This window comes from Sminthopsis crassicaudata, chromosome 3 (assembly GCF_048593235.1).
Source record: "Sminthopsis crassicaudata isolate SCR6 chromosome 3, ASM4859323v1, whole genome shotgun sequence".
Taxonomy (NCBI): Eukaryota; Metazoa; Chordata; class Mammalia; order Dasyuromorphia; family Dasyuridae; genus Sminthopsis; species Sminthopsis crassicaudata.
In genome coordinates, this window is record NC_133619.1 from 648,406,640 (window position 1) to 648,477,424 (window position 70,785).

Consider the following 70,785-nt stretch of genomic DNA (forward strand, 5'->3'; position numbering starts at 1 on the left):
CAAATTTATCTCACTATTGCTTTAATTTGCATTTTTCTAATCAATATTAATTTAAATAATTTTTTCACATAATTATTGCCTGAATTTCTTCATTGGGAAACTTCCCATTCTTACCCTTTGATTTCTTACCATTTAGCGAATGACTTTTACACTTACAAATTTGAGAAATTTAATTTGTGATAATTGCTCCATTTTACTTTTCAACTCAGTTTTATTTTTTGCTATCAGCCCATCATCCTTATCTCAGTCCAAGCTTTTCTTTAAACTACCTAGTAATGACATTTTTAAGAGTAGTTTTTAACATTTTCATATATTATTTGACCTCACTGATATTTGGGGTTGACCTTATGGTTTTCTATGTCCTGTTTTCCATTGAGTTCATATGAATTTTTGTCATAAATATGATGAGGTATATGAATGAATGAATGAGATCCCTTTTGCTCAAAGACACAAGTTTGGAAGCAAATGAATTCGCTAACCCCAAGTTCTGTGGCAAAAGTAGGAGGTTTATTTTACACTAAGAGGTTTTTCCCTTAGTAAACCTATTCTCTCAATGGAGAAAATCTGCAAAAAAAAAAAAAAAAGTTAAGAAAAGACCTATTTTATAGGTAAGTCTGGGGGAAGTCTGATAATCAGACCAGGATTTCTCAATTGAATGTGAAATTTTTTTCTTAAGATGTGACTTTTTAAAAGATCAGTAGGAGTATGATTTGCCCTTGAATGGTACTGCTTATCTCACTCTGGGAGGTTTTGAGACTATTTGGAGCCTAGGTTTTTGCAAATGAAGAGGGACATGGTTTTTGTGATTTTACAGAATTTTTTTCAGAATTCACTTGGGTCATTTTCAGTGATTATTTTAGAGTTCACTCATGTTGAAGGTATCTTTTTTTTTAATTAATAATTTTTTATTATATATATATTTTTATAATATTATCCCTTGTATTCATTTTTCCAAATTATCCTCCCCTCCCTCTATTCCCTCCCCCCGATGACAGGCAATCCCATACATTTTACATGTGTTACAATATAGTCTAGATACAATACATGTGTGTGAATATCATTTTCTTGTTGCACAATAAACTTTAGATTCCGAAGGTATATGTAACCTGGGCAGACAGATATTAGTGCTAACAATTTACATTCACTTCCCAGTGTTTCTTCTCTGGGTGTAGCTGTTTCTGTCCATCATTGATCAACTGGAAGTGAGTTGGTTTTTCTTTATGTTGAAGATTTCCACTTCCATCAGAATACATCCTCATACAGTATTGTTGTTGAAGTGTACAGTGATCTTCTGGTTCTGCTCATTTCACTCAGCATCAGTTGATTTAAGTCTCTCCAAACCTCTCTGTATTCCTCCTGCTGGTCATTTCTTACAGAGCAATAATATTCCATAACCTTCATATACCATAATTTACCCAACCATTCTCCAACTGATGGACATCCATTCATCTTCCAATTTCTAGCTACTACAAAAAGAGCTGCCACAAACATTTTGGCACATATATGTCTCTTTCCGCTCTTTAGTATTTCTTTGGGATATAAGCCCAATAACAGCAATGCTGGGTCAAAGGGTATGCACAGTTTGATAACTTTTTGGGCATAATTCCAGATTGCTCTCCAGAATGGCTGGATTCTTTCGCAACTCCACCAGCAATGTATTAGTGTCCCAGTTTCCCCACATCCCCTCCAACATTCATCATTATTTGTTCCTGTCATCTTAGCCAATCTGACAGGTGTGTAGTGGTATCTCAGAGTTGTCTTAATTTGCATTTCTCTGATCAATAGTGATTTGGAACACTCTTTCATATGAGTGGATATAGTTTCAATTTCTTCCTCTGAGAATTGTCTGTTCATATCCTTTGACCATTTATCCATTGGAGAATGGTTCGGTTTCTTATAAATTAGGGTCAGTTCTCTAAATATTTTGGAAATGAGACCTTTGTCAGAACCTTTGTTTTTAAAAATATTTTCCCAATTTGTTACTTCGAAGGTATCTTTTGACTGGAAGAATGCCTCATTGTGATTCTTTGCTGTCTTTGTATTTCATCTGTGTTCTCCCAAACCTCCCAAACCTGACTACATCATGATTGTACTTAGATTTGTTGGGCAAGTTATTTTTGATCACAACCTCAGCTCCCTTGCTGTATAAAATATAATGTCCTAAGTCCAAAGGTTTTTTTTTTCTTGCTAAAGTAGTTAAAATGTATTTTAAAATTTTTAATGGTATATTATTTTCTAATTACATGTAAATATAGTTTTCACTTTCATTTGTGTAAGATTTAGAATTCTAAATTTTTTTCTCTTCTTTCTTTCCCCTCATCTAAGCATAGGAAGCAATCTAATATAGGTTATACATTATACATAGGTAATATCATTTTTTAAAAAAGTATTTTATTTTTCCAATTGCATGTCTGTCAAGATAGTCTTCAAGATTCGTTCTTGTAATATCTTGAGTTCCAAACTTTTTTCTCCTTCCTTCCCTTGCTTTCCACCCCTACCCCCAAAGAGAGCAATCTAACATAAGGTTTACATCTACAGTACTTTTAAACACATTTCTCTATTAGTCATGTTGTGAAAGGGAAAAAGGGAAAGACCACTTGAAAGAAAAAAAAAAAGAAAATTTGGAAATAGTATGCTTGGATTCACATTCAGTCTCTGTAGTTCTCTGAGTGCTGGTGGCATTTTCTATCCCATGTTTACTGGGATTGTCTTGGGTCACCACATTACTGAGAAGAGCCAAGTCTATCAGCTGATCATCACATAATCTTGTTAATGGGTACAATGTTCTCCTGGTTCTGCACATTTCACTCAACTTCAGTTTATGTAATTCTTCCCAGGCTTTTCTGAAATCAGCCTATTCATCATGTTTTATATTCCATAACAGCCATACACTATCACTTATTCAGCCATCCCTCATTTGCATCCACTCAGTTTCCAGGTCCTTGGCACCCCAAAAAGAGCTGCTACAAACATTTATGCACATGTGGGGCATTTCCCCTCTTATCATCTCTTTGGGATATAGATCACTAGTGGTGAAGAGGTTTTGCATGGTGTTTTGGACCAAGAGAAACTAAAGAATAGATCCCTGAAGCCAGCATGGAGAAGGCACTGATGGAGAGCAGTTTAGCTCCATCATGCCCCTTTGGGGAAATCCTCTAGTCAGAAATCCAAGTTATGTCAAACTCCCAACATGCAGCTCTGTAGAAATCCCAGCCATGTCTCTGAGATTACATTTTCCTTACAAACCTACTTGTGGGCCATTGTCTTTGGGCCAGTCCACCATCGCACTCTGCCTCCAATGGCTTTCTCCTTGCCTCTTCTCCGTGGTCTCTCCCCTAACTCCATTATGCTTCCCCAGTCCACTTTTCCTTACAGCTAGCTAGCTCTTTTGGGGGGGCTGAGTCCCAGGATTTAGCCTATCAGTTAAGGGCACCAACCAATCACATGGGGGGGCTCCCTTTCTCCTGGGTAACTGAGTTCCTCCGAGGAACTTGTCTTTCCATGATCTCCCACAATATTTCATATTTACCATTCCCGGGGTCTTTTGTATCTCTCCATTTGTCTGTAACCTTTTCCGCTAAATAAATCTTCCTTTTTGCCTAAGAGAACAGCCATGGTGAAGTCTTTGGATGACCAAACCCCATCAATCCCGTATCACAGACCACAACACTGACATTGCTAGAGCAAAGGTTATACAGAATTTCGTAGTCATTTGGGCATAGTGTAGATGGTATTTTCCATCCTAAATTCTTCAGAATTATCTTGGATCACACTATTGTGATCCAATATAGCTCAGAGATTCAGAGTTGATCATCACGCAATGTTCTAGTTTGTATAGTAGTCTCTTGATTTAACTCATTTTACTCTTCATTAATCCATAAAAGTCAGGGTTCTTCTGAAACCCTCATGTTCTTCATGTATTTTACCATGACTGGGTTCCATTACATAACTTGTTCAGTTATTCCTCAATTGATGGAAAATATGGGTTTCATTGAACAATTACACCAGGAAAAAAAATTGGTTTTTGCCTTGTAAACAGGACAAATACCACCAAATATAAAGAAAGAGAAATGCAAATCTACTCTGCAAAGCTTTAGAATTCACAATACAAAATGATTGTGTTCTAAATAGAAAAGGAGCCCAAAATGACATATCCCACAAAGGTGATATACACTCAATAAGGGTATTCAAAACATTTATAGAAAAAAAAATCAGACTGGCAAAAATCATGTGCTTCTCAAACCTCAGAGGTATCTGAAGAACAGCATACAGAACAACCCCTCTACAACAAAACAACAGAATGACTGAAGGAATTGTTTCTTCCTGTACATACGAACACAAAGATGAAAATATGTATTTTAAAAAGGAATAATGGAAGAAATAGAGTATTAATATTCATGCCATCCTCCAGAAATGATGGGTTTTGTGGAACTAAATTTCAGAATGTGAGGAGCCATAAAAAGGAGGAATAGAAACTCATTGAAAAGGATATGTGAGGTACTTTAATCAAGTCAAAGACTAACAAGGAAAACAAATATAATCTTGTAGATTAGGGGAATAAAAGAACCTATAAGAGAATGGATAAAGAGAAACAGCAACAGACAGAAAATGAGAGAAAGAAAGAAGGGAAACCTTGTTTCAGGGTTTGTAAGAAGTACTACTGATTAAAGCATGGTTGGAATGAGTAATATTTTTCCCCCTCTTAATGCTATTTTATTTTTTCTAATTGCACATAAAGACCATTTTAAACTTTCATCCTTATAAATGAGTACCAATTGATTGAGGAACGGCTGAAGAAATAGGACTCTATGAATGTTATGTATTATTGAAGAATGATGACAACAGGATTAGAGAGACAAATTTGACGTATATTGGGATTTTTGCCTAGAATACAATTGGGGATATATAATGATGTCCCTTCTATTGGGAGTTGCTTATACTGTGGCATAAAGCTCCTGAAATTGTGCTTCTTGATCCTATAAAGGATCAAACAACTACATGTGGGGGTTGTAAAAAAAAAAAATTGACAATAGTAAAAGGTATTGCAAGATTTATTTGTGTAAAAATAAACAAGCACATGCATCTCATTAGTATGCAGATTTCCTTTCCTCTTTAGGGACACAAAAGTGTCCCTAAAAATTGTTTTAAATTCCTTTCTATTTTATCAGTAAATGCTGGATTTGTATGCCAGTTTTATATACAAATACCATAGGCCATGTAAAAATTTTTGGGGCAGAAAGTTTAAGAAGTATTGCAGGAGACCTTCCATTTCTGTTCTTTTTTTTTTTTTTTTTCCCTGAGGCTGTGGTTAAGTAACTTGCCCAGGGTCACACAGCTAGGAAGTGTTAAGTGTCTGAGACCATATTTGAACTCGGGTCCTCCTGAATTAAAGGCTGGTGCTCTATCTACTGCACCACTTAGCTGCCCCCTGACCTTCCATTTTTAAATAGATTTGGTACCTTTTATCTCTGGCATGATTTTTCCAAAGTACAGTAAAGTATGAACTCTAGAGGAAAAGCTTCCCATAACTGTTGAATCAACCTTCATTCCACTATGAGGTAAATTGTCTATTGATCACACTGCTTCAGAAAAAAAGTACAATCCCAGGAGCACATTTGTAAGAGACTTTTTTCTACAATGAATTCACTGACAGAAAGTAAGAGAGAATCTCTAGCTAAAAGCCACAGGGAACCCCTCAGAATGATTTCTCTGATACTGAAGATGCTCTGAAATTCATGTAAATGACCTTCCTTATTCATGACAGTGATTAGATTAGCATCTAATATGAATTCTGAGATGGAAAATAGGATACTCTTCTTGCCTGAAGGCATTACCACCTTTATAATATGCATAAGGTTCCTTTCAAGTGTGGTAAGGAAAAATCTGTTTGTCTCAAGTATAAATTCTCTGTTGCTTCCCAAGAATGGAGTTGGGTGTGAAGTCATTCCATATTGATGACATTTATAAAGTTCCCCCTCAGTGTGGACTTCTAGAAGTCCAGCAATGCTGCAGCTCTGTCTGGGAGTCTTTCCACACTGATTACATTCCTAAGTTTTCACCCGATTGTGAATTCTCTGATGTAAAGCAAGATTGAAGCTGGATCTGAAAGCCTTTCCACACTGACTACACTCATAAGGCTTCTCTCCAGTGTGGATTTTCTGATGTGCATAAAGATTTGAGCTGTTGGTGAAAGCCTTCTCACAATGATTACACACAAAAGGTTTCTCTCCAGTATGGATTCTCTGATGTTTGGCAAGACTGGACTTCTGTGTAAAAGCCTTTCCACACTGATTACAATCAAAAAGGTTCTCTCCAGTGTGGATTCTCAGATGGACAGCAAGGCGGTAAGGTGATGTGAAAGCCTTTCCACACTGACTACAGCCATAAAGCTTCTCTCCAGTGTGGATTTTCTGATGTGCATAAAGATTAGAACTATTGGTGAAAGCCTTTCCACAATGATTACAAACAAAAGGTTTCTCTCCAGTGTGGATTCTCTGATGTTTGTTAAGACTGGACCTCTGTGTGAAAGCTTTGCCACACTGATTACAATCAAAAAGGTTCTCTCCAGTGTGGATTCTCTGATGGACAGCAAGGCGGTAAGGCAATGTGAAAGCCTTTCCACACTGACTACACTCATAAGGCTTCTCTCCAGAGTGTATTTTCTGATGTGCATAAAGATTAGAACTATTGGTGAAAGCCTTTTCACAATGATTACAAACAAAAGGTTTCTCTCCAGTGTGGATTCTCTGATGTTTAGCAAGACTGGACTTCCATCTGAAAGTCTTATCACACAGATGGCAATAAAAAAGGTTCTGATGTACAGCAAGTTGGAAAGGGTATGTGAATGCCTTTCCACTTTTATTACATTCATAATGGTCTCCAGTGTGAATTTTCTGATGTGCATTAAGATTAGAGCTACTTCTGAAAGCCTTTCCACAGCAATTGCAAACAAAAGGTTTCTCCCCAGTGTGGACTCTCTGATGTTTAACAAGACTGGACTTCCAGGTAAAAGCCTTTCCACACTGATTACAATTAAAAAGTTTCTCTCCAGTGTGGATTCTGTGATGGCTAGAAGTCTCCTGGGACTGAAAGGGCTCTATTTCTTTAGTGAAACATTGGCTGTATTCAGTGTCCTGAAGACAATTAATCTCTGAGAAAATTTTCTTACAATGGTTAAGGGTTGAAGAATGTCCAAATCTCATTCCAATTTCAATAAGTTTACAGTCACTCTTTGGATGCTGATCTGCCTTGATATTAGAACCATGGATTCCTTTCAACTTGAAGTCATAGGGATTATCACTCAGGACTTTCTGCAGGTTACATTCTTCAACAAAAAGTGTCAATTTACTAGTCAACTCATTTACTTGGAACCTGGTCTCTCCATCTGAAAAAACAAAACAAAACAATGAAATACACACACACACACACACACACAGACCAAAAATACATGCATTACAGAAGACTTATGAAGCTATAACTTTCTCTTTCTGATTCTAATTGTTAAAAAGTTATTTTTGGGTGGCAGTGGATAAAGCACAGGCCCCAAAGTGAAGAATATCCAGTTCAAATGTGGCCTCAGACACTTCATACCTACTAGCTGTGTGATCCTGGCAAGTCACTTAAGCCAAAATGCTTCACAAAAAAAGAAAAAAAGTTATTTTCTTAAGTTTTTTAATATCTTTTTCTAAGTGGTTCACTTTTTTTTCATATTTCCTTGTGCTAATCCTATTTATTTTTTACCAATTTTTGCTCAATCTTTTATTTGATTTTTGAACTCCTTTTTAAATTTGTCCAATAATTTTTTGAGGGCTTGTGACCATTTAACATTTCTCTTTGAAATAAGAATGGGTTTTAAACTTCACTTTCTCTTTTTTGACTATGAACCCAAATTGCCTCAATCCCCACAGTAGCTATTATATTCAGGTTCTTTCTCCTTTGCCACCTCATTTTTATCTTTACTTTTTTATTCTAAGCTACTTATTACTGTCAGCTCTCTAGTCCTGATTTTGGGGGGAGAATAGCCCAGGCTCCAAGTCCTCCTCACTGTCATTGGCAGAGCTCTCTCGGGGCACCAACCCTGGGCACTCCCCAGTATCCCTGAGTCCAGGTCAGGGCCCCCAGCCACACTGCCCCAGCACAGGCTCCCTCTCCCTTTGGTCTGCAGCCACAAACCTCAGCTGGCTCCTCTGCCCAGTGAGTGAGACCAGGATCTCTTCTCTCCTACAGGTGCCCACAGCCAGCAGGGTCCCTGCCTCCCATACCCCCCAGCTGTGGGCTAGTTCTTTCTTGGCCACAGCCACAGGCTGGCACTGAGTCTGCTCAGCACAACAGGCCCTGTTCCAGGCATATCCTGGGGCCCTTTCTTCCTCCCCTTCCAAGCTCTGAACCCATCACCCATCCACCCCCACAGTCCCAAAGGGGAAAGTTGCCCCAGAGTCTGCTCTTGCTGGACTGAGCAGAATCTCCCTGCAGGTGTTGGCCCTTCATGTGGGCCGAACCTCCATCCCAGGGGGGGTCAGGGTGTCCCCAGAGTCCTGTCCAGGTATTTCAGCAGCACAAATTCTGGACTTTGAACCACCTCTGCTGGCCCAGGTCATGTTGAGATGACTTTTTCTTGTGTTTTTGGCACTGTGGGAGAGCCAAGCATTCCCTGCCCTATTCTCCCATCTTACCAGAATCCCCTTCCATGGTTTTTAAAGTCATGTTTTCAGTGAATTTCTCAGATACCTGGCCTGGGGGTGAAGAAGATATCAAGGTCAGCCCCCTGACTGATGGCCACTGATTGAACTTTAGGCAAGAAGCCAGGACCCCAGTGGCTGGAGAGCTGGTGCTTGTGGATGAGGGTGCACTCAGGGAGCCTTCTGAGATGGTTCAGAGAAGGGATTTCTTCTCTGCCACTGGGACTACTTTGGGCCTGAGGATGAACATCAACAAAAAAGAGGAAATGGTCCTCACCCAGGGATAGCAGGTTCTGGACATTCTCCAGTGTGACCTCCTTGTAGAGTTCCTTCTGAGAAGGGTCCAGGAACCCCCACTCCTCTTCAGTGAAGTCCACGATAATGTCCCTGAATGTCACCACCTCCTAAACCATCAAAAGTTACTTGATTTAGAGCCAAAAGGGACAATTCATCTTGTCCAACCCTCATCACCTCAGAGGAGGAAACTGAAGAAGGGATGGGATTTGCCTAAAACTCAGAGAACCTTTAGGAGGGTCAGAGCCAAGAGCTGAAAAAGTCAGTAAGAGCTCAGGGGAATATAGAGAAAAACATTTTCGATTCAAAGTGATTATTATGTTGGAATAAAAAAAGCTGGAAAAATGTGTTACTAGACTGCTGCTCCCAGTGGAATTAGGGAGAACATTTGTATCTATAGAAGATGTGGAGAAGAAATAGAACAGATCATGTGAGATTGTTCCTCACCAGGAGTGTCCTAAGTGAGGCATTAAGAAGATTCTAGGAAGAGTTTAGTAAGTCCTGTGCATTTGTGGTGGAAGTAGGGAGGAGGAACCTTAACAGTGATCACTGAGGAGAGAACAAAGATGTACTTTTTCAGGAGTTAAGTTATTTTGGAGCAATTCTAGCTCGTTCTTATAGATCAAATTCTGTTCTGTTTCTTAAATACATTTTGATTTCTTGTTAAAACATCTGATTTATGCTCTATTTTAATCTATATTTCATTTTTGGCTTCTTTTATTGGTATTATTGACTTTTTGAGCAATTAGATAATTTGTGACTATTTTCCCTTAATTTTTAGATTCCCAACAATTAAAATTTTCCATTTTCTCTGATTCTCTTCATCAGTGTTCTTCACTGTGCTGCATTTATTCACAGTGCAAACCATCCCTAACCATAAAAAAACCCATAAAAGGCAGATAGCCTTCTAACCATGTTTAGCCAGTAGTCCTTTATTTCAGGAAGCACAAGAATCTCATTCTAAATATCATCAGGCTGCTCAAGCTTTATGTTTACAATTTGGAATCACAAGAGAGGAAGCTAGGAGCATAGTAAAAAGCTGTACAGCTTGTCTTCCTTTCCACACTCCTACACTCCCTTCAGGGAAGAATCTTCTTGGTTTGAGACCCAATGAAATCTGGCAAATGGATGTGACCCACTATAAATCTTTTGGTCATTTGTCTTTCATCCACGTGGTAGTAGATACTTTTTCAGGATTCACTTTTGCAGTGCCAACAGCAAAAGAGACAGCCCAAGTGGTCACTGAATTCCTTATCCAAGCATTTGCAATTATGGATGTGCCACAAGCAATAAAAACAGACAATGGACCTGCATATACTTCTAAATATTTTGCGCACTTTTGTGCACAGTATAAGATTTTACACATTACTGGAATAACTTTTAATCCGCAAGGTCAGGCAATAGTAGAGAGAAGAAACAGAGTCATTAAGACACTCCTCTAAAAACAAAAAAAAAAAGGGGGAGCCACAGGTAACCCTAGAGAACTTCTAAATTTAGTTCTCTATACCATTAATTTTCTAATTTTTGACAAAGATGCACTGGCTCCAACAGACAGGTTTTATAACCCACCAGAAGGGCAGTGTCCAGTGCGAGCAGCTCCACTGTCCTTAGATAATCGCCAGGTGATGTGGAGAGACTCAGAAAGTGGTGAATGGAAGGGACCAGATAGGTTAACTGCTTGCGGGAGAGGGTTTGCTTGTATTTCTTCAGATGGAGAAGATATCAGATGGGTGCCAACGAGTCAATTCGCCTTGTCCATCAGAGAGAGACAGAAAAAGAGAAAGACCTCAAAACAAAGAAGATCTAAGAAACATCTGACACTGAAAGCATGGCTGATCAGAAGACTGTTAAAAGAACTTTAAAACTTGCAGGAATTAGTGGATTTCTGGCACATGATGATTATTTGATCATGTTATTTGTTACATCACTTCTAGCATGTGTTATGTTATTGTGTTTATGTAATTTATGTAATTATGTGTAATACCTCCCATGTTGATGGATTTATGTTTCAAGGCCATGACCACCCTATGTTCTAAATCAAAAGAAAGGGGGAGATGTTAGTATTACAAGGTGATAACTCAGGTTGTCTGGGAAATTCTCTAGCTCAAAATTCACACCTTTGGTTCAGGCCTTTAAGGGGAGTTTACACCTTTGGACTTCTGAAGAGGAGTTTGAACATTTAAAGGAGTTTACACCTTTAAAAGGAGCAAGTTCATTGGTACAGGAGTTCTCGCAAGGCCCATTCTCTGGGAGGATAAAAGAGGCAACATTGGGCCTGGAGAACAGTCTAGTCTGGGACAGAGTTGGGTCAGCAGTCTGGAAGGAGAGAGTCTGGACTGGGGAAGACAAGAGCTGGAGGAGATTCAGAGCCAGGGTTCAGGAAGAAGAGGATTCGAGATTCTACCTTCGCTCTGGCTGGAGGCTCCAGAAGCCTCTCAAGAAACCTGCTCACAGAGGAAAAGATTATACAGAAAAGAAACCTCCTCCCAGAGAAGGATTATAACTTAGAGATGACAGGACCTTGACAGGAGGGCCCGGCTTTTCTGGTCCCTCCCACATCACGGGGGGGGGGGGGGGGGGCAGCACAGCAGCTCCCCTGCTCTCTCTCACTTGTGGCCCCCCTTTCCCACTAGAGAAGTCGGAGATTGCTCCTTCTCTCTGGACGAATACTGTAGGTTCCTGTGAAACGGGGCACAAGGATCTGGCCACAAGCTCCCCGCCTTGTGCTGGCCGTCCCGAATGCCTCCATGACCGCCCCCCCCAAATGCCCATCCGCTTTCCCGCGGGGACCTGCTCTATACGGAAGCGCAGGGAGAGCCGGGCAGCGGCCCTGAGCGTGTCCCTAGGCTCGGCTCAGCTCCAGCCACTGGCGCTTCGGACCCCCTTGGAACGTCCCCTTTCTGGCGTCCCTCTACAGAGAGTCCCCTTAACCCCGAGAGGCGCCTGCACTCACCTGGCACGCGGGGCTCCGGCTGCCGGGGGCCATGGCTCTGGGTGCGGGCTTGGTCCTCTGCCCGCCGGGCTGGGGAGGGAGAGGGAGCCCAGAGAGGGGGGACGGGCCTGAGGCTCCTCTGCCCGGGGAGGATGCGGAGCTGGCCACAGTGAGCCACAGAGAGAGAGAGCTCTGCCCTAGGAGGAGGCCGAGAGAGAGAGAAAGAGACAGAGACAGTGAGACAGAGGGAGAGAGGGAGAGATCTCACCTGTGGGGGCAGGGAGACTCTCCCAGACCTCAGCACTGGACACTAAGGTCTCCTGAACACTGGGGGGAGGGGCAGCCAGAATCCCTGGGAGGCCAGTGTGACCCTGGGCAAGCCCTTCATCCCAGTCTGCCTCAGTTCCCGCATCTGTAACGGGGACCCCCGTCTTCCAAAGACCCCTAGAGAGGGAAAGAGGTCAAGGGGCAGAGCAGGATGGGAGGCCCAGAGACTGAGCAGCCCCTCCTCCACCCCAGCTGTCACTGGGCCAAATGAGGGGACTGCTGGGAATTTACAGCAGAGCTGTATGTAGAGGGCGCTTGCTGTATACCCAGCCCCGTACTTAGAGCTTTACAGAAAGGATCTCATTGGGAGGGAGAGGGGGAGGGGCTGCTCTCAGGAGGAAACTGAGGCAAATGGGGGTCAAGTTAGAGTCCTCGCCGCTCCCCCAAAGGTTCCCCGGCCCTCGGGGCGCCCCGGGAGAAGCCCACGCCCACTGTGGCTCAGGGCGAGGGGCGCTCAGTTGGGCCCCTCCCCCCCGGGCGCAGGGCTGCGGAAGCGCCTCCATCTCAGCCGGGCCGGTGCAGTCACTCCCGGCTCGGGCCCCGGGGCGGTCCCACACCCACGCGCAATCCCACGGGGGTCCGCGCCCCCACGCGGTGCACTCCGCTTTGGCACAACCTTCTCTGCACGCGCAGCGCCCTCCGGAACCCGCACGCGCGCACCCGACGGCGGGGACTCCGCCGCGCGCCCCGGCGCTGACAGCTGCGGAGAGGGGGACTCCTGAAGGAGGAAGGCGGGGCAGCCCGCGAGGGCCGCGCTTGCGCGCAGACGCCCTGCTGCCTTTTCGCCTCCCGCAGCGCTGAAGAACTGAAGCGAACGCCGAACAAGAAGCCGGGCCTCAGCAACGGGACACTCCCGGCATTCCCTGGGATTCAGCAGCGGCGGGAGGGGGGCTGAGGAGGGAGGCGTCCTGTCTGGCCACGTGCTCGAGGGTCCCTGGCCGGGGAGGGGCGGTGACGTCACTCTTCCTGCTCCGGGACTCCCCGCTTGCCCACTCTCTACTTCCGGTTCTGGGATACCCTTTAGAGTGTAAGAGGTACCATGCCCGCCCTCTGACCCCCAGAATTCAGGACACTGCTTGGTACATGGTTGGTGCCCAATGAGTGCTCAGGGCTCCTTTAGAAGTGGAGCTGACCGCGGTCCATTGTTCTAGACAGAGAAACTGAGGCAGGGGATGAGAGCCGAGTTTTTCTCAACATCCTCGAAAATGCTGGGACAGACCTCTTTTCTTGGGGGTCACAGGGGTGCACCCCAGGAATTAGAGGCATGGGTGGCCGGGAGCAGAGTGCTAGGCCTGCAGCCAGTAGGCTCTAGGTTCACATTTGGCTTCAAAGCCCTTGGAGATGTGAGACCTTTTCTGCCTCCTTTCATCCCACAACCTCCCCCAAACCGCGGCCAAGAGTGCCTTAGTTTCTTCCGCTGGATGACTTTGATCCTGGAGCCATCCCCTCCCCCACCACCTGAGTTTTCTTCCCTGGACCAAGTGGGATGCTGGAACAGTGCCAGACACTCCACCCTCCACCCAACTGTGCCAGCATGCCCACCTGGATGTCAGGGGACCCTGAAGCAGTGCCCTGTGCTGTAAAACACAGATAACCCCCGCGCCCCTCCCCCCAGCCTCGTGGCGGGATCCCAGGGCCTGACCGAGCTCTCAGTCCTGGCCCGGGAGCCCAGGAGGTGCCCTTTGAACCTTAGCCACCATTCTCGGAGCATTTGTTAAATCCGGCTCTTGCTCTCGCACCTCTTGGTTTACCTGAACCTCCCGGGTTGAAAAGTCTCCCCCAGAACGCGAGCCCTTCCTTCCTGACAGCCTTGGACATCCCTCGGAAAGGAGTCAGAGGAAGGTTCCCAAGGTCCCGACTCCTTGGCTACCTGGAAATCCGCTTCCTCCAGGAGCTTCTTCAGGAACCCAGCCACCACTGATCCCCCACCGTGCCCCTCCCCCACGGAGCCCCTCCCTCCCTCCCCAAGCCCAGTTCCCCCCAGTGGTGAAGCTTTCCTTTCACTTGGTCACTTCCACACAGGCCGAGCTCCCCCTTTAAGGAAAGCTTCCTCGGACCCTCCCCACCCTCGGAGCCATCCTATCTCAGTCCTTTCCCAGCCAAACTCCCTGAAGCCCCTGGCTGAACTTTGTTCCTTCCTCTGGCTCTGGCTCCTTAACTTTACTCAGTTCTTGTCCTAGTGTCCAAGTCTTCTGGAGCTCAGACTCCTGATTCAGGGAGGCCCTGCGTCCTTCCTAATGTCTACACATATTGCCTTAAGGACCCATTTTCAGAGTGTTTTTCCCTTAGGGCTGATCCAGCTATAGAGGGTCAAACATCACAGTATCCTAAGAGAACACGTGACTTTCAATAAAACCACATGGTTTACTTTAGAACAAACTCAGTCCCATCAGAACTGCATTTACAGGGACCCATCGGTCTATCCTCCAGAACCTCAATTTCCCCAAGACCTAATTTCTGCCAGGACATCACAATGTATCCTTTGGGTAATCTACTCCAAGGTTTTCTAGTGGCAGACTTCCTACTCAGAAGAAGGGTCTGAGTCCCAGAGCACAAAGAAGGAGGGAGACTGGGTGGGGATGGACAGATGAGGGAGGAGGAGGTCTCAGGGGAAACTAGAGGTTTGCATTTGATCCAAGCACTATTGGAGCCCTAAAGTGGAACTGAGTGGACTAGAAGCAGGTCCAGGCAGAAAAAGGGACATCCCTAGGGCCATGGCATTCATGCTCACGATGACCAGGAGTGGGGCACAGGGGCCCTCATAGACCTTCTCAGAAAGACTTGGTTCACTGATGCCCATAAGGTCTCTTCTGCTTTCCACAAGGTCCTCCTTTCTGAGCAACCTGCCTTGGCCTCTTCCTGGCAGACCCCCTGATTGGAAACAGCCTCCTTTTAGTTGAGAGGATTGTCTCCTAGAAATGGTTGACTGTGCTTGCACTCCCCAGGTAGGTTGGAGCCTGAAGATCAGATGGCCGACCTGTCCTCTCCCTGACTCCTCTTCATAGAACCAGAAGTCTTGGGGGCCACAGTCATGCAATAACTTCTGCTTCCCTCAGCTATCTAAAGCCTACTCAGAGGCCCTGCTCTCCTGACTGAAGAGACTTCTCAATTGGCCCTACCCTTATGCTCATACTGATGCTCTCTGGCCATTGTGTCTCCCAATGTCTTTCCTCCTTGCACCCCAGAGATCACAATCACATCTTTTGGACTCACATCCCTTCACTTTTATCACTAAGCCTCTCCTACCTAGCAAGAAGGTAATGGTTTTCCAAATAGAATTTCTGAAGAAATATACCTGACTCCATTTCATGCTGGATGGGCTTTTCCTGTATCAATGTACTCAAGGTCCCTTTTTGTAGTGTATATGTATTTTTACATTTTCAATAGTACATTTTTTCTAATTACATGTAAATATGGTTCTCAATATTATTCTGTGTAAGATTTGGAATTCCAAATTTTTTTTCTCCCTCCCTTTCTTACTTCCCCACCCCAAGATAGGAAATTATCTAATAGAGGTCATACATATACAATTATTAAAAAAAATTTTTATTTTCACAATTACATGTCAAGATAGTCTTCAAGATTCATTTTTGTAATCTTTTGGGTTTCAAACTTTTTTCTCCTTCTCTCTTACTTTCCACACCCCTTACCAAGAGCAAGCAATCTCCTTTTTAAATTATTTTAATTTATTTGTTTGCTGAGGCAATTGGGGTTTAGTGACTTGCCCAGGGTCAGACAGCTAGGAAGTATAAAGTATCAGAGGGTAGATTTGAAATCAGTTCCTCCTGACATCAGGGCTGGCTCTATCCACTGTACCACCTAGCTGCCCTAATTCCATATATTACTGAAGATTGATGCCAAACAATAAGATTACAGACAAAAATTTTTACATACATAAAGATTCTTGCATAGGATAGAATTAGGGATGTATAATGAAGTCTCTTTTGTTGGGAGGTCTAAGGGACTGAGCTGATGCACAAAGCTTCTGTGGTTCTTGACCCCAAAGGGGATCAAATAACTAAATGTTGGGGCTTAAAAATTTGGCAACAGTAAAAGGTGTTGCAAGATTTAATTCTTTGTGTAAAAATAAACAAGCACATGCATGTCATTAATAGGAATATTTGCTTTCCTCTTTCATAAATAGTAAAACAAATGTACCCCTAAAAGTTGTTTTAAAATAAATCCCTTTATACTTTTTCTCAATAAATGATTGATCTGTATACCTATTTTATATAGAAATATACCTGAGGGGGCAGGTAGGTGGCGCAGTGGATAGAGCATCAGCCTTGAATTCAGGAGGACTGGAGTTCAAATCTGGTCTCAGACACTTAACACTTCCTAGCTGTGTGACTTTGGGCAAGTCACTTAACCCCAGCCTCAGATTAAAAAAAAAAAAAAAAAAAAAAAAGAAATATACCCGAGGATAAGCAAAAATTTCTTGGGCAAAAAGTAGAGTTTAAAAAGTCCTATAGGAGGCCTTCTATTGTTAAATAGATTCCCTTTGTTTTATCTGTGGCATGATATCCCCAAAGTACAGTCAAGTATGAACCCTAGAGGAAAACCTTCCCACAATTGCTGTATCAACCTTCTCTTTTTTTTCCCTATCAAATTTATTTATTCTTAATATGCATTACTTTATGAATCATGTTGGAAGAGAAAAATCAGAGCAAAAGGGAAAAACCATTGGAGCGGGGAAAAAAAAAAAAACAAACAGAAAAAAAGTAGTGAAAAGAGCATGAGTTGATTTACATTCAGTTCTTTTTCTGGATGCGATGGCATTTTCTGTCCAAAGTCTATTGAGATTACTTTGGATCACTAAACCCTTCCTTTCATAGTTGATCATTGCACATTCTTGCTGTTACTGTGTATAATGTGCACCTGGCTCTGCTTCTTTCACTCAGCATCATTTCCTATAAATCTCTCCAGGCCTTTCCTCATATACCACAATTTGTTCTGCCATTTCCCAACTGATGGGCATCTATTAATTTTCCAGTTCTTGCTGAATCCACCTTGATTCCATTATGACTGTAGTCGTCTACTGCTTATTCCTCTTCAGAAAAAAATGAAGTCCTAGGAGCATATTTACAGGAAACACTTTTCTCTACAATGAATTCACTGACAGAAAGTAAGAGAGAATCTTTACCTAAAAGCTTTCCCTCACTGAAGCCATAGGGAACTCCTCAGAATGATTCTTTAAATGGGCGGCCACGGTGCAACAGGAGATTGAGTGGCCCAGAAATAATCTCTGTGGATATAGGACTGCCCTTTGGGTGGGATCCTGGCCATGTTGAAATTTGAATTTTCTCATTTTTTAAGAAGTCTTTTCCCCTCTGATTAATGGGGGACCTTTACGCTGAAAAATAAATAAGTTTTACTGTTTTAAATTTAAATTTCCATTTACAAAAGGTAGCACTAATTTTAACTCTTATAGATTCTTTTATACCTGACCCATAGGTATATCCTGTGATTTTTAACCAAATACCAGTCCAGCTGGCACATCTAATAGCTATATTACTTACATCTGTGTCTACCAACCTTTTCAATGGTCTGCCACTCCTATAGTTAATGAGAAAAGGACACTGGGCTATGAAAGCTTCAGTCTATGATATCCCTGAATTCTTTTGCCTAAAATCAAAGTTTGAATTTCTAATACTGAGTTGTACTTCAGAAGTATGAATTAACAAATCTGATGCTACTTTTCCTCCTGGGTCAAAGATCACACACTGTCTATTTTTTCTAGTGATTAAGACAGCAATTTTCCAAACCATTCTGAAAATACTTGTAGGGGGTTGGGAAATCAAGCCCACCTATGGAAGTAGAAAATCTACAAATTAAGAAAAGAGGAGTTCCAACTCTCCAAAGACTATCCTAGAAATTTTATAAGTATAAAACTCCACTCTCTCTAACTGCAAGGTCTTATACTTGTAAGGTTTCTTAGAAGTTAATTGAACTGTATTTTTAAAATTTTTCTGAATATTATAGTCAATACACCACAATTCCTTTTTGCTTTGGGCCATAAAGCCCTTGGCCCACGAAGGTGGGGCTGAGGGAAGAGGGTCAGGAATTGGAAAATTCCCCAAAGGCTGATTTAAAATCCAAACTGAGTTTTGCACATAAAAAGAACTAAACCTCTTCTCAATGGAAAGGTAATCAATAAATTCCTTAAGACAATAATACATGAGGTAAATCAACAAAAGGCTAACAAGAATTTCTCCAACTGAAGTCCATATATTTCCTTTATTTCCCTCCTTAGCTTCAGTCACTAGTTTGAACTCTTGCTGTTTTAACTGTAGTAACCTAGCCTTTTCTTCTTTCTCTATCTCAACCTGTAATTTAATCTACAATTCTAGTAATACTTTTTAAATTGTTTGTCGTTCTATTTTTAACTCAACTTCTAGTTGTCCCATTTTATACTCTATACTGTCATACATATGTCATACATAGCTCTAGGTTGCTCCCTCTCCAAGCTATATTTAGTGGGTGTGGGGGCAGCTTTCTCAGAGATTGATTACAAGCTTTCTGCTATCCTTCAGCAGTGATCTTTATGAAAAGATCTTCCATTTGGCTCTTTAACTGATTTATATAAGCATTATGTTCAGCTGTATCCTTGAGCCTGATCCCGGAGTCCTGGGTCCATATTGCCTGCCTTCCCTCCTAAGCGGCGTTTCTACCGGGTCTTTCAGAATCTTAATTCTGAATATTAAATATTGATTTTCAAAACCTGATAACTTATGATGCCCCATGTTGGGCGCCATCTGTAACATGCCCTCCTAGCAGTTACAATTACCAGTCTGTCCTAGGCCCAACAGAGTACCTTTGACCACTGACCTTTGCAGTGCCAACTCTACCCAGCTAGCCTCCTCTGAGGCCTTCAAAGGTCTCTGGCCACGGATTTCTTGAATCTATAGTTTAATAAACGGTAGTGCACTCAAGAACTGCCACGTGTAATCTTAAAAGCCTTTATTATACCTACTCACATAATGCCCTGACTTGTTAGCTCCTTAGTGAACACCTGGTCTGAAGATCCATGTGTTCACTACCAAACTCCTTACCTCTCTCGGCTATCCATCAGCTTGGCTTGGCTACCCCAGGATAGGGAGCCAGGTTAAAGAGAGCAACTTGCTGCCTGCAGTAGTCTTATAAAGGACCTGTGAAGTCACACACACAGCCAACCAGTGAGAGAGCCGTCACCTATTACGAAGCTATCTCAATATGGCCAGGATCCCACCCAAAGGGCAGTCCTATATCCACAGAGATTACTTCTGGACCACTTAATCTCCTGTTGCACTGTGGCCGCCCATTTAAAGGATCCTTACACTGAAGATGCTCTGAAATTCATGTAAATGACTTTCCTTATTCTTGACAGTGATGAGATTAGTATCTAATGTGAATTCTGGGATGGGAAACAAGAGATGCTGAGGGCATTACCATCTTGATAACATGAATAAGGTTCCTCTCTAGTGTAGAACCTCTTCTAGTAAAACATTCAAAGAGTTAAGTAAAAGCTCAGTGTGTCCTAAGTATGAATTCCCTGTTGCTTCCCAAGAGTGGAGTTCAGTGTGAAACCCTTCCATATTGATGACACTATAATGTTTCTATTCAGTGTGGACTTCTTGAAGTACAGCAATGCTGCAGTTCTGTCTGGGAGTCTAAGTTTTTGCTCGATTGTGAATTCTCTGATGTAAAGCAAGATTGAAGCTGGATCTGAAAGCCTTTCCACACTGACTACACTCATAAGGCTTCTCTCCAGTGTGGATTTTTTGATGTGCATAAAGATTAGAGCTACTGGCAAAAGCCTTTCCACAATGATTACACACAAAAGGTTTCTCTCCAGTGTGGACTCTCTGATGTTTAGCAAGAAGGGACCTCTGAGTGAAAGCCTTTCCACACTGACTACAATCATAAAGCTTCTCTCCAGTGTGGATTTTCTGATGTGCATAAAGATTAGAACTACTGGTGAAAGCCTTTTCACAATGATTACAAACAAAAGGTTTCTCTCCAGTATGGATTCTCTGATGTTTGACAAGACTTGACCTCTGTGTGAAAGCCTTTCCACACTGATTACAATCAAAAAGATTCTCTCCAGTGTGGATTTTCTGATGGACAGCAAGACGGGACCTCTGTGTGAAAGCCTTCCCACACTGATTACAATCAAAAAGCTTCTGTCCAGTGTGGATTTTCTGATGTGCATAAAGATTAGAGCTACTGGTGAAAGCCTTTTCACAATGATTACAAACAAAAGGTTTTTCTCCTGTGTGGATTCTCTGATGTTTGTCAAGACTGGACCTCTGTGTGAAAGCCTTTCCACATTGATTACACACAAAAGGTTTCTCTCCAGTGTGGACCCTCTGATGTTTGGCAAGATTATACCTCTGTGTGAAAGCCTTCCCACACTGATTACAATGAAAAAGATTCTCTCCAGTGTGGATTCTCTGATGGACAGCAAGACGGGACCTCTGTGTGAAAGCCTTTCCACAATGACTACAGTCATAAAACTTCTCTCCAGTGTGGATTTTCTGATGTGCATATAGATTAGAGCTACTTGTGAAAGCCTTTCCACAATGACTACAAACAAAAGGTTTCTCTCCAGTGTGGACTCTCTGATGTTTAGTAAGACTGGATTTCCATTTGAAAGTCTTTCCACACTGATGGCAATAAAAAAGGTTCTGATGTACAGCAAGGTGGAAAGGGAATGTGAAAGCCTTTCCACTTTGACTACATTCATAAGGTTCCTCTCCACTGTGGATTTTCTGATGAGCATTAAGATTAGAGCTATTTGTGAAACCCTTTCCACAACAATTACAAACAAAAGGTTTCTCTCCGGTGTGTACTCTCTGATGTTTAACAAGACTGGACTTCCAGGTGAAAGCCTTTCCACACTGATTACAATTAAAAAGTTTCTCTCCAGTGTGGATTCTCTGATGCTTAACAAGACTGGACCTCCGTGTGAAAGCCTTTCCACACTGATTACAATAAAAAAGGTTCTCTCCAGTGTGGATTTTCTGATGTAAGGCAAGTTGGAAAGGGAATGTGAAAGCCTTTCCACATTGATTACAAACAAAAGGTTTCTCTCCAGTGTGGACTTTCTGATGTCTAGAAGTCTCCTGGGACTGAGAGGGCTCTACTTCTTCAGTGAAACATTTGCTATATCCATTGTCCTGAAGACAACCAGTCTCTGAGGAAATGTTCTTACAAAGGTTGAGGGTTGAAGACTGTCCAAACCTCTTTCCAATTTCAATAAGTTGACATTCACTCTTTGGATGTTGACCTGTCTCGATATTAGAACCATGGATTTTTTTCAACTTGAAGTTACAGAAATCATCACTCAGGACTTTCTGCAGGGTACACTGTTCAACAAAAAGTGTCAGTTTGCTAGTCAACTCATTTACTTGGAATCTGGTCTCTCCGTCTGAAAAAACAAAACAATCAAATACACACACTCATATAGACATATAAATGCATGTATTACTGCAGACTTATGAAGCTGTAACTTTTTCTTTCTGATTCTAATTTATTTTTTATTAGAGCTTTTTATTGACAAAATATATGCATGGGTAATTTTCCAACACTGACCCTTGCAAAAACTTCTGTTCCAACTTCTACCCTCCTTCCCTCCACCACCTCCCTTAAATGGCAGGTAGTCTCATACATGTTAAATATGTTAAAGTATACATTAAGTACAATATGTGTATACATATTTATACAATTATCTTGCTGCACAAGAAAAATCAGATTAAGAAATATGGTAAAAATTACCTGAGAAGGAAAACAAAAATGGAAGAGGACAATAACAGAAAAAGTAGAAGTGCTATGTTGCAGTTCACACTCATTTCCCAGTGTTCTTTCCCTGGGTTTAGCTAGTTCTGTTCATTATTGATCAATTGGAACTGATTTGGATCCTTTCATTGTTGAAGGGAGCCATGTCCATCTGATTCTAATTGTTAAGAAGTTATTTTGGGGGGGCAGTGGATAAAGCACAGGCCCCAAAGTGAAGAATATCCAGTTCAAATGTGACCTCAGATACTTCATACTTATTAGTTGTGTGACCCTGGCAAGTCAAGCTCAAATGCTTCACACACACACACACACACACACACACACACACACACACACACACACACACACACATACACACACAGTTATTTCCTTAAGTTTTTGAATCTCTTTTTCTAATTTGTTGAGTTTCTTTTCATGTTTCCCTGATTTTCTTTGTGTTGATCCTACTTATTTTACCTTTTTTTGCTCAATCTTTTATTTGATTCTTGAACTCCTTTTTAAGTTGGTCCAATAATTCCTTTGGGCTTATGATCATTTAACATTTTTCTCTGAAATAAGAGTGGGTTTTAAACTTCACTTTCTCTTTTTAACCATGAACCCAGATTGCCTCAATCCCCACAGTAGCTATTATATTCAGATCTTTCTCCTTTGCCACCTCATTTTTATCTTTACTTTTTTATTCTAAGCCACTTATTACTGTCAGCTCTCTAGTCCTGATTTTGGGGGGAGAATAGCCCAGGCTCCAAGTCCTCCTCACTGTCATTGGCAGAGCTCTCTCAGGGCACCAACTCTGGGCACTCCCCAGTATCCCTGAGTCCGGGTCAGGGCCCCCAGCCACTCTGCCCCAGCACAGGCTCCCTCTCCCTTTGGTCTGCAGCCACAAACCTCAGCTGGCTCCTCTACCCAGTGAGTGAGACCAGGGTCTCTTTTCTCCTACAGGTGCCCACAGCCAGCAGGGTCCCTGCCTCCCATACCCCCCAGCTGTGGGCTAGTTCTTTCTTGGCCACAGCCACAGGCTGCACTGAGTCTGCTCAGCACAACAGGCCCTGTTCCAGGCATATCCTGGGGCCCTTCCTTCCTCCCCTTCCAAGCTCTGAGCCCATCACCCATCCACCCCCACAGTCCCAAAGGGGAAAGTTGCCCCAGAGTCTGCTCTTGCTGGACTGAGCAGAATCTCCCTGCAGGTGTTGCCCCTTTCTGTGGGCTGAACCTCCATCCCAGGGGGGTCAGGGTGTCTCTAGGGTCCTGTCCAGGTATTTCAGCAGCACAAATTCTGGACTTTGAACCACCTCTGCTGGCCCAGGTCATGTTGAGATGACTTTTTCTTGTGTTTTTGGCACTGTGGGAGAGCCAAGCATTCCCTGCCCTATTCTCCCATCTTACCAGAATCCCCTTCCATGGTTTTTAAAGTCATGTTTTCAGTGAATTTCTCACTGAAGAAGATATCAAGGTCAGCCCCCCGACTGATGGCCACTGATTGAACTTTAGGCAAGAAGCCAGGACCCCAGTGGCTGGAGAGCTGGTGCTTGTGGATGAGGGTGCACTCAGGGAGCCTTCTGAGATGCTTCAGAGAAGGGATCTCTTCTCTGCCAGTGGGACACTTTGGGCCTGAGGATGAACATCAACAAAAAAGAGGAAATGGTCCTCACCCAGGGACAGCAGGTTCTGGACATTCTCCAGTGTGACCTCCTTGTAGAGCTCCTTCTGAGAAGGGTCCAGGAACCCCCACTCCTCTTCAGTGAAGTCCACGATAATGTCCCTGAATGTCACCACCTCCTAAACCATCAAAAGTCACTTGATTTAGAGCCAAAAGGGACAATTCATCTTGTCCAACCCTCATCACCTCAGAGGAGGAAACTGAAGAAGGGATGGGATTTGCCTAAAACTCAGAGAACCTTTAGGAGGGTCAGAGCCAAGAGCTGAAAAAGTCAGTAAGAGTCCAGGGGAATACTCAGGAAAGCATTTTCTATTTGAAGTGATTATTATGTTGGAATAAAAAAAGCTGGAAAAATGTGTTACTCGACTGCTGCTCCCAGTGGAATTAGGGAGAACATTTGTGTCTATAGAAGATGTGGAGAAAAAAGAACAGATCATGTGAGATTGTTCCTCACCAGGAGTGTCCTAAGTGAGGCATTAAGATTCTAGGAAGAGTTTAGTAATTTCTGTGCATTCTGGGTGGGAGTAGGGAGGAGGAACCTTAACAGTGATCACTGAGGAGAGAACAAATGCACTTTTTCAGTTATTTTGGAGCAATTCTAGCTCGTTCTTATAGATCAAAATCTGTTCTGTTTCTTAAATACATTTTGAATTCTTGTTAAAACATCTGATTTATGCTCTATTTTAATCTATATTTCACTTTTTGGCTTCTTTTATTGGTATTATTGACTTTTTGAGCAATTAGATAATTTGTGACTATTTCCCCTTCATTTTTAGTTTCCCCAGAATTAAAATTTTCCATTTTCCCGATTCCCTTCATCAGTGTTCTTCACTGTGCTGCATTTATTCCCAGTGCAAACCATGCCTCTAGGAGGGCCCGGCTTTTCTGGTCCCTCCCACATCACGGGGGGCAGCACAGCAGCTCCCCTGCTCTCTCTCGTTTGGGGCCCCCCTTTCCCACTAGAGAAGTCGGAGATTGCTCCTTCTCTCTGACTGGACGAATACTGTAGGTTCCTGTGAAACGGGGCACAAGGATCTGGGCTCCCCGCCTTGTGCTGGCCGTCCCGAAGGCCTCCATAACCGCCCCCCCAAATGCCCATCCGCTTTCCCGCGGGGACCTGCTCTATACGGAAGCCGCAGGGAGAGCCGGGCAGCGGCCCTGAGCGTGTCCCTAGGCTCGGCTCAGCTCCAGCCCCTGACACTTCGGACCCCCTTGGAACGTCCCCTTTCTGGCGTCCCTCTACAGAGAGTCCCCTTAACCCCGAGAGTCCCCTTCACTCACCTGGCACACGGGGCTCCGGCTGCCGGGGGGCATGGCTCTGGGTGCGGGCTTGGTCCTCTGCCCGCCGGGCTGGGGAGGGAGAGGGAGCCCAGAGAGGGGGGACGGGCCTGAGGCTCCTCTGCCCGGGGAGGATGCAGAGCTGCCCACAATGAGCCACAGAGAGAGAGAGCTCTGCCCTAGGAGGAGGCAGAGAGAGAGAGAAAGAGACAGAGACAGTGAGACAGACAGAGGGAGAGAGGGAGAGATCTCACCTGTGGGGGCAGGGAGACTCCCAGACCTCAGCACTGGACAAAGGTCTCCTGAACACTGGGGGGAGGGGCAGCCCTGGGGGCATGAGCCACATGGGATCAAGGCCTTCACCAGAATCCCTGGGAGGCCAGTGTGACCCTGGGCAAGCCCTTCATCCCAGTTCCCGCATCTGTAACGGGGACCCCCGTCTTCCAAAGACCCCTAGGGAGGGAAAGAGGTCAAGGGGCAGAGCAGGATGGGAGGCCCAGAGACTGAGCAGCCCCTCCTCCACCCCAGCTGTCACTGGGCCAAATGAGGGGACTGCTGGGAATTTACAGCAGAGCTGTATGTAGAGGGCGCTTGCTGTATACCCAGCCCCGTACTTAGAGCTTTACAGAAAGGATCTCATTGGGAGGGAGAGGGGGAGGGGCTGCTCTCAGGAGGAAACTGAGGCAAATGGGGGTCAAGTTAGAGTCCTCGCCGCTCCCCCAAAGGTTCCCCGGCCCTCGGGGCGCCCCGGGAGAAGCCCACGCCCACTGAGGCTCAGGGCGAGGGGCGCTCAGTTGGGCCCCTCCCCCCCGGCGCAGGGCTGTGGAAGCGCCTCCATCTCAGCCGGGCCGGTGCACTCACTCCCGGCTCGGGCCCCGGGGCGGTCCCACACCACGCGCAATCCCACGGGGGTCCGCGCCCCCACGCGGTGCACTCCGCTTTGGCACAACCTTCTCTGCACGCGCAGCGCCCTCCGGAACCCGCACGCGCGCACCCGACGGCGGGGACTCCGCCGCGCGCCCCGGCGCTGACAGCTGCGGAGAGGGGGACTCCTGAAGGAGGAAGGCGGGGCAGCCCGCGGGGGCCGCTCCTGCGCGCAGACGCCCTGCTGCCTTTTCGCCTCCCGCAGCACAGAAGAACTGAAGCGAACGCCGAACAAGAAGCCGGGCCTCAGCAACGGGACACTCCCGGCATTCCCTGGGATTCAGCAGCGGCGGGAGGGGGGCTGAGGAGGGAGGCGTTCTGTCTGGCCACGTGCTTGAGGGTCCCTGGCCGGGGAGGGGTGGTGACGTCACTCATATTCATTCAACATTCATATACCATAATTTACCCAACCATTCTCCAATCGATGGACATCCATTCACCTTCCAGTTTCTAGCTACAAGAAAAAGGGCTGCCACAAACATTTTGGCACCTACAGATCCCTTTCCCTTCTTTAATATTTCCTTGGGGTATAAGCCCAGTAGTAGCACTGCTGGGTCAAAGGGTATGTACAGTTTGATAACTTTTTGGGCATAGTTCCAGACTGCTCTCCAGAATGGCTGGATCCGATCACAACTTCCACCAACAATGCATCAGTGTCCCAGTTTTCCCACATCCCCTCCAACATTCATCATTATCTTTTCCTGTCATCTCAGCCAATCTGGCAGGGGTGTAGTGGTATCTCAGAGTTGTCTTAATTTGCATTTCTCTGATCAATAGTGATTTGGAACACTCTTTCATATGAGTGGATATAGTTTCAATTTCTTCCTCTGAGAATTGTCTGTTCATATCCTTTGACCATTTATCAATTGGAAAATGGCTTGATTTCTTATAAATTAGGGTCAGTTCTCTATATATTTTGGAAATGAGGCCTTTATCAGAACCTTTAACTGTAAAAGTATTTTCCCAATTTGTTACTTCCCTTCTAATCTTGTTTGCATTAGTATTGTTTGTACAGAAACTTTTTAGTTTGATGTAATCAAACTCTTCTATTTTGTGATCAATAATGATCTCCAGTTCTCCTCTGGTCATAAATTCCTTCCTCCTCCACAGGTCTGAGAGGTAGACTATCCTCTGTTCCTCTAATCTATTTATTATCTCCCTCTTTATGCCTAAATCATGGACCCATTTTGATCTTATCTTGGTATAGGGTGTTAAGTGTGGATCCATATCTAGTTTCTGCCATACTAATTTCCAGTTTTCCCAGCAGTTTTTGTCAAATAATGAATTCTTATCACCAAAAGTTGGGATCTTTGGGTTTGTCAAACACTAGATTGCTATTTTTATTCACTATCTTGTCCTATGAACCTAGCCTATTCTACTGATCAACTAGTCTATTTCTTAGCCAAATGGTTTTGGTGATGCTACTTTATAATATAGTTTTAGATCAGATACTGCTAGGTCACCTTCATTTGCTTTTTTTTTTTTTTTTTTTTTTTTCATTACTTCCCTTCAAATTCTCGATTTTTTGTTCTTCCATATGAATTTTGTTGTTATTTTTTCTAGGTCATTAAAATAGTTTTTTGGGAGTCTGTTATATCACTAAATAAATAGATTAGTTTAGGGAGAATTGTCATCTTTATTATATTCATTTGTCCTATACAAGAGCACTTAATATTTTTCCAAATATTTAAATCTGACTTTATTTTTGTGGCAAGTGTTTTGTAATTTTGCTTATATAATTCCTGACTTTCCTTTGGTAGATGGTTTCCCAAATATTTTATACTATGGACAGTTATTTTGAATGGAATTTCTCTTTGTATCTTTTGCTGTTGGACTTTTTTGGTAATGTATAAAAATGCTGAGGATTTATGTGGAATTATTTTGTATCCTGCAACTTTGCTAAAGTTATGAATTATTTCTAATAGCTTTTTAGCAGATTCTTTGGAGTTCTCTAAGTATACCATCATATCATCTGCAAAGAGTGATAGTTCGGTTTCCTCATCACCTACTCTAATTCCTTTAATCTCTTTCTCAATTCTTTTTTAAATTGGAAAACTGCTTATTCCTATCCTTTGGCCACTTATCAATTCAGGAATGTTGTAGTCTTATATATTCAATGAAGTTCTTTATATATTGGAGATAAGATCTTATCTGAAAAATTGTCTAAAACAATGCTTTCTCAATTTTGTACTTTCCTTTTGATCTTGAGTACATTTTAAAAACACTTTTTAAATTACTGTGTCTAAAATTATCCATTTCACAAGTCACAATGCTCTGTATCACTTGTTTGTTCACAAATTCTTTACTATGTCCATAATTGCGACAGTTAATTTGTTCTATGTACTTTAATTTCTTATGATGTCTAATTTTATAGGTTGATCATATATCAATTGTGACTTTATTTTAGCCAGTGGTGTACTGTTAGGTTCTTACTAAGTGCTAATGAAATAATGAGATATTAGGTTCTTACTAAGTGCTAAGTCGGTACTCGACAATTCTCTAGTTCCGGCCTTTCCTGGGGAAGAGCTTGCATGCTTAGGAGGAGCAAGTTCATTGGTTGAAGTAATTCTTCCCAGAAGCCCTTGCATTATCCCACATCCATTCTCTGGGAGGATAAATAGGGCAGCTCTGGAGGAAAAAGGGAGTCTCTGCTCTAGACCAGACTTGAGGCAGCTCTCTGCAGGAAGGGAATTCACTTCTCTGGACCAGAGTTAACGGCAACTGTCTGGAGACAACGGCTCTCTACAGGAAGAAGAATCTGTCTGAGAGATTTGAGTTGACACAGCAGATCTCCACCTAGAGGAGATCGGCAGCTTCTGGAGACAACAGCACGTTACAGTGTACACCCAGTTTCTGCCAGAGTGTTTTCGTGTTTTCCATAATTTTTATCAAATAATGAATTCTTAATATTTTTCAAACATAAGATTACACTAATTCTTTCGTACAAAGTATTATATGTCTCCTCTGTTCCGCTGATCTACTTTTCTATCTTTAGCCAGTACCCGATAGTTATTTATTTCCATTTTATATTTTTATTTATTGTATTTTGAATTCATGGAATAACAAGCATTTTCATAACAGTATAATAAAAATGATTGCACATGAAAAAAACAAATCAATTCTGTATTAAATTTATAGTAAATTTATCACATACAATTTTTTAATTCCCTTTTTTCTTCTCCACTACATCCATGCCCAAAAGATGGCTATCTTTAGACACATATATTTTCTTCTTAAAATAATAATCCTGATATTGTATATAATACTCTTTTGGTGCTGCTCCTTTCTTCTTCATTTAGAGTAAGTCTTTCCATGTTTTTCTAAAATCACTGAACTCATCATTTATAGTGCAGCAATATTCCATTAAATCGTATACTACAACTTGTTCAATCATTCCTCAATTAATGGGCAGTCCTGCAATTAACAGTTCTTTGCCACACAAAATAGAACTGCTATAAATATTTTAGAACATAGAGATCCTTTTCTTTATTCTCCAATCAAATTGAGCAACAGACCAGGTAGTGGTGTTACTGGGTCAAAGGATATAGGCAGTTCCAAAAGTCTTTGAGCCTAATTCCTGTCTGCTCCCCTAAATGGTTGGATCAGTTCACAATTCTAACAAGGAATGAGGGTCCCAATTTTCCTACATCCCATCCAACATCTATCACATTCCCTCCAAACATTTTAGCCAATCTCAAAGCTATATAAAATGATAATGCATTTCCCTAATCAATGATTTAGAGTATTTTTTCTTATGACTATGAATTATTTGTATTTCTTCATTTAAAAAAAAAAAACTAGCTGTTCATATCCTTTGATTATTTATCAATTGGGGAATGACTGGTATTCTAGATTTTACAAAAAATCTTTACTTTTCAAATATAAGGTTACCATATTTGATACTATAAAAGATCTTTCTGCTCTGTTTCACTGATTTACCTTTTTATTTCTTAGTACCAGATAGTTTTGATAAATCTGGCCTAATAGTTTTAATAGTTGATATCGTTAAAGCTCCTTACTTAATATTTTTCCTTACTTTGATATTCTTTGATATTCTTTATCTTTTCTTCTTTCAAATGATTTTTATTATTTTTTCTAGATCAGACAAACAATTTTTTGGAAACTCAATTGGGATGCTATTGAATCTATCAATTAATTTAGATAAAATTTATTATACCGTTCTGCCTACCCATGAACAAGTAATTTTTCTTTAGTTGTTTATATTTGACTTCATTTCTATAAAAAGTTTTTAATATATATGGTCACGTATTTCCCAGGTTAGGTTGGTAGATATAACTCCCAAGAAGTTTATACTATTTAGACCTATTTTGAATAGGATATCTCTTATCTTTTTTGCACAGTTGTGTTGATATATAGAGGAATACTGATGGTTTATGAGGATTTACTTCATATCCTGCTTTGCTAAAGTTATTAAACATTTAAACAAAGTTTTTTGTTGAGCCTTTTCAATATTCCAAGACATCATCATATCACCTTCAAAAAGACATTTTATTGCTTCGTTCCCTATTCTGATTCCTTCTATTTTTTTTTCTCATTTCTATTTCTAGGATTTTCAAAGCAATACTGAAAAGTATTATTGACAATAAGCATCCTTGTTGAACAGATCTTTCTGGGAAGAATTTACTTCTATTACAAGAATGTTTGCTGATAATTTAAGGAAAAATCCACTTATACTTCCAAGTGTTTTTTAAATTCAAATGAGTGTTGTATTTTACCAAAAGTTCTTTCTTCAGCTATTGATATGACATTGTTTTTTGTTATTTTATTATTGATCTAATCTATTATGCAAATAACTTTCCTTATATTCAACCATCCCCTGCCTTCCTGATATAAATCCCAAAATTGGTCAAAATGTACAATCTTTGTAATGTATTGTTGTAGTCTTCTTAGTAGGATTTTAATTAATTAATTAATTAAAAATTTTTTTTGAATGAGTAATTTTTTTTTAATAATATTATCCCTTGTATTCATTTTTCCAAATTATCCCCTCCCTCCCTCTACTCCCTCCCCTTTATGACAGGCAATCCTATACATTTTACATGTGTTACAATATAACCTAGATACAATATATGTGCGTAAATAGCATTTTCTTGTTGCACATTAAGTATTAGATTCTGAAGGTATAAGTAACCTGGGTAGATAGACAGTAGTGCTAACAGTTTACATTCACTTCCCAGTGTTCCTTCTCTGGGTGTAGTTGTTTCTGTCCATCACTGATCAACTGGAAGTGAGTTGGATCTTCTTTATGTTAAAGATATCCACTTATAGGATTTTAATTTAGTATTTTTGTATCCATATGCATTATTATTGTCAGTTCTCTAGTCCTGATTTTTGGGGAAGAATAGCCCAGTCTTCAGGTCACCTCAGTTTCTTCCTTTTTCTTTTGCTCTAAAAGCCCACATGACCTACAGGTCCCGGCTTTTCCAGGCTTCTTGCCTTCCTGTCACTTTCTCCCTAGTCCCACAATTCGGGGCTCCTTGCCAAGCCAGGAAGACGCTCCCTCTCTGGGCTTCCAGCACGTGGCCCTCCCAAGCAGCTGTGATCCTCGGCCTCCTGGCTTCCTTCAGGTCTCAGTCAAAATCCCACCTTTGACTTTTTCCAGCTTGCAACTTATTGGATTTCACTCTCTTAAGAAGACATTTCTGTGGTGGACGCCCCAGAACCCGCCTCCAAAATGGGCCACTTTTCTCACAACTTACTCCTCTTCTCCTCTCGGACCCAGGGACTCCGGGCTCGGGGCTAATCATTCATCAGGAAACGCTGTCTTTCCAATGGCTTCTTTCATGTCCTCCTGGCTCAAATCTCCCCTTGTGAAAATAAGCTTTTTCTTGGTCTCTGAAACTCAGAGCCTGCCCTCTGAGAGCGCCTCCTGTCTACACTGTACAGAGCTGGTGTGGACACAGCTGATGAGGCGTTTGTTCCAAACTGGACTCTTAGCTCAGGGAGGGCAGGGACCATTAGTTTGTAACCTCTCTTTGCCTCCACCTCAAGAGGTTGGCACAGTGCTTGGCACCCAGGAGCCACATTCTTAATGCTCATTGATGGGACCTGAGACCTGGAAAAGGAGAGGGACTCAGAGAGCCCTGGGAGCAGCCGTGAGGTCTGAGGGGCAGGAAATGGGAAATGCCAGGAGAGAGATTCCTGCCCAGCTGCCAGCCCTGCCAGGGCCCCCCTCCTTCTGACAGGAGGAAGCTTCCTGGGCTCTCCTGGGCTCTCCCTGGGCTGAGGCTACTCAGCTCTGGGCAGGGACCGCACTCACCTGGGACGAGGGGCTCCGGCTGCCGGGAGCCATGTCTCTGGTTCCGGGCTTGGGTCCTCTGTCCGCCAGGCTGGGGAGGGAGAGGGACCCCAGAGAGGGAGGAGGACAGGATCTGAGGCTTCTCCGCCCAGGCTGGATGCTGACCTGCCCACAATGTGAAAGAGCTCTCAGGGCAGGGATGGTGGGGAGAGGCTGCTCCCCAGGCGGAGGCCCAGAGATCTCAGAGAAGGAGGCCGAGAGATCTCAGCTCAGAGTTGAGTGAGATAAATTGAGTGAGGACCCTCTCATAAGAATGATTGCTACTTGAGACTTTGCAAAAACAAGTTAAGTTATAGCTCTAAAGTGCAGGTGTTGGCTTATCTTAGACAAACATGTCCCTACTTTCTTCCCCACATTTTCATTAGCATTTAAGTACCTAATAAGATAAAGAGGGTGTTATTGAATAGTATTCTTGGTTTTTTGGGCTCTGGGTAAATCAGAAGTCCCCCCATGGGGGAAAAGGTCAGAAGGAGTGGGGAGGGGTCTTCTGCTTGGGTTTATATAATTTCCGATCTTGCACTTTGCGCTCCTCCCAAGACGCCTTGTTAAGAGTTGCCCTTTCTCCTGAAAGCACAAAAAATCCTTTTTTGTTTTTTTACCCTGAGAGTCTCTGGTTTTCCCTTGGGTAAGGGTCTCGACCCACACAGAGGGAAGGAGGCAGAGGGCTCTCAGCTCCCTGTGATTCTGCTTCCCACCAAGGGGCTGTGGGTGGGTGGATCTTCCTGATCCCAGGAGCCCCGCCAGCTCTGTCTGCACCTCCTGGGATGACCTCTCTCCTTCCTAGGATTCCACCCCCATCTTCTGAGCCCCCCCCTTCTCCTCCTCAGCAGAATCTCCTGGGCTCCCCTCCCCCCCACACGGCTCCTTCCTCCCTGGAAGGAGTCCATGCTACCTCCCTCCAGGCTCTCCCCGCCATTTCTCTCCCCCATTCCCTCCCTCACGTCAGGCCCACCTTCCTTGCTGCATACGGGGCTCCAGACTTGTCCCCGCATCCCCTGCCATAAAAAGGAAAGAGCCCTTCTGGGCCTTTGTTAGTTCCAGCTAGGGTCAGAAAACAAGATGATAAGTTTGATTCCTGCGAAATAGTTCAAGGTCTTAGTGCCCCCTTTCCCCCTCCCCTCCTCAGAACCTTGTCTGACCCACCCAGTGGGTGAAGGGCTACCTCCCCTGAGCCCAAGCAGCGCCCCCTGCTGCCTGCTGGTAGTAAAGGCCCTTCCTTTGTGAAAGGAGCCCAGCTCTCTCTGCTAAACTCCAGGGGAGAAGTGGGGAACTCTGTACTGACAGAAGGAAAGGAGTTGAATTTGTGTAGGGGTGTTTTGTCTACTATATTTCTCTCAGTCGGCTGAAATACAAAGAAAAAGGTCTGACCATTTTAGGATTTAAAAGCACCGATTTGGTACCACTGTAAGTCAGTTTGCCTCTCAGGCATTTTGAGATAAACTAACCTGAATATTTCTCTTTTTTTTCTTTTTCCTTAATTCTTAATTGTATTTTTTACTGAGGCAATTGGGGTTAAGTGACTTGCCCAGAGTCACTGTCTGAGGCTAGATTTGAACTCAGGACCTCCTGACTTTAGAGCTGGTGCTCTAGCCACTGTACCACCCAGCTGCTTCCTGAATGTCTCTGAAGCTTTCCAGCTTCTCTTCTGGAGTGGACTGGGAACAATGGCCAGGGCCAATGGACAGCCTATCCAAAATAGGCTCCCCCAAAACCCAATGCTGGGGAGTCAGCCTTAGTTTCTCTCTAGATGGGTCCGGAAGTCTCCCAGCTCCCTCAGAATCCCAAAACTCTTCTCAGGGGTCTCTGGGCACATCCCTTAGGGAAATCTGGGGAAATCCTCTTTACCCGTTAAAGTCTTTGCTCCTTCCCTCTACAGCAGTCCACATAGGGCAGAGTACAAATTTAGGGCCTGAGATACGAGCCGTCGCCATTTAGCTCCCAGGGGTCTGTGTCTCCGTCTATCTCTCTGGAGGCTCAAATAGCTTACTAGCATTCCAAAGATTTCAAGCAGTCTAGAAGAGTAAAGTTTTTGAGGGGGAAGAAAATGTGACCTAAATCTCTGTGTGCTTTCATTTAAATTGTAAATGATAGAATTATTTTCATTTGATACATTTGGGAATAAGATTTTAGAAATATGTGTTATTTAACATGTATTGGTTAACCTGCCATCTGGGAGAAGGGGTGGGGGGAAGGAGAGGAAAAGTTGAAACAAAAGCAATTGTCAATGCTGGAAAATTACCTATGCATAAAATTTTTGTAAAAATAAAAGAAATTAAATTTTAAAAAAGAAAGAAATATGTGTGCATTGATATTGAAGTATTGCTACTAGAAGTTTCAATCTGTATTTCATTTAAGTAAAAAAATTGGGTATTAAAACACTTCTGTGGTATTTACCTAAAGAGGTCACATCTTTGTATTTCCCAATTAGATGATAGATAAATCGTATATTAGGCGACTTATAAAAACTATATGAGCAATGCTTTAAAATTTTGTCTGCTCTGCTGGATAGGTGGTACATTTTGTGAAATTTGGTCCAAAGTTATTTAGATGTTACCTAGATTGTGAATCTTAAGGTTTGTTTTGTTTTCTCTCTTTAACAAATATACTTAAAGGGTAGAATTTATAAAATTTTATACAAAGTTTTTTTTAAAAGTGGTTTTAAAAACAAGGACAAGAAAGGTGGATTACAAGATTAAAAGGGCCAGTTTGGCTCTCACAAACTAAAGTATTGATTTTAAAATAACTGTTTCATTTGGTGTTTATAAAAATTAGAAATTTGACTGTAAATTAGATGAGATTCCATTTTTGCAATAGGTTGTTATGTCTGTTTGGCTGTCACTTATGAAAAATGTGAGGATGCTAATTCAACTATTTGGAATTACTCTCATAATATTGAAACATAAAATTGGTGAGTTCTGGTGATGCGGGTTAAGACTGGTTTGAGGACCAACATGGGGGGGTATGGACGCCAGATGAGGGCAGGCGCCCAAAGTTGGGGTTTGGTTGTGTGAAGAGTTCACAAAGGCCATTCTTTTTGGCAAAAGGTCATTTTATTTAGGGGAAGAAGCCACAGACAAAATGAAGGGACCCATGGACATTGGAACGGTAAATATGAAACAGAGGGAGAGCAGAAGAGGGGATTTTAATAATTAATGATGGAAAGTGGAACTTGCCATTTTCCAGGAGAGGCTGGGGGTGCCCTTGGCTGGCAGGCTGAGTCCTGACTAAGCTCCCTGAAAGAGCAGGCTATGGGGAGAAGTGGGGTTGGGAAGCCTGGTGGAATTGGGAGGAAGGGAGGGAGATGGATGCCATGAGGCAGTGTGCCGTGTGGTCATGGGATGGCCCATGGGGATGCTTTGTGAGGGGACTTTCACCTCAGGCATGTGACTGGGAGTTTTGGGGGACTCGGCAAGGTTGTTTGGGACTCGGAATCGGACTGGGCTAGCCTGTCCCTAGGAGGCGGGATCTCTGTCTGCGCCTTCTCCCTACCCACCTCACAGAACAACCCCCCTGCCAACACTGGAAATCACTCTGTGTGGGGGAAGCCCCCAGCAGCTCCAAGGTGGGCAAACCGGGGAAGTGGGCTCAGCTCCTGCTCCAGGTCCATTCCCTGGTCCGGGCACATGTTGGGTCCTGAGAACAGAGTTCCAGTCTCTTCACCTCGAGGCTTCTGGAGATTCTGGATGGGGATTTTTGGTAGTTAATCCTGTGTGGGGCAGCAACCCTCAAGGTAAAAAGCAAAAAGGATTTATTACTATCTGGAGAGAAAGGGGAGCTCCCAATGACTGGAGTGCAATGCATAAACTGAAAAATACAGGATTGTATGGACGAAGTTCTCCTATTGTCTGGAGCCCAGGCTTACATCCTAATCTACCCAGACACTGGCTAAAAATCTAAAAGACAAGGACACCCTCTTTATCACATTAGAAACTTGATGCTAACTGTGGCAAAAAGGGGGGGGAACAGGAGGGAGATTATGTTTCTCTGAGATAAGCGAACACCTGCAACTTTTGGCTGGAGCCCGACTTGTTCCTGCCAGGTTTCGGGTGATGATTAGGGAACAGGCAGAGGACACCTTCTTAGGAGAGGTTTTCCCTCAGTTTGTCCCATTCAGTCTGAGATTTAGAATTGAAAACTATTGAGTTATTTGCATGATCTGTGGGCTTGGGAAGGTGAAGGTTTAGTCTACACTAGATAGATAGTTTAGGATCTAAAACCTGATTAGTGAAACTTGATATGGGGATGAAATCTCTTGGGATTATAACTGTAATTGTTTTGAGTTTTGAATTCGGGAATGATTATCTGATGAATTAAGTTAGTAACCTACAATTTGAGAGCTGAATGGCCTATGAGATGGGGCTGTTACTATGTGATTGGTTGTCAACTATGACTATTAGGTGTCCTCAGGCCCAAGCCTAAAGGACCGATTCTGATGCTATTATAATCATGTCCCTGCTTTTCCTCTTATAGAAAGTTTCTCTAATCAGAGTAAATGGTCAAAGTACAATTCAGATAGGCAATATTTTGCTATTTTTCAATCTGAAAATATATAGTTATTGTATCCTAAATAATTAAGTAAATGAATATTTAGCCTAGTCATCTATCTGTGCTAGATTATTGGAACCAGAATGGAAACATCTTTAGTATGGTTCAGAGAAAAGGTTTTTAGTATATTTAAGTTTTCTTAGAAGGATGTAACTTATGGAATATTTTGCTCCGTCACTGGGAAAGTCGATTTTATTTAAGTTTGTTACTAATGTGGGGACAATTTTTGTTTATATGGGGTATCCTTTGTTTTCCTTTGAATAATTTATATGAAAAGACCTGTAAAGGAAAGATTTTTGTGAATATCTCCATTATTTTGATGAGATTCCCCCTTTCTCAGAATTGCTTTGGAGTTATAATGTAGTCCCTATTAAAAAGAGATGATGTTTACCTAGCTATTTACAGAATCTTCAGGGATGATATAAGCACACCTCCCAAGAATGAGGGCTCTACCATTTGGACTTGTTCTCTCTCATTCTAGTTCTCTTAATTTCCTTTTCCTCTAGGCTTTGAGCAGTTCGAATGGCCAACACTGGACAGCTTCATTGACTAGCTTCAATGAGCTGATCTTCAATCAGCCAAACCTCTCCAAGGGGACCCAGGATGACCCAACTCAATGCCCATTCTCAGGAGGAAGGAGTTTCGGAAGAGGAAATCACTCTCCATATCCCAAAGGAGTTGGGGCCCCATTTGTTGGGAAAGGAACCAAAACTGCATGGTAAATGGACTTCAAACTCCCCAGTGTCTGAGGGGGTTTCCTAGAAGTGATGTGGGCGGTAGCCTCTTTAAGATTCCTTTCTGATTCTCAACCCCCATCCCCTTTAAGATTCCTTTCTGATCCCCAACTCCCAAGGCTGACCTTTGATTTACAAGACCTGGTCAAAAGCACCCTTTGGATTCCAAAGGGAGATATCCGGATCTGAGTTAATTAATGATCTGCTCAGGTTTCCCAACCCCCACCTGGTGGGTTCTGGCTCTCTCTGGGTTCAGCAAGCCAACTTGGGACTCTATCCATAGGCTCCTTTAACCAAATAAAAGAGCCAAGCTGGAATCATCTCTTTGCAGAGGGTCGAAACATGCAAGCACCATGCTTTGCATCACAGACTCTCTGTCCGCCACTTATGGTGTATTCTTTTCTCTATCTATTACCTTTTACTAAACAGACTTTAATCTTACTTCCAAACCCTACAATAAACCTTTTTTTTTAAATCAATCTAGGTTTTCGGGCCTGTAAATTCCTTTACAGGGGACTCTCGCCACTGCTAGAACTCATTTAACTCTGTATCCTTGCACTGAATCCAAAGGGGTTGCAGGGGAGCTCAATTTGACTCCCTGTACCCCAAACCTGCCACTAGACCTCAATTAACCCTAATTTTATTTAGGTATCCCTTATCTAGACCTCATCAAAGGGAGTTCTGATTTTTTTCTCCCAACATGATTCATAAAGCGATGTGCATTAAAAATAAATAAACTTACTACAATAAAAAAGGAATAAAAGAACTATAGCACTTTAAGATGAGGCTACCTTAGGATTGCTGCTATATCTTTCCTTAAAATCTGGGGAAAGAAATATGATGTTCCTAAGGCCAGAAGACTTTTAGAATCATTCACAGACAGATTGTTAGAACAATAGCACTCTAAGGTCAGGGGACTTCAGGATCACTGCTATATTTCCTCTAGAAGCTGTACCTTATCAGTAGGACATTAAACCAACTTGGGGGTAAACACTAAATTCATTAGTGGTCAGCAAGCCAGGTCTTCAAGGTTCATCAATTGATCCCCACAGGACACTAGATCAACTTGGGGTAAATATGGGCTAACCCCTTCTCCAACAACTGTCAGTAGAAGTCCATAAGGATACATTGCTCATTCTTTTTCCTCTCAGGAAATTAATATATTCAAGAAATAGCTAAAGATCCACCTGTTCATGCTTCCTCCTTCTCTTCCCTCTGAGCATCTGAACGAGAGCCCAGAATGGGAAGATTATTTTACAGACCAGCTGCCTCCATTGACTTCTACCCCTATATGCAAGGAGGAAGAGCTTCTCGGGGTCACTTCTATCGGGATGGACTCCTCCCCCTCCACTGGAGTGGACCATGTGTCCATTCAAACCCAGTCAATTTTTTTAGATTGAAAAGTATCTTTTATGGAAGAAAGGCCATGCCTTCTGTTGACAGGATATCCTTGAGACTCCACGCAGAGAACATGCATTCTCTCTCTCTCTATGTGTGTGTGTGAGTGTGATTCTTCTCATCTCTCGCCTCTTCACAAGTCTTCCCTCAGATGCAGATCCCTAGATCCCTATATATTTTAGAAATGAAGCCTTTATCAGAACCCTTAAATATAAAAATGTTTTCTCAATTTATTGCTTCCCTTCTGATCTTGTCTGCATTAGCTCAGCCATTTCTCTAGCCTTCCTCCAGACCAGGAGTGCTGCTGAAGCTTGGGGCCATGGAGGCTTCCGCCGACATCTAGCGAGCCCTTTGAGAAGGCTGATTGCCGACATTTATGATAGAAAGAGGTGTTAAATTGTGAAAATAGAAATATAAAACAATCACCCCACCCATATTCAGACTCCATGAAGTTTCTCTGTGGAGAAGCCTGAGCCAGTGTCTCCATCAGTCCTTCACACCCGGTCTGATGAGCCATCCTTCGCTTTTCCCATCCGGCCCCAAAGCAGCTGCTGCCATCCCCCTCAGGAGGACATGCAGAGTGACTGGGGAAGCTGCCTGACAATGATATCCAGGGACCCTCCTTTTCCCAGTTTCAAGTGAGGTGATCATCCTTCCCCTCTGTTGTGTTTCACTATATCCTTTTATTTGTGGATTTCCAACTAGGATGGGAATTCTTTGTCAGCCCATCTGTTTAATAAGTTTCTGGGAAAACTTGATGGTATCAGCTGACCCTAGTCTGGCTGTCTTTCTTTAAAGCCTTTTATTTTCAAAACATATGCAGGGATAATTGCACAACACTGACCCTTGCATAGCCTTGTGTTTCAGATTTTTTCTCCTTCCCCCTACCCCTTCCCCTAGATGGCAAGTAATTATGTGTTATGCGTGTTAAAATATATTAAATCCAATATGTGTGAACATATTTATACAATTCTCTTGCTGCACAAGAAAAATCAGACCAAAAGGAAAGAAAATAAGAAAGAAAACAAAATGCAGGCGAACCACAACAAAAAAAGTGAAAATACTATGTTGTGATCTACTCTCTATTCCCACGGTCCTCTCTCTGGGCGCAGATAGCTCCCCTCATCACAAGAACATGGGAACTGGTTTGAATCATCTCAATGTTGAAGAGAGCCACGTCCACCAGAATTGATCATCATATAGCCTTGTTGTTACCTTGTACAATGATCTTCCAGTCCTGTTCATTTCCCTCAGCACCACTTCATATAAGTCTCTCCAGGCCTCTCTGAAACCATCCTGATGGTTGTTTCTTACAGAACAATAATATTCCATTACATTCATATCCCATAATTTATTCAGCCAATCTCTAGCTGATGGGCAGCCACTTAGTGTCCAGTTTCTTGCACTATAAAAAAGGCTGCCACACACATTTGTGCACATGTGGGTCCCTTTTCCTCCTTTAGTATCTCTTTGGGATATAAGCCCAGTAGTAGCACTGCTGGGTCAAAGGGTATGCACAGTTTGATAACTTTTGGGGTATAGTTCCAGATTGCTCTCCAGAATGGCTGGATTCTTTCACAACTGCACCAACAATGCATCAGTGTCCCAGTCATTATCTTTTCCTGTCATCTTAGCCCATCTGAGAAGTGTGTAGTGGTATCTCAGAGTTGTCCTAATTTGCATTTCCCTGATCAATGGTGATTTAAAGCACCTTCTCATATGATTAGAAATAGTTTCAAAATAATGTTTGGACATGTATACATATATTGTATTTAATTTATACTTTAACATACATAACATGTATTGGTCAAACTGCCATCTGGGGGAGAAGGGTGGGGAGAAGGAAGGGAAAAATTGGAACAAAAAGCTTGGCAATTGTCAGTGCTGTAAAATTACCCATATATATATCTTGTAAATAAAAAGAAATAGTTTCAATTTCTTCCTCTGAAAATTCTGTTCATATCCTTTGACCATTTATCACTTGGAGAACGGCTTTGTTTGTATACAAACTTTTAAACTTAATATAAACAAAATTATCTATTTGATATTCAATGATGAGTTCTAGTTCTTGTTTATAAATTCCTGCCTTCTCCACAGATATGAGAGGTAAATTATCCTATGTTCTTCTGCTTTGCTTATATTATTCTTTATGTCTAAATCATGAATCCATTTCAAACTTATTTTAGTATGTGAGTCAATACCTAGTTTCTGCCATACTAGTTTCCAATTTCCCCAGAAGTTTTTGTCAAATAGTGAATTCTTATCCCCAAAGTTGGCTGATCCTAGTCTTTCAAGGCTGATGAACTAGATTCACGTCCATCAGAATTGATCATCATTTATTCTTGTTGCCTTGTATACCAATCCTGGTTCTGCTCATTTCACTCAGCATCAGTTTTTTAAAGTCTCTCCAGGCCTCTCTGATCATTTCTTATAGAACAATAATATTATATAACATTCATATACTACAACTTATTCAGCCATTCCCCAACTGATGGGCATCCACTCAGTTTCCAGTTCTTTGCCACTACAAATATTTTTGCACATGTGGGTCCCTTTCCTTTTTTTTTTTATGATTTCCCCAGGATACAGACCTAGTAGTGACCCTGCTGGATCAAAGGGGATGCACAGTTTGATAGCCTTTTATGCATAGTTCCAAACTGCTCCCCAGAAAGGTTGGATCAGTTCACAACTCCACCAGTAATGCATTAGTGTCCCAGCTTTCCATATTCCCTCCAATGTCTGTCACTATCTTTTCCTGTCATCCTAGCCAATTTGGGAGGTGTGAAGTGGTGCCTCAGAACTGAGACCAGATGCTTCTTAATGTGTAACTCAGGACCGGAAACCCAGTCGGGTCCAAAGAGTGATGCAAAATTTGTAGGGAGTTTTCTTCTGGAATACATCTTAAACATCCTCCATATCTAATCTGGAAATTGCCTTTGTGCTGGTCAACCAGCTTTTTTTTGGTTCCTTTATTTGAATTGTACGATACGTGTACCTTATAGATACTGGGTGAAAAGGAGGGGGTTGGACACCCCTTTTTTAGCTTCCTCCTCTAATGACTAATTTGATAGACTTCTTGCTAAATTAACCCAGTTTAAGAATCTTTTGTTCTTAGCTCACAGTCTATAAAGTGGCACTGCAAGAAATGATCACACAAGTCATTCATGTTTTACAATAAAGTCGTTTATTAGAAGAAAACACAGCAAGAGGAGAGCTGCAAAAATCACCTCAGAAATGTTGCCGCCCTGGGCTCTCACTTTCTTGACTCAGGTTCACAGTGGCTTTTATTGGATGCCAAACCCCTGGAGTCCCTTAGGACAAGGATCCAAACCTGGTTAACCTGAACCTCTCCCCTTCCAGATGAGGATTTTCTATTCAAGGGGAAAAAGCTGGAGTTTTCTAGAGTGGGTGGGCCAGGACACTTCCAAACATGCTGATCTTCTCTGCCCCAAATGGGACCCCAGCACAGGAACTCTCTGGGTGGGGAGGAAATGGAAACCTAGGCCACGTGGACAGTCATGGAGTCAGCCCAGACTGCCCTCTCCACAGGCCCAGAAAAGGCTGGAGACAACAATGGCTACAACCCACCTATTGACTTTCTCATTCTTATAGACGGTCTACATGCACATCAAAGATAACTGCAATTAAAACGTAACAAACAGGCTTTCACCAAAAGTCCTCAATAACAGATAACACCCTTAGTTACACAGTGAACTGATGGAATGTTGCAGGGAATATAAGAATCCACAGCATAAGCTCATTGATTACACACAAAAACCCCAAACACTTAATTGGACAAAGACAAGGCAATCTCTGAGACTCTTCTCTTCCCCCACCCAAAGGAGGCTCTCATTCATTTGAGATCAACCCCCATTCTCCGACAAAGACCTCCATGAAGATGAATGTGTAGTCTGCATGTTGGCCAGTCTTGTGGATGATCTGTAAATATAAAGGGAGAAGGGGTTTCCTGTAGATGCTACTTTCCTTATTTCCTCAGGATACTGAAAGTACATGATAAACGTCTGTTGGTTTGACTTGACTTGAGGGTATGGTCCTCTGGGCACTCCTATCTCTGGATGCTATTATGTAAGTGATTGCACACCCCGCTCTTCTGCTCCATCTCTGACCCTGTGAAAATCTGAAAATTGTAGGGTCTTCTCAGAGAGACCCTGAGTTACAATTGATAAAAAGTAAATGGATGAAAAATTTCTGTTGTCCAAACTATGACATAACTGGGTGGTTAGTCTACTATATTAGTCTACTGAGACACCTAGTTGGAACAGAAATCGTAAATGATAACGACAAAGATCCAAACTGAATAGAAAGATGGGGACAAATATATTTGGGAAATTCTGCACTGTTATTAGTGATCCCAGGCAGTTTGCTGGCTTATTGACATAAGCACTTTTTGCAAGGATGACATATTGTTGGAATTCCATCACCTGGAAGAAAAAAAGCTGCAGGACCCAAATGGGCAGGTTCAGATAAACTGCAATCTAGTTTCAGTGAGGAGCCATGGTATCTGGGATAGCACTGAGGACATACATGGCCAGAAACTGGGGGAGAACTTGTAAAACATAAGAAACCAGAGGAAGGCCTCCAACACTTAAGGTGGATTCTCTGGTGAAATGGTAGGGTGCTCTATGGGATGACTTAATGAAAATTGCCAGTGGTGAGAGAGCAATCCGTACTGACAGAAGGAATACCTTGGTCAGTGGGATCAGTTTCACTAAAAGCAGTAAGGAAAAGTGAGAATGAGAATCTGCCCATGGACAGAGACATTCTGCTCTCAGGTTCCACTATCTCCTGAATAACTGAACCACTATTGAGGGCCTTCTTACTTTCATTGCATTTATAGGGCTTCTCACTAGATAAACTCTCTGCTGTGTGGTAAGGCTTTCCCACATTTGTCAGGACTAATGAACTTTTACATTAAAAAATACATCCAAATAAGCTCCCACATTCTTTGATGATATTAACTGCAGCTAAAGGCCTGATTACATTTATTATATTTCCCAGCTTCTTTCCTATGTGTTTTCTGGTGCTCAGCAAGCGATGTGCTTTGGTTGAAGGCTCTGTCACACTGATTACATTTGTAGGGTTTCTCACCAGTGTGGATTCTCTGATGTCGAGTAAGGTTCATGTTCTGGCTGAAAGATTTCCCACACTCATTACAGTGATAGGGCTTCTCTCCAGTATGAGTTCTCTGATGTCGAGTAAGGTTCATGCTATGAGTGAAGGCTTTCCCACATTCATTACATTTATAGGGTTTTTCTCCAGTGTGAATCCTCTCGTGCTGGGTAACTGAGGAGCTATTGCTGAAGGCTTTCCCACATTCGCTGCAATTATAGGGTTTTTCTCCAGTATGAATCCTCTCATGCTGAGTAAGAGATGAGCCATTACTAAAAGCTTTCCCACATTCGTTACATTTATATAATTTTTCTCCAGTGTGAATTCTCTGATGTCGTGTAAGGTTCATACTCTGGGTGAAGGCTTTTCCACATTCATTACACTTATAGGGTCTCTCTCCAGTGTGAATTCTCTGGTGCTTAGTAAGACTTCCCTGCTGACTGAAAGCTTGTCCACATTCATGGCATATGCAGAGTTTCTCTCCAGTATGAATTTTCTGGTGACGAATAAGGCTCGTGCTCTGGCTGAAAGTCTTTTCACACACATTACATTTGTAGGGTTTTTCTCCAGTGTGGATCCTCTGATGCTGAATAAGAGTTGTGTACTGGCTGAAGGTCTTCCCACACTCATTACATTCATAAGGTTTCTCTCCAGTGTGAATCCTGTTATGTAGAATGAGAGTTGAACTGTTGCTGAAGGCTTTACCACATTCATTGCATTTATAGATTTTCTCCCCAGAATGAAGTCTCTGATGCTGAGTAAGGTGTATATTTTGACTGAAGGCTTTTCCACATTTTTTACACTTAAAGGGCTTCTCTCCAGTATGAATTCTTTGATGTTGGATAAGGCTTCCCTGTTGAGCAAAGGCTTGTCCACAATCACCACACCCATAGGGTTTCTCCCCACTGTGAATTCTCTGATGTATACTGCAGGATGAACTGTTGCTGAAGGTCTTGCCACATTCATGACATCTAAAGAGTTTTTCTCCAGTATGAACCCTCTGATGTCGGATCAGGTTTGTGCACTGACTGAAGGCTTTCCCACATTCACTGCATTTGAAGGGTTTCTCCCCTGTATGAATTCTCTGATGTCTAAGAAGGCTTGTGTACTGACTGAATGATTTCTCACACTCCTGACATTTATAGGACTTCTCTCCAATATGAAGTCTCTGATGTGGAGACAGGGATGAGCCGCCATCCAAGGCTTTCCTACATACATCACAATCACAGAGTTTCTCTCCAGTGTGACTTCTCTGATGTAGCGTAAGAGTTAAGTTATCACTGAAGGCTTTCCCACATTCATTATACATGTGGAGGTTCTCTGCTGTAGAGGCTTTCTGATGCTGTATAAGGTTTCTCTGGTGGAAAGTTTCTCCAAATTCACAACACACAGAGGGTTTCTCCCCATTAAGTGTCCTGTGACAGTTTGCCAGGTTTGGGTAACTTAAGGTAATACTGCATTCATCATGTTGACCAGGTTTTTTCCCTGAGGTGATCCCATCAAGTTGAATTAGGTCAGAGTGTTGGTCAAAGTAAAGTTGCTGTGAATCATACTTAGGGAGACTCTTTCTGGAACTCTGTTGTATCACAAAAATTGGGTCTGAACAGTAACGTCTCTCAAAGTTATGACATTCCTGACTTGCTGGCTTATCAGTTTTCTTGTGGCTGATTGGTACTTGTCTGAAATTTTTCTCCTGGTTCCCCTGCTGTCTCTTAAACCTGCCACCATATTCCCAGGATTCCCCCCAATTAAAACTCCAGAGACCATGCCAGGTTTCTTGGAATGATTTTTCCATAGCGAAATAAGACTTTGAAATTGTTTCCTTGGTCTCAACTCTGGCCTCCCAATCTGAAAGAAACAAGAAAATATAAATGTTCCTTGTTCCACAGTCAGTCATCAACCAGTTATTAATATATACTTTCTATGTATCAAACACTATACTAATGCTGGGAAGACAGAAAACAGTGAAAGATAATTCCTGCTCTCAAGGAATTAATAATCTAATGGAGGAGACAGAATATACACAGCTATGTATATACCAGATATTTATATGATAAATTGGAGATACACAATAGTGGGAAAGCATTGGAGATTGTAGAGGGACAAGAAAAGAGTGGCTGTGGCAGGTCAGATTTCAGTTGAGTCTTAAAGGAAATTGGGAAAACAAAAGGGCAGAGATGTAAAAGAATATTTTAAGAATGGAAAACAGCAAATGACTGACAGGCGTGGATTCAGAAGACAGAATCACACTCAAGGAACATCAAGTAGGGCAGATTAGAAACAAAGGGCAAAGCTGAAATGAGAGTCAAAGATCCTGGATGAGGAAGAAGATGGCAATGTCCTGGCCAGGAAGCAGGAAAGTGGGGAAGGAAAGAAGGGTCTGGGAGGAAAGAGAATGACTTCCGATGCCTGCAGGACATCCAGCTCCACATGTCCAAGAGGCCGATGGAAATGGGGACTGGGCTCAGAAAGAAGTTAGGAGAATTGGAAGAGAACAGTGTCCCAAAAATCCAGAGGAGAGAGAACCAAGGAGAGGGAGATCTTGCAAAGGCAAGAAGGATGAAAACTGAAAAAAACCTTTAAATTAAGAAGTCGCTGATGGCTCCGAGCGAGATTTACTTGAAGAAGGAGGTCAGAAGCCAGAGAGCAGAGGACGAGTAAGGCAGTGGGAGACGGCTCTCCTTGGAGCAAAGCTGAGAAGGAGAAGAGATGGGAGAAGAGCCATTTGGTTGTTTGTCCAAGGGAAGAAGCTAGGGTGCAGAGAGATTACGGAGACTGAGGATATGGAGAAAGTGTAATTCTGGGCAGAAGTGGGGAAAGGCAGGTGCAGGGATGCCCAGATTGGGTTTCCCTTGAGAAGAGGGACATGTCTCCATGTGAGAAAGCTGAAGGAGGATGAGCAGAAAACATCTTGGGGATCCGAGGAAGGGGGTATGGAGTGAGGAGGGGGTTTTGTGGAATGGCCTTCAGTAATCCTCAGGTGCCAGGGAAGCAATGGAAGCCCCGAGGAAGGACGAAAAGCTCTGGAGTCGAGTGGGCTCCATTCAGGAAATATAAGTGGAGATGCAGCCAATATTATCTAACCTAAATGCACAAAGTACCCACCTGCCCTGCTTTTGTGACTTTCTCTAGCTTGATTAAACAGCACATGGAGAGTGTCAAGGATTGTGTTGGGGAGTCATCCAAGGCCGGCTTTGGCTGGGTCTCATTAGGGATAGGATGAGAGGGAAGAGCTTTGAGGAGGAATTGGGCTGATTCACCAAAGCCACCAAGGGAAGGCAAGGGGGAGAAGGTAGCTATGTGGAGAGAGGGCCTGGGAAAGAGCGGAGGGGCGAGGGACTAGAGGTTCCTTTGTGGGGGATGGGTGGGGTTGGGATTATTTATATGGCAGTAGGGCCAGGGAAGGATAGAAAATGATAATCAGATAAAGGACTTTCAGATTCAGGAATATCCAAGCAGAAAACTTGGGGGAAATGTAAGGGGCTGAAACTCTTAAGTCAATGCACTGAGGTGGGACAATTGAGCACTTGAGACTAATTACTGCTTGGACAATATCCTATAAGAATATGCTTGGAAAATGGCCCTTCCCACTATCCTGTGCTGGCCCAATTGTTTGCTGTATACAGAGAATTGTGGGATGGACTAGGAGGTGCAGGGAGACTAGCCAGGATCACTTCTGTGAGAGAGACAACAGAGCTCCTACATGTCCACTCTCTCTTCACTTCTACCACTAAAGACCAAGAATAAAGACTTTTGCTTATCCTGACTCCGGCTGCTTCCAAGATACCCAGGGTGCTAGCTCATCGGCACAGGGAAGCACTTTGTTTATTGTGGATACAATGCCCAGAGCACAAAAAATTACTTCCGGACCCCAGAAACTCCTTTTTTTGAAAGTGCTTCATAAGCTGGCCCTCCTATCTTGCCAGTCCACTTGCCTATGACTCCTTCCACACTCCCTGTTCCCACAAGAGAAATTCCACCTACTCAGCTCCCCCTTTGGAGAGAATATCCCTCAAGTCTCATTTTTGCAAGAGGTCTTTCCCAAAAGCCCAAGGATAAGTACCTTCTCTTCTTAGAATGGAGGGAGCTCTCTACAAGTAAGAGCTTTTTGCTTCTTTATACTCTAGTGCTTAGCCCTTGAAGTGCCTGACACAGAAGAGGGATGCCCTTCATCACACTTACACTTATCTCAGAAGGGCTGTTCTGAGGATCAAATGAGGATAATTTTGGTAACATTGGTAAGGCATTTACCAAATCTGCAAAGTTCTTTAGAAAAACTATCTTAACTAATGCATTGTTGGTGAAGTTGTGAACTGATCCCACCATTCTGTAGAGCAATTTGGACTTATGTCCAAAGGGATATCAAACTGTGTATTCCCTTTGATCCAACAATACCCCTTCCTAGCTCTGTACCCAAGAGACCAAAAAAAATGGAAAAGGACCCACATGCACAAAAATATTTATAGCATCTCTTTTGTGATGGTAAAGAACTGGAAATTGAGAGGATGCCCACCAATTGGAGGATGGCTGAAAAAATTGTAATGTATTATGTAATGGAATATTGTTGTGTCAAAAGAAATGATGAACAAAGACATCAGAAAAACCTGGAAAGTCTGACATGAACTGATTGCTACGAAGTGAGCAGAACCAGCAAAGTGCACACAGTAACAGCAACTCTGTGCAACGACCAACTTTCATATTCTTAGCTCTTCTCGGCAATACAATGGTTTATGACAATTCCAAAAGTCACGACTCATGATGTAAAATGCTATCCAGATCCAGAGAGAATTATGCAGTCTGAATGCAGATTGAAACATACTATTTTCACTTTTTTTTCTTATGATTTTTTCCTTTTGTTCTGATCCTTTTTAAAGAACATGATATGAAAGTGAATGATGAAAACTAGCTTTACATGTAATTGAAAAAATATTAAGTAAAAAGTTTTTTAAAATTTCTCTCAAATATATGTGTATATCTATATAAAGGAAATATATATTTACATATATAAAGGAAATAACATCTTATTTGATCCTCACAGGAAATCTTGGAGGTAGGTGATAATGTCATCTTCATTTTATAGATATTACAGGTGAGGAAACTGAGGAAAACAGAGGTGAGGTCTTAGGACTTTGTGACTCCTGAAATACAAATTATCACCTAGCTGGTTAGAACAGATGTAAAGCACTCAGCAAACCAATATATATACATATATATGTGTGTGTGTGTATATATGTATACATATACACATATACAACCCCCCCCACACACATATATGCTATATAACTGTTATTCACTGAGCACTGTGTCCATGATCACTGGATGAGGAATAGAGGAGGAGAAGGGTTTAAAGCACTCTCCATGATTGCTAGATGATGTATACAGGAGGAGAGGTCCTGCCAGAGTGGACAAAGACCAAGGTCCTGGCTGCCAAAGAATGGACGGGAACCTGCCCCTTCCAAGTCAGGGACCTTGATTGAGACTTCAGGCAAACCTGTCAGCCCATCCCAACCTAAATCCCTCCTCTTGGGTAGATCTCTGATCTCTGTGGCTTTTGAGCTAGAAGGCAGGAGCCCCAGGCACCCAATGGGAGCCTTTGTTTTCATTTTCTCTCCTCACTTATCTCTAATTATCAAGTCTTCCAAGAGATTGGAACACATTGGCTGGTTGTACATTCACAGCCACCAGCCTTCCACCACTGAGGAGTCTGGCTGGGACTAGCGGGTGAAGGGCTGGTCACAGAGGGCTGCTCCACAAGGACAGAAGCTGAGAAAATGCCCCAATAGCTGGCAGCTCATCGGTATCAGTCGTACCTTTGGGGGAAGTCCTTTTTCTCCCCAAAGATACTGGAGGAGCTGGCCCTTTCCTTTCCCCCGTTGATCCAGTGCATCCCTCTTGTTGAAAGGGTCGTGACTTGCCCAGGGCCCCATGGCTAGGAAGTGTCTGAGGCTGGATTTGAACAGGCCCAGGCCCAGGACTACATGCACTGAGCCACCGGCAGCCTCCTGGATAGGAGACTTGGACAGAATGGCTCCACGGAGTGTTTGGGGTGAAAGCCAGATTGTAGTCCTTAAGAGAATAGAATGGGAACTGAGACCATGGAAGGACGCTTTGTCCAGGCAGGAAAGACCAAGAAAGGAAGAGCTGAGAGCAGACAGAAGGATTCTCCAGGGCAGCCCAGGGATCCCGGCAGGTGGAAGAAAGGAAATGGGGGGAAGACCCCAAAGACCATCAGCAAGTGACCCTGGGCATTGGGTCCTCCAAGGGAGGGAGATGGAGTGTGGAGGGAACTGCTGAGCACAAGGGGAAGTTTACAAGTAAGGAAGCTCAAGAGCTTCTCAGAGACCAGAGGGAAATACAAGGAGGAAAACACCAGGAAAGTTACTGATTGAGGAGCAGGATCACTCAGCCGTTGGGCCAGAGCTGAGTTGAGTGCTGAGAGGGAAGGATACAGCTGAAGGGGGACACAACAGACAGGAGAAGAGGGAAGGCATAGGAAGCCCTATGAAAGGCTTGCGCCCCAGGCTCGGGCCTTCGTCACCTGGCTGGGTACCCAGGAAGCATCTCAAATGCCACCTGACTGCAGAAGAGGTCCTCCTTTAATTTTAAATTCATCTTTCTCAAAGGAAAATCTTCCCAACTTCCCTTCCACATCCAGTCTCCCCATCCCCCCCCACACACACACTGAGGAAGCAACAACAACAGCCTTGTTATAAAACCCAGATATAGCTAAATAAAACAGACCCCACGTTGGGAATACACACAAATGTACATTATATACATATGCACTTTATGTATTTATGTAGCCTACATAGATGAATAAATATTCTCAGTGTGAGGATCTGCTTTACTTATTTATACACACATGATATATGTATGTATTACATATATACACAAACATACATTAATTTCTTCCAATGTGAGACTCTACACTTTGTCTCTCTCTTTCTCTGTCTTCCTTTCTCCCTCTTTCTGTCTCTCTCACTCTCTGTTTCTCTCTCTTATCCTATTCTATTTTAAACCACTACAGCCTAATTCCACATTGTGTATCTGAGGACGGCTTTTTGAGCTGTGACCCACTGCTTGCGTTGGCTCCCACCTACCTGAAACTCGTCCCCTCACCTGAAAAAATGCCTCCTGCAGTTGCTCTCTCCAGCATCCTTGGTGTTCTGCTTTGCTCTAGTTGTAAGATCACATTTGGTTTGGAAACAGGATGTCCTGCTCATGAGGAAGAAATAGGAAAATGCTGGGAACCGAGAGACTTCTCAAGAGAAGGCTCTCCCCTTCTTCTGCCAGGGCCCTGCAGCAGGGATCCACGGGGACTCTGGGAGACCCTCAGAGGGCATGCTCTCAATCGCCTTCTCCCCCTCCTGTCAGTGATGTCGCCCCAGCTCTTCTCCACCTCCCACACCTGGTGGCCTGGTCCTGGCAGCTGCTTAATAAATGCCCAGTGACTGATGGAACCCGGTCCCTCTCCCCCAGCTCTCTCCTTCTGACTTCATTATCTCTGTGAATGGCCCTGGCCCTCACTCACTCTCAAGTCCGACACCCTAATGCAGCTTTTGACTTTTCCTTCTACATCTTTCCCACTCATTCCTCCTTCCCTATTTCCATCTTCCCAGAGCCCTTCGTCCCAGCCCATTGGACTCCTGCTACAAGGTCCTGGCAGCTCACCCTGCCTGTCACAGCCCCTCCTCCCCCAGCCTGGACTTTGCAGCAATATCAGGCTCATTTTCCATGTGTATGGACCCAACACCTATTTTCTCTGCAGTGGTGAGTGAGTGGAACAAAATCACGGTGCCTTAAGAAACAAAGGCCCTGATGAATCCAAAGAAGCCTGGAAAGATTTCCATGAACTCAAGCATAGGGAGAAAACAAACTACCCAATGATGGCCACAATGTCACTGGAGAGGAAGACCAAGACAAACTACAGGACACAAAATGTGGGAAAACTGTAACAAACAATCCCAAAGAAGGACCATGAGAAGACACCCCCTCCCAGGAAGTTGCAGGGCTTGGAATCCATACGTGTGGGACACTGCAGAGAAAATCCTATTTTTTGAAGATGTCAATCAATTCTGCTGACTTTTTTCCTTTTAAAAAAATTCTTTATTATGAGAAATGACTATCTGGAAAGGAGAGAGATGCGGGGGGAAATCTAAATAACATGAAAAACCAGAAGCTGTTGACAAAATCTATTTTTTAAAGGAAGAAACCCATCCTTACCCAGGGAGACCAGGTTTCTATAGTTTTCCAGCATCACATCTCTGTACAGGGCCTTTTGACCAGAGTCCAGAAGCTTCCACTCTTCCCAGGTAAAGTCGACAGCCACGTCCTTGAAGGTGACCAAGTCCTGAAACACCAGATGGATTACTGCTCGTCCGGCCGGCCCTTCACACAGCAGGCAAGGAGGGGCCGGGCCCTTGTTTCTCCCAGTCTCAGAACGCCAATGAAACCAACCCCGTCCAGTCTTTGGCTCAACAGGACATCCCTGTCTCCGGACTAATCTAAAGCCCCTCGTTATAGAGCTGCAGGGACTTCGGAGCCTCGTGGTACAGGTGGGGACGGGCTGAGAGTGTAAGGGAACGGCCCAAGGCCACAGGTCTCCCTGGTCCCTGGGTCTCTGGAGAGGTTTCTTTCACTGTCCCACAGAAAACAGAGAAACTTGTTATAATGATCTCGATCGCGCCTAACAATGTCTTCTGTCACAGACCGAGTGACTGACCTGTTTCATGGAATGCTGCTGAGCACTCTGGGAATCCGGTTTTCTCTCAAAGTTTACCAAGAGATTTCACTCGGGCATTTTAATTTTTAAGAGTGATTTTCTTTTGAGGAATATCTAACTGCCTGTCCAGATTTATTTCTTTCCCCCTTGGTCACATTTCAGTAGTTGTGAAAAAACTAATAAGATTTGACATCCTCTTGTGGGAAAGGTCCTAAAAAGAACAGACTATAAAGAGAGCGCTTTTTTCTTTGGAAGACTTGGACGACTTGCTGTGCTGGGGAAGGGACGGGAGTGCATTTCCTGGAGCTTCTTCCCGGCCAAGCCATCATGTTTAACTAGAGTATTTGGTTTCAATTGGCTTTGGGCTCTGCCTGTCTACAGTGCGGCAGTCACCACATAGAGAGAAATGACTCCTAATCACCATCAGGAATATCTGCTTGAAACTTATTGATAAAAGCAAGTCAGACACAGCCATTAAAAATGGAAGCAAATCAGGCGGACCGTGACTCGTCGCATCAACCTGGACACTCTTGCGGTAAATGAAAGCAGAGGCCAGAGAAAGGCAGCGAAAGCCGAGGGCACATCCCACTGCCCAGAGAAAAACCACGTGGTTTTTTACCAGCAGCCAAAGACAAATGGGAACAGTACTTGCCACCACCCATTAGGGCCTGTGGCAAGAAACACTGAGAATAACAGCAAGCACTGAAGAGGGTTTGAGTTTGTTTTTAACTTTGTTTTGTTTTGTTTTTTGATTTAAAGCTTGAAAAATCCTTTGCAAGTGTCTCCTTCAAATCTGGTTCTGACTTCAAATCCAGCCCTGGATATTGACTAGCTGCGTGACCATGTCCAGGTCACTTAACCTTTTCCTCAGTTTCCTCATCTATAAAAGGCGTCTTTCTTCCAGGGTTTTTGTGAGGATAAAATGAGATAACCATTATTATTATTATTATTAATCCTCTCTGTTTCATTTTATACATGTAAAAGAGAAAAGGTGCAAGGGGGTCTAAGGCCCAAGAGAAATTAAGAAGCTTTAATGACTATTAATGACCCCAAGATAGTCAAGAGTCTTCTGGGGAAAGATGACTGAGGTCCAGGGCCCTGGAGGACATCGCTGGGCGGGGTACAGAAGTGGAAATGGGGCTCACATTTTGGGACCTGAGACAGCATTTCTGAGGGGCAAAGTCCACGTACCTGTGACCTCCCACTGTGACTGGTCAGGCCTCCCGCAGCCATTTCTTCTTCCTCCTTTAGGGTCCTTTGCTGGGGAAGGGCGAGTCCTGAGAAGGCAGAGCTGCAGAAGGAAGAGGAGCCATGGGAGAGACCAAGGCCGGCCTGTGGCTGCCAAGCTTCCCCCAGGGTGGACTGTTCCCCAGAGAAGCTAGAGCACAGAACCAGGGCTGAGGAACAGGTGGGCGGCCTCGAGGAATGAGAGAGCAGGCCCCGAACACCAGGGGGCCCAGCGGTCTGAGTCCCCTGAGAGGGTTTCAGGGGTGCCTCTCCAATACCACCCCTGGTGGCGGGGTTCTGGAGGAGAAGGCTCCAAGAAGAGTGTGCTGTCCCTGCTCAAGCTCGGCAGGGCAGAGCCACCCCAAAGAAGGAAGAGAAGCCCCGGGCTGCAGGATGGGACCCAACTGGGCCCCCCCCCCCAGGAAAAACAGACCCTTTGTCCTCTCTTCTTTCAAAAAATTTCTCTTGGATTGCACAGTTCACATATATTGGATTCCTTGCCCTCTAGAAGGAGGGAAGGGGGAAGGGAGGGGGAAAATTTGGAACACAAGGTTTTGAAAGCATGAATGTTAGAAATTATTTGTTTTGCAACTGTTTGGACATGTATACATATATTGTATTTAATTTACACTTTAACATTTAACATGTATTGGTCAACCTGCCATGGGGGAGGGGAAGGAGGGGAAACATTAGAACAAAAGGTTTGGCTATTGTCAATGGTGTGGAACTACCCATGCATATATCTGGTAAATAAAAACTATTAAAATTAAAAAAAGAAAGGAAATTATATGTTTTGCATATGTTTAGAGAATAGAGAGCTTTCATTTAAAAAAAATAAAATAAGCGAGGGGGCGCAGTGGATAGAGCACCAGCCCTGAAGTCAGGAGGACCCGAGTTCTAATGTGGCCTCAGACACTTGACACTTCCTAGCTGTGTGACCCTGGGCAAGTCACTTAACCCCAGCCTCAAAAAACCAAACAAAACAAAAACCAAAACCTAGAAAAAAGAAAATAAAAGGCTTTATTTTTAAAACTGCTTGTTAACTGAAAGAAATTTATCCTGGCATCTGTTGGCATTGGTATCACCTACAATCCCCAACTTTATCCCCTCAAGGGGGTCATCCACTATAATTAAGACTAAAATAAGAGGAAGAAAGGCAAAGCTCATCAGCTCCTCCAAAGTCTGAGATTACAGTTTCCTCCGCCTGTGAGCCCCCCTTGCCCCACTGAGGTGGTCCCTCTAGTCCCTGCCAGGCAGGGGATCTCCCTGGGGGATAAAGTGTATGAAGCGCGTAGACACCACACACCATGCAGCATATCACACACAGCACGTAGTATGTGACCGATTTCAGACGCCGTGTCCTCCCCAGAGCTCTCCTTTTGATATTCTCCAGGCCTGATGTTAACCAGGGCCGGCCAGGTGGGGTCGCATGGGGGCTGGGGGGGTTTCACTTGAAGAGTTCGGGACGAGCAAAGAAAAGGGGGAAAACTGGTTTGGCCAAAACCCTCTGGAGCGGTTCTGGCGGAGGCCAATGGGGGCCAGTCTGAAGGGGGGGTGGGGCCCCACAAGGAACCGCTCCTGCACCCTAAGGGGCCCCGCTGGGACCGTGCAGGGAGGACCCCTGCGGCGCTCCCCAGTGAGCAGCCCCGGCAGTCCCGGCAGTCCCGCACGAACGCAGCGGGGCTGAGCCGCGGGAAATCCCCGATAACGGAACATCCACGGCTCTCTCCACTGCCCACCTGAGGAAGTCCGCGCGGCCGGCGCGCACTCACTCATTTCAGGGTTTTTGGTAACTTGGCCAATCTAGAAGATGCTTCACCTGACTTCCGGTACAGGAGGCCTGCGCCCCCCCACGGGTGGGAGGGGACACGGGCACGAGGGTCTCGTAAAGACGGCAAACCAAGAAGTTAAGGGTCAGTAAATGAGTGACCTGGGGGCGCCCCGTCTGCTCTTCTGGGAGGTCACGGTCCGGCCTTTCTCTCCCCCAGTCCTTACACCGGGGCCATCCACATGGCTGCGGTTGCTCCCCAACACCCCGCGACTCCGCCCCGGCCATCTGGGGTCCCATGGAAAGCCCCTGCCCTCTCTCCCCGGCTCCCCTCACTGGCCTGGCAGCCGGGAGCTGCCCTTCCTGCTGCAGTCCGCCGGTGGCAGGTCGGGAGGAGGAAGGCCGGCCAAGCGCCGGGCAGTCAGGGTGACCAAGGGCAGCGGCCGGGGCAGAGAGAGGCGACGGGGGCGGGGGGGGGGGGGGGGAGAAGGGGAGACAAGCGCAGCCCCGGAGTGACACAGGGCCCAGAACCCGCACAGGGCCGGCCCACCGCCGGCTTCCTATTCTGCAAAACTAAAGGGCTGGACTTCTTCCAGGGCCTCTACGAGGCGCGCTTCCACCCATCCCCCCTGCCCCCTCCGCAGCCACCCCACCACGCGGGGGTCTGCCCTGGCAGCCTCCGCCCCTCCCGTGGAGACCCACCGGGGGTCCCGATTCCCAGCTCTGGGGCAGGGGCCTGCAGGGGGAATGGAGCCCTCAGAGAATGTGCTTATTCCTGTCACAGCGGACCCGGGACCTCGAGCGTCCCTTTCACTCACCATTCAGGACCTGAGGGACAGCCCCTCCCCCCCACCGGGAGGGAAAGAGGCCAAGGGAAGAGCTGGACAGGGAGTGCAGGCCCGGAGCAGCCCCCATCCCCCACCCCTACTGGGGGGAAGGGAGCTGGGCGAAATCTACTGTAAGAGCCCTAGCGGTCTATCTGGTCCTGAATTTAGTGCTTTACATTAGCTCTGGCGAACGGGAGAAAGGGAGGGGCTGCTCTCGTCCTCTTTTTACATCGAAGGAAACTGAGGCAAACGGGGGCGATTCAACTGCTGGGGAGAGACACGGCTAGGAAACAGCTGAGGTGTCCTGGCCTGCAGCGGGGCGGGAAGGATCCCCATTCCCCCTCCACCCCCCCAGGAGGCCAGCTTCCCGGCACGAGCAAAAACAGTCAAGGACGCCCTCAGCCCCTCCCCTCACTAGCACTCACATACCCACACACTCACCGGCCCCTCCCCTCACACTGCACGGGCAATCACACTCACGGTCCCCCTCAGCCCCTTCCCTCACATACCCTCACTCACCGGCCCCTCCCCTCATACACCCCTGCACGTGCAATCACAGGGCCCTCCTCAGCCCTTCCCCTCACTAGCACTCACCTGCACACTCACCGGCCCCTCCCCTCATACACCCCTGCACGTGCAATCACACTCACAGCCCCTCTCAGCCCCTCCCCTCACTAGCACTCACCTGCACACTCACCGGCCCCTCCCCTCACACACCCCTACACATGCAATCACACTCACGGCCCCCTCAGCCCCTCCCCTCACATACACCCCTGCACGTGCAATCACACTCACAGCCCCCCTCAGCCCCTCCCCTCACTAGCACTCACATACCCACACACTCACCGGCCCCTCCCCTCACACTGCACGGGCAATCACACTCACGGTCCCCCTCAGCCCCTCCCTTCACATACCCTCACTCACCGGCCCCTCCCCTCATACACCCCTGCACGTGCAATCACAGGGCCCTCCTCAGCCCCTCCCCTCACTAGCACTCACCTGCACACTCACCAGCCCCTCCCCTCATACACCCCTGCACGTGCAATCACACTCACAGCCCCCCTCAGCCCCTCCCCTCACATACACCCCTGCACGTGCAATCACACTCACAGCCCCCCTCAGCCCCTCCCCTCACTAGCACTCACCTGCACACTCACCGGCTCCTTCCCTCATACACCCCTGCACGTGCAATCACAGGGCCCTCCTCAGCCCCTCCCCTCACTAGCACTCACCTGCACACTCACCGGCTCCTCCCCACATACACCCCTGCACGTGCAATCACACTCACGGCCCCCCTCAGCCCCTCCCCTACACACTCACCGGCTCCTCCCCTCACACATCACGTGCAATCACACTCACAGACCCCCCCTCAGCCCCTCCCCTCACATATCCGCACACTCACCGGCCCCTCCCCTCATACACCCCTGCACGTGCAATCACACTCACAGCCCCCCTCAGCCCCTCCCCTCACATACACACCTGCACGTGCAATCACACTCACAGCCCCCCTCAGCCCCTCAGGGCCCTCACTAGCACTCACCTGCACACTCACCGGCTCCTCCCCTCATACACCCCTGCACGTGCAATCATACTCACGGCCCCCCTCAGCCCCTCCCCTCACATACACCCCTGCACGTGCAATCACACTCACAGCCCCCCTCAGCCCCTCCCCTCACTAGCACTCACATACCCACACACTCACCGGCCCCTCCCCTCACACTGCACGGGCAATCACACTCACAGACCCCCTCAGCCCCTCCCCTACACACTCACCGGCCCCTCCCCTCACACATCACGTGCAATCACACTCACGGACGCCCCCCCCCTCAGTCCCTCCCTTCACATATCCGCACACTCACCGGCCCCTCCCCTCATACACCCCTGCACGTGCAATCATACTCACGGCCCCCCTCAGCCCCTCCCCTCACATACACTCCTGCACGTGCAATCACACTCACAGCCCCCCTCAGCCCCTCCCCTCACTAGCACTCACCTGCACACTCACCGGTTCCTCCCCACATACACCCCTGCACGTGCAATCACACTCACAGCCCCCCTCAGCCCCTCCCCTACACACTCACCGGCTCCTCCCCTCACACATCACGTGCAATCACACTCACGGACGCCCCCCCCCTCAGCCCCTCCCCTCACATATCCGCACACTCACCGGCCCCTCCCCTCATACACCCCTGCACGTGCAATCACACTCACAGCCCCCCTCAGCCCCTCCCCTCACATACACACCTGCACGTGCAATCACACTCACAGCCCCCCTCAGCCCCTCAGGGCCCTCACTAGCACTCACCTGCACACTCACCGGCTCCTCCCCTCATACACCCCTGCACGTGCAATCATACTCACGGCCCCCCTCAGCCCCTCCCCTCACATACACCCCTGCACGTGCAATCACACTCACAGCCCCCCTCAGCCCCTCCCCTCACTAGCACTCACATACCCACACACTCACCGGCCCCTCCCCTCACACTGCACGGGCAATCACACTCACAGACCCCCTCAGCCCCTCCCCTACACACTCACCGGCCCCTCCCCTCACACATCACGTGCAATCACACTCACGGACGCCCCCCCCCTCAGTCCCTCCCTTCACATATCCGCACACTCACCGGCCCCTCCCCTCATACACCCCTGCACGTGCAATCATACTCACGGCCCCCCTCAGCCCCTCCCCTCACATACACTCCTGCACGTGCAATCACACTCACAGCCCCCCTCAGCCCCTCCCCTCACTAGCACTCACCTGCACACTCACCGGCCCCTCCCCTCATACACCCCTGCACGTGCAATCATACTCACGGCCCCCCTCAGCCCCTCCCCTCACATACACTCCTGCACGTGCAATCACACTCACAGCCCCCCTCAGCCCCTCCCCTCACTAGCACTCACCTGCACACTCACCGGTTCCTCCCCTCATACACCCTACACGTGCAATCACACTCACGGCCCCCTCAGCCCCTCCCCTCACATACACCCCTGCACGTGCAATCACACTCACAGCCCCCCTCAGCCCCTCCCCTCACTAGCACTCACCTGCACACTCACCGGTTCCTCCCCACATACACCCCTGCACGTGCAATCACACTCACGGCCCCCCTCAGCCCCTCCCCTACACACTCACCGGCCCCTCCCCTCACACATCACGTGCAATCACACTCACAGACACCCCCCCCCCTCAGTCCCTCCCTTCACATATCCGCACACTCACCGGCCCCTCCCCTCATACACCCCTGCACGTGCAATCACACTCATGGACGCCCTCAGCCCCTCCCCTCCCCTCCCATCCCATCCCTCCACGCTCACCAGTCCCTTCAAGAACCGGTTCCAACCTCTTCCTCTCTTGCACACACAGTCCCATACTTGGCCACACGCACACGAACATGAACATACACACTTGCACAGACACAAGTTCACTAACCCTGCTGGGTACGGGACCGTCTTCCGCCCTGGGGGGGGTAAGGAGAAGGAGGGCCCCCCCCAGTCGGGCTGGGTGGGACCGCGCCTGCGCACTGACCTCCTGCTCCCCCCCCCACCCGCGAGGCCCGAGAACAAAGGGCCGAAAAACCGCAGGGGGGGGGGGGTGAGGGAAAAGGGAGCTACGCCTGCGCACCTCGAGACTCCTGATATGCCCTGGGGTTCTGCCGCGGCAGGAGGGGCAGGGCTCTGGTGACATCATGGACGAGGCATTCTGGGAAATGGAGTCCGTAGGCGGGGTGCTCCGAGTGAACCTGGCCTGGGATGGGATGAGCTTCTGGCTGCCACGTGGGACCCTGGCGAGGCGGTTTAGTTGGTGGGGGGGGGGGGGTCAGAAGGCTACGTGGGGCCCGGCGAGGGGGACTTTTCTCCAACCCCTTTCAGCTACACTTGGCCTGTCCCAGCCGCTGCTGTCCACATGGCCAGGACTGTCCCGCGGTCTGGGCGCCCAGAGGGGCACTGTTGGGGGGCGCCTAACCTAGAATAAAGCCCCATATGGGGGCCCCTAACGAACTGTGGGGACCAAGAAAAGCTAAAACCTCCCCCCCAAGACTGAATTCCTTGGTGTTAAATAGCATTCATATCCAACTTTGCCTTCGTTTATACTAAATGGTAAAATCACACGTATACCCAAGAATGGGCTTGAAATATGATTTGTTGTCAGTAATGGTTGATTGGTATTTATACACCTCCATACCTGAGGCCATGTAAAAATTCCCGGGGGAAACGGGGTGAAGAGGAGGAAAAGCTAAAGAAGAATAGCAAGACCTGGGCTAGGGATTAACTAGGAAGACAAAACCACCAAGGTCACTTTCTGACACTCGCCTTACTTCATGGTGCTGCCCCTGGATGGGAAGGGACTGGGACACCGTGCGCAAAAGCGCTTGCGGCAGCCCGCGGAGTGGTGACAAAGAACTGGAAACCGCCGGGACGGCGCTCAGCTGGGGAGTGGCTGAGGACGTCACGGTAAAGAAATGGAACGGGGTATTGGGGTTCCCTAAGAAGCGCTCAGCGGGCTGATTTCAGGAAAAGTGACGCTACGTGAGCAGGGCCAAGAGAACAATGTACGCGGCAAGAGTGGGATTTTCATTAAATTGTACAGAGTTTGGGAATACCCCATGAGCTCACCAAAATAAAGGCATCCAGATCATAATTTAGAAATGAAAGAAATTTGATTTTTTTATATATAATTTTGGTTTCTAAGCCAATTCTCAATCTTAGTATTTGTCTTTCATCTCAGCAATCTCCAATAAGGACAGTGTTGCAAACAGAGAAAAAAGAGATTTGTCCTTTTTTGAAACTTTATTTTTAAAAGACCTTTCCTTTCTTTTCTCCTTTCCTTTCTCCTTTCCTTTCCTTTCTTTTCTCCTTTCCTTTCTTTTCTCCTTTCCTTTCTCCTTTCCTTTCCTTTCTTTTCTCCTTTCCTTTCTTTTCTCCTTTCCTTTCTTTTCTCCTTTCCTTTCTCCTTTCCTTTCCTTTCTTTTCTCCTTTCCTTTCTTTTCTCCTTTCCTTTCTCCTTTCCTTTCCTTTCTTTTCTCCTTTCCTTTCTCCTTTCCTTTCCTTTCTTTTCTCCTTTCCTTTCTTTTCTTCTTTCCTTTTCCCTTTCCCCTTTCCTCTTTCCCCTTTCCCTTTTCCCTTTTCCCCCTTCCTTCCTTCCTTCCTTTCTCTGTTTATTTTGACTGATCACACCAAAATAAAAAGTATAGATCAAACACATATTAGCTACCTGTTAGCTATGGCTTAGCACAAGGTATAAATAGCTCAGCACTGACCAAACACTTATTTGCCAATTCTCTTAAATTTTTTTCCTAATTGTATAAAGGTCCCTTTCATTCTGACATAAAGAAACTAACTTTCCTAAAATTAATTTCATCATTTACAAAATGGACAAGACACAACATTAAATCAGGATTAAATATCTCTTTAAGTTTTTCTCTACGAGATTTGGAAGTCAAGATCTTACCTGTTTCTTTCTTTTAAGTAGAGAAATTATGATCCTCTTGTGGTTGAGTCCTATTGTCAGTCTAAGAGAATTCTTCTCTTTTCTAATAATATTAATGCTTTTAAAATCTCACCCAAAATATATATAATTTAGTAACAATGTAAAGTTAGTCTAATTTTCCAGTCTAAAGTTTCCAGCACATAAAATGCATTTTGTATTTAGTCCCTAATATTAGTAATAGAAGAGCTGGTTAAAGTTCCACTACTTAACTTTTAGCCAATAATCTGATGAAAAATTTAGCAATATTGATATACTGTAGCTCCTAGGGTAGGATAGAGTTATAATGCTAAGATCTTCATCATAACCAGATCCTTTAATAGGGAAAACACCACTTTGGGGTTTCTCAGGTGCAAAGGCAGGAAATCTAGAGGGAGGGTCAGAGAGCAGATAGAATGCACATGGCAGACAAAGTCCCAGACCTGCCCCAAAAAGCTAATCCAGATAGTGTGGGAAAGCTAAGTTCCATCAAGGGTAGTTGTGGATGTCTTTAAAGAGTCTAACCAGATTGTAGACAGGATGGATGTATTGGTCTATTGACTCTGACTGACTACATATTATTCTATACAAATAGAATTTGGGCTTCTTCCTGATAGGGGAAGGGAATAAGTTACATCAACCCCATTCTCAAGTTAGAAGGGGGGGAGATTGCTTCTAGTGTGGTCTCATGCCTTGACAGCTTATATGATTATCTCAATAGATGCAGAAAAAGCATTTGATAAAATCTAAGACCCATTCCTAATAAAAATACTAGAGAGTGTAGGAATAAATGGACTTTTCCTTAAAATAGTCAGCAAAATCTATTTAAAACCATCAGCAAGCATCATATGTAATGGGGACAAACTAGATCAGGAGTGAAACAAGGCTGCCCACTATCACCATTACTATTCAATATTGTATTAGAAATGTTAGCCTCGGCAATAAAAGAAAAAGAGATTAAAGGAAGTAAAGAAGGTCATGAAGAAACCAACAATCACTCTTTGCAGATGATATGATGGTATACTTAGAGAACCCTAGAGAATTAACTAAAATACTAGAAACAATTCACAACTTTAGCCAAGTTGCAGGATACAAAATAAATCCACATAAATCACCAGCATTTTTATATATTACCAACAAAGTCCATCTGCAAGAGATACAAAGAGAAATTCCATTCAAAATTCCTGTCAGTAGTATAAAGTATTTGGGAATCTATCTGCCAAGGGAAAGTCAGGAACTATATGAACAAAACTAAAAAACACTTACCACACAAAATCAGACCTAATCAATTGGAAAAATATCAAGTGCTCATGGGTTGGCCGAGTGAATATAATAAAAATGACAATACTACCTAAATTAATCTACTTATTTAGTGCCATACCAAACTCCCAAGAAATCATTTTACAGATCTAGAAAAATTAGTAACAAAGTTCATGTGGAATTGCATGTTTAGCATATATTGAATTATAAAGGGCCAAAACTCTGGAGAAGTATATTTGAAACAAGGTGTTAACTCAGTGGAATTGATGAGATAATGGTTCTCTAGTTCACATGTATACTTCATAATTAGTATGGTGATGTAATGGTTCTCCAGACCACATAATCAGTATTCTGCAATGATGTAATTACAATAAGGTATATAAGGTCTAAGAAGGACTGGAAGAGATACATTCTATCTTTGACCAGCATTGTGGTGGCTCTCCTGCCTCCTTCACTAATATCAGGACTGGGCCAGAATAAAGAATCTAGACTCTATTCTTGACCATTCTCATGTGTCTATCCTGCTGAGATCAAAGCCCATCCCAAGAACCTACAAAAAGCTAACCTGAATATTACATTGGACTACTTGATTTAAAACAACTACAAACTTGAAAAAGAAAAACAATTATTAACCCTTGTAGACACATGCTTGGCCTATCCAAGAGCACTTAATATCTTTCCAATTATTTAAATCTGACTTTATTTTTGTAGCAATTGTTTTGTAATTTTGCTCATATAATCCCTGACTTTTCTTTGGTAGATGGATTCCCAAATATTTTATACTCTCAACAGTTGTTTTGAATGGAATTTCTCTTTGTATCTCTTGCTGTTGCATTTTGTTGGTGATGTATAAAAATGCTGAGGATTTATGTAGATTTATTTTGCATCCAGCAACTTTACTAAAGTTGTGAATTATTTCTAATAACATTTTATTAGAATCTCTGGGGTTCTCTAAGTATACCATCATCTCATCTGCAAAGAGTGATAGTTTGATTTCCTCATTACCTACTCTTATTCCTTTAGTCTCTTTCTCAACTCTTATTGCCAAGGCTAGCATTTCTAATACAATATTGAATAATAATGGTGATAGTGGGCAACCTTGTTTCACTCCTGATCTTACTGGGAAAGGTTCCAGTTTATCCCCATTACATATGATGCTTACTGATGCTTTTAAATATATGCTCCTGACTATTTTAGGGAATAGACCATTTATTCCTAAACTCTCAAGTGTTTTTAGTAGGAATGGATGTTATATTTTATCAAATGTTTTTTCTGCATCTATTGAGATGATCATATGGTTTTTGTTAATTTGATTGTTAATATGGTCAATTATATTAATAGTTTTCCTAATATTAAACCAGCCCTGCATTCCTGATATAAATCCTACTTGATCATAGTGTATTATCCTGGGGATGATTTTCTGATGTCTTTTTTGCTAATATCTTATTTAAGATTTTAGCATCAATATTCATTAAGGAGATTGGTCTATAGTTTTCTTTCTCAGTTTTCAACTTACCTGGTTTAGGTATCAGTACCATGTCTGTGTCATAAAAGGAGTTTGGTAGGACCCCTTCAATCCCTATTTTTTCAAATAGTTTATATAACATTGGGGCTATTTGTTCTCTAAATGTTTGGTAGAATTCACATGTAAATCCATCTGGTCCTAGGGATTTTTTTCTTGGGGAGTTGATTAATAGCTTGTTCTATTTCTTTTTCTGAAATGGGACTATTTAAGCAATTTACTTCCTCCTCTGTTAATCTAGAAAGTCTATATTTTTGGAGGTAGTCATCCATTTCACTTAAGTTATCAAATTTATTGGCATAAAGTTGGGCAAAGTAACTCCTTATTATTGCACCCAGTGATTTTCAAATTCTTTACAACAACAGAAAAAGGTGCTACAAATATTTTTGTGCATGTGGATCCATTTCCCTTTTTTGTGATTTCTTTGGAATACAGATCCAATAGTGCCACTGTGGATCAAACAGTATGCACAGTTTGATAGCCCTTTGGGAAAATTTTCAAATACCTCTCCAGAATGGTTGGATCATTTCACAACTCCACCAGCAATGTATCAATCCCAGTTTTCCCACATCCCCTCTTACATTTATCATTATATTTTTTTGTCATCTTAGCCAATCTTAGAGGTATGATGTGGTACCTTAGAGTTGTTTTAATTTGCATTTCTTGAATCAGTAGTTATTTAGAGCATTTTTTTCATATGAGTACAGATGGCTTTAATTTCTTCATCTGATGATTGTCTGTTCATATCCTTTGGGCTATTTATCAGTTGAAGAAAGACTTCTTTTCTTTTCTTTTTATTAAAGCTTTTTATTTACAAAACGTATGTGTGGGTAATTTTTCAGCATTGACCCTTACAAAGCTTTCTGTTCTAAATTATCCCTTCCTTCTCCCCAACTCCTACCCTAGATAGCAGGTAGTCTAATACATGTTAAATATGTAATGTTCTTTGTTCGGTTTTCTTGGGGTCTCTGGGGCAGCATTCATTTCAGTTCAGTAATCACCAAAAGAACAGCCAGGTGTTAATGTCCAAATCCCTTATTATCTCCTTCCTGGGGCTGGGCAGCTTTCTGGAGAACCTTTCAGACCCCGCTTTGGTGTCAGTGGGGGAAGTGCAGGAGGCCATGTCAGTCACCAGGAGACTGACTGAAGGTGAAATGAATTTCTGTCTCCTTGTCTCAGAGAGCTTCTAGTGAGCTTGTCCTCTGTGGCTCTCAGTCCCTGCTTATATGCTCCACACTGAGTATAAACCAATCATTATATCTCTAGGAAACCAGTATTTGTTGTAAGATTAAATCAGTCATACTGAACCATGCTAAACTAGATAATCCATCAATTCCACTTACTTGATGTCTTGTAAGAATTCTTGTTTCATGGATAGAGCACCAGCCTTGAATTCAGGAGGACCCGAGTTCAAATGGTCTCAGACACTTAACACTTCCTAGCTATGTGACCCTGGGCAAGTCACTTAACCCCAGCCTCAGGGAAAAAAAAACAAAAACAAAGAATTCTTGTTTCAGAGTTCTGGCCTATAACATAAATATGTTAAAAATATGTGTCAAATCCAATATATGTATACATATGTATGCAGTAATCTTGCTGCACAAGAAAAACCAGATTAAGGAGGAAAAGAAAAACCTGGGAAAGAAAACAAAATGCAAGCAAACATCAAGAAAAGAGTGAGAATGCTCTGTTGGGCTCCACACTCAGTTCCCACGTCTTCTGTCTGGATGCAGATGTCTTTCTTCATCACAAGATCATTGGAACTGGCCTGAATCACCTCATTGTTGAAAAGAGCCCTGTCCATCAGAATTGATTACTATATAATATTGTTGTTGAAGTATGCAATGATCTCCTGGTTCTTCTCATTTCACTCAGCATAAGTTCATGTAGACCTCTCCAGGCTTTTGTGAAATCATTTTGCTGATTGTTTCTTACAGAACAATAATATTCCATAACATTCATATACTACAACCATTCTCCAGTTGATGGGCACTCATTCAGTTTCCAGTTTCTAGCCACTACAAAAAGGGCTGCTACAAATATTTTTGCACATACAGGTCCCTTTCCCTCATTTAAGATCTCTTTGGGATATAAGTGCAGTAGTAACACTGTAGGGTCAAAGGGTATTTGATAACTTTTTGAACACAATTCCAAATTGCTCTCCAGAATGGTTGGATCAGTGTCCCAGTTTTCCCACATCTCTCCAACATTGGTTATTATCTTTTCCTGTCATCTTAGCTAATTTGGAATACAGATCCAGATAATCTGACAGGTGTGTGGTGGTATATCAAGAGTTGTCTTAATTTGTATTTCTCTGATCAATAGTGATTTGGAGCACTTTTTCATCTGACTAGAAATAGTTTCAATTTCTTCATCTGAAAACCGTCTGTTCATATCCTTTGACCATTTATTAATTGGAGAATGGCTTGAATTCTTATAAATTTGAGTCAATTCTCTATATATTTTAGAAATGTGGCCTTTATTAAAACCTTTGAATGTAAAAATGTTTTCCCAGTTTATTGCTTCCCTTCTAATCTTGTCTACATTAGTTTTGTTTATACAAAAACTTTTTAACTTACTATAACCAAAATTATCTATTTTGTGATCAATATCGATCTCTAGTTTTTCTTTGGTCAGAATGACTTGTTTTCTTATAAATTTTACTCAGTTGTTTATATATTTTGGAAGTGAAACCTTTGTCAGAAACACTGGGTATAAAGAAATTTTTTTCTCAGCATTTTGCTTCCCTTTTAATCTTAGTGACACTGGTTTTGTTTAAGCAAAAAAATTAATTTAATGTAATCAAAATATCTATTTTGCATTTCATAAATTTCTGTAGTTCTTTAGCCATAAATTCCTTTTTTTCTCCAAAGATCTGATAGGTAAACTACCCCTTGCTCTCCTAATTTACTTTTATCACTTTTACACCTAAATCATGTACCTATTTTGACCTTATTTCAGAATGAGGTTTTAGATGTAAATCTGTGTTTAGTTTAGTTTTCCAATTTTCCCAGCAATTTTTGTCAAATAGTGAGTTCTTATTCTGGAAGTTATCCCAGAATCTTTAAGTTTAACAAATAGTAGATTAGCATAGTCATTGGTTATAGTGCCATGTGTATATATCCTGTTTGACTGATCCACAATTCTTATTTTCAGTCACTAGCAGATAGGTTTGATGACTTGCCTTAAAATAGAATTTTAGATCTGGTATGGGTAGGCCACTAGCCTTTGCTTTTTTTTTTTTCATTAATTCTCTTCATATTTTCCATCTTTTTTTCCCAGATGACATTTGTTAATATTTTTTCTAGCTCTATAAAGTAATTTTTTGGCAGTTTGCTTGGTTTAGCACTGAAAAAGTAGATTAATTTAGGTAGAATTGTCATTTTTATTATATTAGCTCTGACTTACCCATGAGCAATTGATTGTTTAAATCTGATTTCATTTGTGTGAAAAGTTTTTCTCATTGTATTCTATAGTTCCTGGGTTAGTCTTGGCATATAGACACCCACATATTTTATTTTTTTTAAAAAGGAATTTCTCTTTCAATTGTAAAAACATAGGAGTCATTTCTAAAGTGATAAATGGTCAAAGACTAAAAAGCAAACCAAAATCAACACTACAATCATATGGGAAAATGTTCTAAATCATGATTTATTATGCACATTCAAAATAAAGTAACCTTGAGATATGATTTTTACCTATTAGATTAGCTGCAGTGATATAAGGGGAAAGTGACAAATGTTGGAGAAGATATGGAAAATTTGGGTCATGAATTATCACTGTGAACTCATCCATTCATTTTGCAAAACAATCTGGAATTATGCCCAAAGGCCTATCAAATGTCTTTTCTCCTTGTCCCTTAATTCTGTTATTCAAGATGATTAAGGAAAATTGGAAAAAAGACTTCTACGCAGCTCTCTCTTGGATGGCCAAAGATCTGTAAATTGCAGGAATGTCCATCAATTGGGGAATGTTTTGAAAGGGATTGAGTACAACTTGAGTTAAATAGTGGCTTCAGGATTAACCTGTTCTGTTTTCTATTTTTAAAAACTTTCAAAATTCATTTTATTTCACTGAGTTTTAAATAACTGATCAATGAGGTTGCTTTTGAGCACTCCACTATGGACGAGATAACGTAAAGTATGGGGGGAATTCAAGAAAAGTATTAGATATGACCCCTGTCCTTGAGCTCCTGATACTCTAATTGAGAAAACAAGAATACTATGTGGAGATTAAGCCAACCCACATGAGATGTCAGAATTGTTGGAATGTTCACCCTTTATAGTGTCTGGACTAGCTCTCTGGAGGATCTTGGGACCAGCTTTGGTCTTAGTGGAGGAGTGAAGGAGGCAGGAAAGCCACCAGGATGATCAGAGATGGAGTCCGCAGTCTTCTCTGTGTCTATGTCTGAGACTCTGAGTTCCCAGTCCTCTCAGCTTTTAAATGCCTCAGTACGATTACATCACTGCATGTGCCAACTATAGAACCATTACATCACCATATCACACTAGAATGATTACATCATTACATCAAACTAAATATATGTTAGAGAACCATTATCTCATCAATCACACTGAGTAAACACCCTGCTGTAAGTATCAAGTATACCTTTCCAGATCTACAGATCTGCTCATCATTTCTTATGAAACAGTAGTATTCCAGGGAAGCTAGGTGGCACAGAGGACAGAGCACCAGCCCGGAAATCAGGAGGACCTGAGTTCAAATTTAGTCTTACATAGTTAATCCTAGCTGTGTGATCCTGGGCAAGTTACTTAACCCCAATTGCCTCAGCAAAAAAACAAAATAAAATTTAGTATTCTGTTACATTCACATACCACAATTTATTCAGTCCTTCTTCAGTTGATGGGCGACCCTTCCATTTCCATTTCCCTGCTCCCAGAAAAAGAGGTGCTACAAACATATTTGCCCATGTTGGTCTGTGTCTCTCTTTTATGATCTCTTTGGGATACAGACCTAGTAGTGACCCTGCTGGATCAAAGGGTATATACAGTTTCATATTACTTTGGGCATAGTTTCAAATTGCTCTCCACATTGGTTGGACTCGTTCACAACTCCACCCACAATGTATTAGTGCCTAATTGTTCTTCTTCCCTTCCAACATTCCTCATTACTTTCCCTGTCATCTTAGCCAAATTGAGAGGTGTAAGATGATATTCAGATGGTGCCATGGGGCAGAGTAAAGGAAAACCCCCCTAACCTCTTCCCCAAATTTCTCCAGATTTAAAAAAATGACTAAATATATTTGACACTGTCAGCACACCCAAAAAAGGGACTAGAACTTTTTCCAACAAAAGGCAACTTAGAAAGTCAGTAGAAAAGTTCTGTGACATCAGGGTGGGCAATCAGCATGTAGTCCTTGGGCAGGCCATGCCAGCTGGGGCCCTGCCCCAATCCCAACCCCAGCATTAGTGAAGTGGGACCCTCTGAAATGGCTGAAGTGCTGGTGCCTTCTGCACCACTCAGCCCAGCTGAGAGACACAAGGGCGAACTTGGAAGGTCAGGGGAGAGGGTATGTGGTAACAGGGCTGGGTGCAGTCCCAGTGCATGTTGAGACAGCACAGTCCCAGCCCTGGCCAGGATTCTGCCTTGACTTCAGCTCCAGCTCTGGCTGTTCCTAGCACCATCAAGGCAAAACTCTGTGGCTTTAAGATACTTGATTTTGCAGCTACATTGGTCTGGGACACTCCAAACAATTCCAGGGCAAAAAAGAATGGCTGTCATTTCTCATCATATGGAAAGGCGCTCTAAATCACTACTGATCAGAAAATTGCCAGGTAAAACAACTCTGAGATACCACTACAATACCACTACACACCTCTCAGATTGGCTAAGATGACAGGAAAAGATAATGATTAATGTTGGAAAATTGGGACACTGATGCATTGTTGGTGGAATTGTGAATGCATCCAATCATTCTGCAGAGCAAGTTGGAATTATGCTCAAAACGTTATCAAACTGTGCATCCCTTTTGACCCAAC

General features: G+C 43.8%; 3 protein-coding genes across 7 annotated transcripts; all 3 read right to left on the reverse strand.

Moving 5' to 3' along the window:
- Positions 1 to 1,991: 1,991 nt before the first annotated feature.
- On the reverse strand, positions 1,992 to 13,096 carry LOC141565048 (uncharacterized). Of its 3 annotated transcripts, none has more exons than XM_074308063.1 (4): positions 12,848 to 13,096; positions 11,926 to 12,096; positions 8,956 to 9,082; positions 1,992 to 7,384 (listed from the first exon to the last, which is right to left on the reverse strand). In XM_074308063.1, the coding sequence occupies exons 2-4, from the start codon at positions 11,956 to 11,958 to the stop codon at positions 6,048 to 6,050; spliced, it is 1,497 nt and encodes a 498-aa protein (XP_074164164.1). In that variant the 5' UTR covers positions 11,959 to 12,096; positions 12,848 to 13,096; the 3' UTR covers positions 1,992 to 6,047. The 3 variants fall into 3 exon arrangements, with proteins under 3 accessions (XP_074164164.1, XP_074164163.1, XP_074164161.1); XM_074308062.1 differs by having other exon boundaries at positions 11,926 to 12,101; XM_074308060.1 differs by lacking the exon at positions 12,848 to 13,096 and adding an exon at positions 12,758 to 12,843 and having other exon boundaries at positions 11,926 to 12,101.
- Positions 13,097 to 15,790: 2,694 nt separating this feature from the next.
- LOC141565043 (uncharacterized) lies at positions 15,791 to 26,141 on the reverse strand. Its single transcript, XM_074308054.1, has 4 exons — positions 25,894 to 26,141; positions 24,947 to 25,122; positions 23,658 to 23,784; positions 15,791 to 21,640 (listed from the first exon to the last, which is right to left on the reverse strand). Exons 2-4 carry the CDS (start codon positions 24,977 to 24,979, stop codon positions 19,881 to 19,883), a joined length of 1,920 nt encoding a protein of 639 aa, XP_074164155.1. The 5' UTR covers positions 24,980 to 25,122; positions 25,894 to 26,141; the 3' UTR covers positions 15,791 to 19,880.
- Positions 26,142 to 42,030: 15,889 nt separating this feature from the next.
- Positions 42,031 to 60,200, reverse strand: LOC141565035 (uncharacterized). 3 transcript variants are annotated; one of them, XM_074308028.1, is made up of 5 exons: positions 59,971 to 60,200; positions 53,907 to 54,006; positions 52,217 to 52,343; positions 51,113 to 51,208; positions 42,031 to 45,841 (listed from the first exon to the last, which is right to left on the reverse strand). In XM_074308028.1, exons 2-5 carry the CDS (start codon positions 53,946 to 53,948, stop codon positions 43,839 to 43,841), a joined length of 2,268 nt encoding a protein of 755 aa, XP_074164129.1. In that variant the 5' UTR covers positions 53,949 to 54,006; positions 59,971 to 60,200; the 3' UTR covers positions 42,031 to 43,838. The 3 variants fall into 3 exon arrangements, with proteins under 3 accessions (XP_074164129.1, XP_074164130.1, XP_074164132.1); XM_074308029.1 differs by lacking the exon at positions 59,971 to 60,200 and adding an exon at positions 59,856 to 59,874; XM_074308031.1 differs by lacking the exons at positions 53,907 to 54,006; positions 59,971 to 60,200 and having other exon boundaries at positions 51,113 to 51,236; positions 52,217 to 52,316.
- Positions 60,201 to 70,785: the final 10,585 nt, after the last annotated feature.

Excerpts from the sequence above, each read along its gene's own strand:
- LOC141565048 (XM_074308063.1), bottom strand. The coding sequence starts at position 11,958 with ATGGCCCCCGGCAGCCGGAGCCCCGCGTGCCAG. Across the intron at positions 9,083-11,925 it reads GCCGGAGCCCCGCGTGCCAG|GAGGTGGTGACATTCAGGGA; the intron begins GTGAGTGCAGGC and ends TTGATGGTTTAG. Across the intron at positions 7,385-8,955 it reads CCAGAACCTGCTATCCCTGG|ATGGAGAGACCAGGTTCCAA; the intron begins GTGAGGACCATT and ends TTGTTTTTTCAG.
- LOC141565043 (XM_074308054.1), bottom strand. The coding sequence starts at position 24,979 with ATGCCCCCCGGCAGCCGGAGCCCCGTGTGCCAG. Across the intron at positions 23,785-24,946 it reads GCCGGAGCCCCGTGTGCCAG|GAGGTGGTGACATTCAGGGA; the intron begins GTGAGTGAAGGG and ends TTGATGGTTTAG. Across the intron at positions 21,641-23,657 it reads CCAGAACCTGCTGTCCCTGG|ACGGAGAGACCAGATTCCAA; the intron begins GTGAGGACCATT and ends TTGTTTTTTCAG.
- LOC141565035 (XM_074308028.1), bottom strand. The coding sequence starts at position 53,948 with ATGGCTGCGGGAGGCCTGACCAGTCACAGTGGGAGGTCACAG. Across the intron at positions 52,344-53,906 it reads GTCACAGTGGGAGGTCACAG|GACTTGGTCACCTTCAAGGA; the intron begins GTACGTGGACTT and ends CTGGTGTTTCAG. Across the intron at positions 51,209-52,216 it reads TAGAAACCTGGTCTCCCTGG|GACATCCTGTTTCCAAACCA; the intron begins GTAAGGATGGGT and ends CCTCATGAGCAG.